At 39.0% G+C, this 72,089-nt stretch overlaps 1 long non-coding RNA gene across 1 annotated transcript; it reads right to left on the bottom strand.

Moving 5' to 3' along the window:
* Positions 1 to 19,597: 19,597 nt before the first annotated feature.
* On the bottom strand, positions 19,598 to 24,886 carry LOC142140398 (uncharacterized). Its single transcript, XR_012688454.1, has 3 exons — positions 24,557 to 24,886; positions 24,438 to 24,477; positions 19,598 to 20,424 (listed from the first exon to the last, which is right to left on the bottom strand). It is a non-coding gene; the product is annotated as an uncharacterized LOC142140398 (long non-coding RNA).
* Between the last annotated feature and the right edge of the window lie 47,203 nt (positions 24,887 to 72,089).

Here is a 72,089-nt window from a genome sequence, read left to right as displayed (position 1 = left end):
CATTTGCACCTGTGCATTCTAGATGCGCTACTATGCACTATAAGTGCCCCTCGAATAAATAAATAATGATACCCTGATGTCAATTAAATAAGTGCCGACTCCAATTCTATATAAATAATTAATGTCCCCATTTCTATATAAATAAATAATGCCATATGAATAGTTTAATTAATAAAACACTGATGAGGTTTTAGTTAATAATGTCTAGATAAGAATATGTTTTTGTCACAACTACAAAAAAATATGTTCTTATAATACATGCTTAACTAATTTTTTCTAGGTCCTGTGTAATGCGTCAGTCTGCTGGTGCCTCCTTTCAGCCCCCTGCACGTCCTGGCGCATTATTTAAATTCTCTCTGTGCACTTCTAATGTCAGAGTATACTAGATTGACTTCCTGGCTCCCCTGTTTTTCATATTCCTAGTTCTACATATTACTAGTGCTGCATATTTCCAGTGGCGCATATTCCCTGCGAATCCTGTGATCCTGATTATTACACTTAGCTCTCCTGTGCTGCATCTTCTGTAGGTATTTATCTTTCCTGTACTCCGCACCTTCAGTCTCCATTGTACTCCATATTGTTCAGTGCTGGTATACACACTGCATACCACCCTACATACGATCTACACTTAAGACCCACACCATGGGTGGCAACATGCATGGCGCATGCAACTACGTGCATATTTCCTTGCAGGGGTTCCTGGTGAACAACGTTGTCACAGTAGACTCTGTGCACTAGCTGTTGGTAGCGCCAATTTAAGCTAGTCCATTGTCTTTCTTGATGTGCACCTGATAATATGCCAAATACTACATGAATCCAGCTGGAAATATGTCTCCTCGAGACTTACTCCAGCATTTGGTCAACCAGATTGAGAACCAAGAATCTCTCCAGACTCAGCTGGTGCAATGTCTGCAGGGCTTGTCTACACGTTTTGATTCATTACAAAATACGCTAGACACTTCACCTCTAGCAGCTCCTTTTGTTCCTCTGTCTCCTGCATCTCAATCTCCGATATCATCAACAGGATACTCTCAATGTAATGACTCCAGTTAAATTTGATGGTGTCCCAGAGATGTGTCGTGGATATTTAAACTAATGTGCATTTTAATGAAAATTACTTCCAGCTAATTTCTCTTAATAGAAAGCTAAATGCACTCACATCATATCACTTCTCTCCTAGAGCTAATGCAGTACATTTTCTATTCTAGTTTCTATTATGTATTCTTATGGTTCCAAGTCATTACTTGTATTCTTGGATTATGGTACCGCTGGGAACTTTATTATTCAATACTTGGTTTACAAATTAGCGCATCCTGTGATTCCAATTAAAGTCCAATTTTTTCAATCTATTGATGGTTACGCAATTTCTGGAGCTATGATCTAGTTCCAAATGATTCTTTTGACTTTGCAAATGGGGACTTTGCATGTGGAGACTATTTAATTTTGTCTGATTCCACAGGCCTCTTGTCAGGTTACTCTATGGTAAACATGGCTCCAAATCCATTTGTCTGATCTGGATTGGCATTCTGCACAAGTCTTTACTTGGGGCTCTTACCTGTCTAAAAAAATGTTATTTCTATCAGATGTGACTCAATAATTTTTCATTCTGATACTCCTGCTATTCCATTACAATATGCAGCCTCTCAGGATGTTTTTAGAAAAGAACAGTCTGAAGAATTTCCTCTTCACAGAGTGTGGGATTTTCCCATTGATTCAAGTGAACCTTCAGAAATTATTCATCAGGGAATCTTCACTTGCATGGGCAGGTTTGTTCTTTGTAAAAAAGAAATATGATGGTTTCAGATCATTAATCAACTACCGAGTACTTAACTCCATCACTGTTAATATCCGAAATCCTCTTCCGCTCATCACGGGATTGTTCGACCACATTAAAGGAGCTGACATTTTCACTAAACTTGACCTTCAAGGAATTTACAATCTGATCCATATTACAGAAGTAGATGAATGGATGACAGCTTTTAATACCCGAGATGGCCACTTTGAGTATCTTGTGATGCCTTTCAGTCTCTGTAACACTGCAGCGTTCATTCAGAATTTTGTGAACAACATTTTTTGAAATCTTTTCCATAGCTATGTAGTGATGCAGTGGTGTATCTTGACAATATTCTAATAATTTCTAAAGATCTCCACCTTCATCATTCCCATTTGTTTGAACTACTCTCCCGTCTTCACAAACACCATTTATTCTGCAAGCTTGAAAAGTGTGTATTTGAGCAAGACAGTATAACTTTTATTGAATTTATTATCTCAGGTACTGGTTTGCAGAATGATCCAGAAAAAAAAAAACATTAAGTGGCCTCAACCTACAGGTTTAAAAACAATCCTAAGATTTGTAGGCTTCGCAAATGTTATCGCCAATCTATTCTTAGTGGCTCCCATTATTGCTCTCACTAGTAAAAATGACAATGTTAAGGAATGGTCACCTGAGGTTGTTCAAGCCTTTAACTTTTCTAAAACAAGCTTTTTCTCTGCTCCTGTCCTTAGGCAGCCTGATCCCCTCACTACTACTTTTTGTTAGAGTTGATGGCTCTTCAGAAAGAGTTGGAACTATTCTTTCCTAGTGATTTGACAAACTCTATCCATGCGGCTTTTATATCTGGATTTTTTTCTGCACAAATGAATTGCACCTGGAGGATAAGGAATTACTTACAATAAATTGGATCTGGATGAATAGATGCATCTCCTGGAAGACTCTCAATTTCCTGTAAGTATCTGCACTGATCACAGAAACCTTTTAATATGTACAGAATGCTCAATGTCTAAATCCCCACCAAGCTTGATGGTCAAATTTTTTCACCCAGTTTGATCTTTGTATCACTTTTTGCCCAGGAGATAGAAATAAGAAAGATGATGCTTTATCTTGTTCCTTTGAAATTACAGATTCTGAAAATTCTAATATTAATCACCCTATTTTGAACAACAGATTCTTCAAATTGCTCCCCTTCTGGTAAAACTTTTGTTCCGGTAAATCCTTGTAAGAAACTTCTCCTTTGGGCCAAAAACTCTTGTTTTGCTGGCCATGCCAGCATTAAGTGGACCTTTAAACGTATTACAAAAAACTATTGATGGCCCACTATTCATAAAGAAGTTAAGGAATTTGTTGATGCTTGTGAGACCTGTGCCCAGCAAAAAACACTTTGACATACTCCTTATTGTCCATTATTTCCATTGTTTCCTCTGGATAGACCTTGATCCCATATCACCAGAGACTTCATCACAGATCTTCTTATAAGTAAGGATTGCAACACTTCCTGGATGGTGGTGGATCGGTTCTCTAAGACTGTCCATATCATTCCTCTTTCTGATTTTCTTAATGCTCCAACTCTTGCTGAGCTCTCTGTTAAAGAGATAGCTCGCTTGCATGGCTGTCCAAGAGAGATCATATCTGACCGGAGTATACATTTTGTCTCAAGATTCCGGAAACCCTTGTGTAAACCAGTTGGTATTGAATTAAATTTCTCTTTAGCTTATCATTCTCAATTCAATGGACAATCCGAAAGAGTAAACCTAGATTGCATATGAATTTATTCTTCATCTAATCAAAATAACTGGGTGGATTAAAATTAGATTTAAATTTTAAAGATGATTGAATAAATGTTTTATCCTCACTGTTTGGTATCGGCATGAAATAATCATCATTTCGCACAACAAAGGGAGGAAACAGTATGTGTATAGCCCTAAAGATACCATTTTGAGGCTCTTATTCAAGAATTTATCTTGAAAGTGAGATACAAAAAGTGATCACGTTATATTGTGAAGACATTTCAATCTAATATGCATATACTTGCATTTTTATTTGGAATTGTGTTCGCAAGTGAGGAGTACATATCCGTTGAAAAATCTGAAAAATATGATTCTTTGAGGAATGGACAGCTTACTTATTCTTATCACATATTATTATTATTATTATTATTATTATTATTATTATTATTATTATTGAATATATCACAGTATCATGCTATGTATATGTTTTGTTGTTTTATTTTTATGAGTGAATATTGTATCAACGTTGGAGGCAAGACATTTCTGAGTATAAGTATATAAATATTTTTTTGAGTACATCACATGCACATAATTGTGTTTCAAAAATTTATATAAGAGATTAAACAGCGCTGGGTAATATCATATTTTTTGTCACACATATCACTTTTTCACAACTTGTGTATGGTTGTTATTGTTATATCTGGCTGCAGTGGATAGTGAAGCGCTGGTGGAATTTCAAGCACTTCTACTTTATAACAGTAGAGGAAGTCATTTTATGGGCTTAATCAATATACCTGGAAATGCTGCCTGTCAAGAACACGCTCAAAGCATCCGTGACTTTGGGTGTCTACTGTTTGGGTTTATACACAGGATTCCAGCACTCAGTTTTTCTCTCACCTATCAAACAGGTTATAGATTTGCCAAATCACCCCCAAAACAGCACTCACACATCCACACTTAGATTCTGTCACTGCCTATTGAATAAGGGTAATAGGACCCTAATTCACTGCCCCACACTGGCCAAGGCCACACAGAAATCAAAGGGTTAACACTTTAACACCTAAAGACTGTGTTAAACAAATGTATACGCATGCATGCACACAATAGGGTTGTCAAATTTATTAACAATTCAAACACCAGCATTCGAAGGGTAAACATGGTCAAGCGATATTCTTTACATCAGGCTAATGGATTCATTAGAGTGTCAAGGACAGAATTTTTTATATTTAATATACAAAGGTACAGGGCATTTAGATATAAGAACAAACTGATAATTATTGACATACAAATAAAAAATGCAAGTTCTAAAAACAAACGGAAGGAATTTACTGAGAATAAACTTACATATAATAATCTTTCTGGGGCAGGCCGAAGAGATGGGAAGTATTTTAATTAAATTGAACCCTATGAGCTGACAATTTGTCCCTTCGCACACAGGCAATTTAAGGCAACTGAAATGGGACAGCATTCAGAGGGGAACTGTAGATGCAAATGTAGGAGGTCAAAATGTTCCCTGGGTGTCAACTACGGTTTGTTTAAATATATTCCAAAAGTTTTGACCTTTCTAAACTTTTCTCAGATATATCCCAGAGACATAATTCCCTCTTCAATAGACCAGTCATAACCTCCAGCACATTTGAATACCAAGTATGATGGAATTACAACTATTTAAGATCTCATTCCGAAAGACATGTGACTATGTCTGTTTCCCTTCATAGTTAGTATCTATGGTTCACAAACCTTGTACAGTTTTCACCCCTGAGTACAGAGTGGCACAATGATTTCCCAAAATATGAAATATGTAGGCATTTTCTTTGAAGTTAATATTTCTATATTTTGTATTGGACTAAACAGTTCTCCTAGTACATAGCTATCCATAATTTACACAGTACACCTTTGTTTTTACCCTCCTTATAAGACTGTCTTCTCTATATATGAAATACAGGATCTATGACAATGCATGGCTGTGATCTGCATATCTTAAGTTAGCTCCCTGACAGAGTGTCGCTGAGCCTAATTACCACCCACAGAAATAATTTGCTAAATGTTTTAAAGAAAAAAAACTTTTATCTTAGAGAAAGGAATGTAGATTTCTATTTATCAATTTGATATTTTATTTGAGGCACTGACATTTAATATTCAATTTAGACCCTCATCCTGATACTGCCTATAATTTCTCGAGAGACTCATGACGTTCAAACGGACCAAAAATTATGCTTATACGCAAGAGGTTAATTTGATGGATGTTTTTAAACAGTCTAGCCAATCAGAACAAATCCTCTATAATTGCTTACTTGTGAACAGGCACCTGGCCTTTCTGTAATTCACGTTGTAACTCCTAGCAGTGCAAGTATTACTTCATTTATGAGAGTTTTGTATTTTACCCACTGGATTACCAGAAAAAGAAAAGAGAAAATCCTTAAGGAATTAGGCAAGTAATAATGAAAAGTGAAGCCATAACCTGAATGCCCTTAAACTCAAAAGATAGGGTTAACTTTCATGCTTACCGTTAGGTCATAAATTCACTGCAGATTCCCAATGGAATGTTAAAGGGTAGTATACTAGCAGTTAGTCTAAACCCCTGGGTAATGTATTCTGGATCCTCTTCCTTAGCTGGAAATCCAGGAAACATGTCATACAGGACAGGCTCAGTATCATCTGCTGCTTCACACTTCTTTTTCATCATCATCTTTATTCCTCTTTCTTTTCCCTCATTTTCATCCTGATTTTTAATTTCCCAACATCTCTAATTCTTTACTCCTCCTTGTCCCTTGCTGTTATCCCTCTCCTTCCCCACCTCTATCTTACCTTTCGCCTGTATCCTATCCTATCCTATCCTAATGCCATCCCCTCCCCACCAGCATGTCTCACCATTTCCTCTCCAGCAAACTGCCTCCCTACTCCTCCTGCATCATGACCCCCCTTTTTCTTACCTCTCTGCCCCACCACATTTCTTTCTGCCTAGCTCTGGGGAGTAGGTTTGAGACTCTGTGAGCGGCAGGTGGGGGATGCATATCCCCTTCTGCCATTCGCGTACAGGTTCACCAGTGACACAAGCGTGCGTATGTAAGTATAAGTGCATGTGCATGTATGTAGCTGCACGTATGTGTATATGTACTTTATATATATATATATATATATATATATATATATATATATATAGGATATCAAACAAACGAGGGCGGCTCCATAGCTCATTATCCACGTTTTGTTGTTAAAATCACATGCAGAATTTGCACGTATCAGAGATCCTTAGAAAGCAAGCATGAAATGCATAAATAACATAATAACTCCTATGATAACTCCTCCTCCAACTCTCTATGCGTTTCATCATTGAACGATCACTGACAAAGTCATTCAATGACGCGTACAGGGTTGGAGGAGTATTGACTGTGAGGTCTGCACCGAATTGCTTCATCTTACAGCAGAAGGGTTAGTTTATTTCTTTGAGTAAATATTTTGGAAGTTAGGAGATGTGGTCAGATTTAGCACCGGCCAATCGTAAAGGACTTAAGTCCTGGGTCCAGTGGTTAGTGCCGGACGGCCATACACTGTTTGGTTTGGATATTGGTCGTGCCGCCTCGCAATTTTCCTTTTCCTCCACCATTTAATTCAGTCTAATTTAAATAAATTGTGACCTTTATTTCGCAAAAATACTTGTGTCGTGTCTTTATTTATGTAACTTAAGCATTTAGGACTGAAAGCTTTATATGTATAGCAGAAAAGAGGAACATCTTCTTTTTGAAGTTTAAGTGATTGGGAAATTCTATATTTCATATAAAGAACTTTTAGCAGCCATGGGTATGCTGCCACTTGTAGCTCTACACGCGCCATCATACCCAGCCAGTTAATGGCTGCTAGGATGTACTGGGACTTGAACTAACATAGACTAAATTACCAATTTTTATTACTTAACATTAAATACCTTCACACCCACCGCTCAAGGGTCATGGGAGGAGCACCATTGCTATTAGGACAGGGCTGTTTTATTTCTAGGGGGTGCCTATTTTTATGAGGCCCGATCCCCATAGGGAATTTAACCCCACTCTGAACAAACTGACCACCATAATAAAACCATATGCTGTGTGTTTTCCTGTAATAGTGAGATCAGATGAGCCTGTCTCATAGCCTGTCATAGCTTATGCCGTGGGGAAGTTACACTGTTCATTCCTCACATTAACTATATCCAGATCAGAATATGAGTGCTGCTGCTAGTTTAACATTGGGGTAAGGGCCAGTGAAGGGGGCGTGGCGCACACATACTGGTCTAACTGCGCATGCGCAAGCTGGGAATGCGCGTGCATGGACATTCCTACTGAGCATGAGTCGATGGTGCATGTGAGTCACATCAAGGAACCCCACTGTATGTGCCGACTCAATTCAGCACGCATACAATGAGGAAAGGCACCAGGGGTGATGACATCATCACCCCTGACCCACACTCAGTGTCCACATGTGTGGATGCTGAAAAGGATAGGATATACTACACTACACTACAGAAAAAAATAGGATATACTATAGGAATACCGTACACTACAGAAAAGGATATGATATATTATAGGGATACACTACACTACAGAAAAGGATAGGATATATTATCTAGGTATACACTATACTAAAGAAAAGGATAGGATATATTAGAGGGATACAATACACTACAGAAAAGGACAGGACATATTATAGGGATACACTACACTACAGAAAATGATAGGACATAATATAGGGATATACTACACTACAGTAAAGGATAGGATATATTATAGGTATACATTACACTACAGAAAATATACCCTACACTACAAAAAATATACCATACACTACAGAAAAGGATAGGATATACTATAGGGATACAATACACTATAGAAAATATACACTACACTACAGAAAAGGATAGGACATATTATAGGGATACCCTATACTACAGAAAAGGATAGAATATATTATAGGGATACACTACACTACAGAAAAGGATAGGACATATTATAGGGTACACTACCCTACAGAAAATATAAACTACACAACAGAAAAGGATAGGAATACACTACACTACAGAAAATATACATTACGCTACAGAAAAGGATTCCATACTACAGGAACGTTCCCTGCATTCCAGACAAAGAATTGAATCCAGGATACAAGGATTTGATAAGTATCATTGATAATATATATCTAGCTGCATGTATATATATATATATATATATATATATATATATATATATATATATATATATACATGATAATATATATAAAGCTGCATGTGTTTGTAATGTTGATTTAACTATTTATATAAATATAATTGTGTAGATATTGTTTGATATCTGTGATAAATCAATATTATGAATACTAATTCTTGTTTTAATATATATGTATGTAAAGTAAATAGTGCAAGATTAGCGCCCAGAATATAGGTGGTGAACCTAGGGTTAAGTTTACATTGATTTACTATATTATGTTGAACAGTGTCATGATATATGTGTGAACTGTGAATGCAGGGTTTTCTGTGTTAACAGTAAAAGACTTTGATTTGATAACATACATATGTTGTGAGTATTAGTTATTTATAATGAATATATATTGGGAAGTATTGTTGATATACAGTGGTTACTGGAAAAATAATTCTGTAAAGCTTAAGTGTAAGGCAACATTGTTTATGGAAAAGTGCATAAAAGTGCGAGTTTTATAACGCGTCTATCCCAGAACAGAATAAGAGGATGCAACGAAGACGCAAATACGGTTCCTTTAACAGGGCCCCACTGAGGTTTTTTATTCATTTATTTAAAATATTTAGTAAACAATTTTCAATTTTTAAACACTAAAAAAGTCAATGCTGATGATGATGATCATCAGCATGCATCTTTGCACGAGCACTGGCAAAAAATACGCCAGCTAAAAGATATAATGAAAGATGCAGCCTACTCAAAATATGTGTCATTTACAGGGGGCGTTCCACACTTACGTGTGCATGCCCTTAATGTACTTTAGTTGCACTTGCTCGCACCCACACCACCTTATATAAACAATAAAAAAATCTCCGTTCAAGTTTAGCTCTCTGTTGCTGCCTACTACGTGCACATTAAACTCATGCTCTGCAACCATTATTACATACTTACCTACTTTCTGTATTCTGATTCCAAGAGATGGGCGTGACTGGAGGGCGGGAGGGGGGTGGGGGGCAGGGCAAGACAAATCACGTCATTTTAGCCCCGCCCCCCGCGACGAAGATGCAGTTTTGTCGCGGGGGATGGGGCCAAAATGCCGCGATTCTGGCTGAATTGTGTCATTTAGCGGTGGCTGCAGCGGGATGCGGGAGATTTGCCAGCTCTCCCGGTAGCCCGGGAGATTGACCCGAATTTCGGGAGTCTCCCGGACATTCCGGGAGAGTTGGCAAGTATGCATTATTATCATGCTTGCAGAAGTCTATAATGATACATGGATGTCATACCATGTCTGCTTATACAGTGCTTTACTAATATTATTATTTGTGGTGTATCTCTCTCTCTCTCTCTCTCTCTCTGTATATATATATATATATATATATATATATATATATATATATAGATATGTGATCAAGTGTTTACAAATTGGCAACAAGATACATTTTAATTATTTGGAAATGTTCACTAAACCAGTCCCATTTTCCAGCAGTTGCTCATGTATTACTGCATAAATGTAAAACTATGCATTACAATAATGGGATATTTTACACGCTTATTACACACTGTACAACTGAGAATAATACAATTGCAAAAAATAATGTATGTAGAAAGCATAACATGCAACCAAGAAACATGAACAAAAATGAATGGTTGTTCAAATTGAAAATGACTAGAATGAGTGATTCCCCACTTGTTTGTGGTTAATATGTATGCACAAAACTTGTCAACAAATGTTACCCTTTGAACCTGATTCTTAAAGACAGTCTTTGCCAATTTGATGCTATAAATTCACAAAGTGAGCTATTGCTAGAATGTGTTTATACATTCTTTGACTGGATTAAGGACTATCTGACTTTACTGAGGACATACACAATGGCTGTGATATCTTTTATAGGTGACAGATTTACTGGAACATGCAAGCTGGGACTGTCAAGGCAGATGATTCATAACACTGCATGACCTCACTTAAATAGTCACATTTCTGTTATGTGAAGCTGGAGAGTTTGGCCTTTGTCTGTGAGGTCTATGAAAAACATAGTTACCAGCTGCTTTTGTTACCATGTTGAAGAGTACAAGCAAAAAAAAAAAAAAAGCCCAGCTACAAATATAATACAGACCTATGCACCTTCACAGGAATTGGCAGATATCTTCTAGTATTTGAACACAGAAAAAAAGGCAGGTACATTGCAGGTGTATAGATATCCCCACTTGTGTTCACACTCATGAACCTGACAAAAGAAAGTAATTTTTATTACAGACAGACACCTGTACTTCTGGTCATAGCTACCTGTAAAAAACTAAAAATCAATATCTTTAAATAAGGTCATTAGGTTTAGGGTTAGGTGGATTGCACTGCGCACAAACACAGCGTGGCAGAATGATATGACAGCCATATTTCCAGCTCTATTCATAGGCTATATTTTATTTACTTATAAATTAGAAATGTGCATTAACCCATAGGAACCAAAAAGCAATTAGCTTTGGCAAAGCTAGATAATAAAGCATAGCATTGCAGGATATGCATAGTTTGCCACTTTGTCGGGTGTTAGCTTTGCATATTTTTTCTGGGGTACCTCCTACCACCAGTAACCCACCTTTACTGATCCCTACTACCAGTGCTACTTGCCCACCAGACACTTACCGACTTGGAGCTTCTTCACTGGCACCTGACTCAGCTTGTTTCTGGGTGGAATGTAACTACAGCAGCAACTCTTTGTTGACAACTGAGGCTGAATCTTCTTGACGCCTTCCTTTGAATCAGAAGTTCAAGGTAGCGGGTAGATCATTGACTCAGGATGCTGTATTTAACACAGGATGGCTGGGGGATGGATGAGCATGTTAGTTTTTACCTGCAGGCTCCAAGAGTACAGCTGGTATTAGTGTCTTGAAAGAACAGATCAAGACATTTAAAAAATTGTATTGTTTATTGGTCATCAAAAGCTGTTAAAAGTACTGCTACAAATGTAACCCCCTGTCACTGTGTGTGCAGTGTTGAGGTGCACAGTTTAGGCAGTGCACCTCCTTATCAAGCCTGGCTAGCTCCTGGAGTGGATGTAGATGACCAGATGGTCTCCGAAAATGCAGGTATTTTACTACAAAGTCTCTGTGAAGATGGTGGGACAGAGGTGATGTAACTAGGTGGTGCAGCTCAATCAGTTGTCTCAATAATGCAGGCGCCAGACCATCTCTATATTGCAAAATAAAATTTTTATTTACACTCCTTCTTCACTCCAGCACTTTCTTAAACTGTTGCAGTGATAAATATGTACAATTCCTACATACATCTCCTGTCTCCTCCTGCACAGTTCTTAAGGGCTACATGGACAGAATATTAATGGGGCAGTCACATCCAAAATGGTGGCTCTCTAGTTTACCCTAATCTCTCTTTCACAGCTGTGTTCACTCATCCTTCCTCTGCGGGGGAAATATCTCTCTCCTCTGCTGTGCGGGGGTAATATATATCTCCTGTTCTCTGCGGGGGTAATATTTCTCAGTTGGACGCTGATAGACACTTCCTGTTCGCTGCTCATTGCTATCATCCTATCAAGTTTCTGAGGTATATTATCCCTGAAATCTACCCCATGACACTAGTATTTTGTCTGTGTTGTTGTACTATGGCCCCTAGTGGCAGCAGACGATGGACCAGCTCCCCATATTATAAGGGGGGACCCATGACCTACTCCCCTCTGTCCTGGATCCCTGGTTTTTCATCTCTCCACTCAGGTTCTGATCCCCTCAGCTGATACCAGCCTGATGTTGCTAAGCAACATTCCCAATGTGTCTCCTCTGGGTCCTACTGTTAGTCACACACTCAGTTTATGGGCGGTGTGAACAACAACACCAGAGGGGATCCTACACAAACAACATTCACTTAAAGGTAGTAGATGTGCGCATACTTTACATGGGGCATTTATGCAGTTTTCACATGCGTGTTGGCAGGGAATAATTCAGCCTCTAAGGCCCTGATTCATTAAGGAAAGTTAAGCAAAAAAACTGAGTAAGCAGTCTCATGGACAAAACCATGTTACAATGCAAGGGGTGCAAATTAGTTTTCTATTTTGCACATAAGTTAAATACTGTCAGTTTTTTCATGTAGCACACAAATATCAACTTTAAATAACAGTGTACAAAAAAAGCTATCAAGTATTTGTATTCTACATGAAAAAGCTGACAATATTTAATTTATGTGCAAAATAGAAAACTAATTTGCACCCCTTGCATTGTAACATGGTTTTGTCCAGGAGACTACTTACTCAATTTTTTTCCTTAACTTTCATTAAATGAATCAGGCCCTATCTCCTTAATCAATCTAGAAGGATTCACTTTTCTTGCAATTGAAATTGATGGGACTTTGTTCTTACTTTAAACATTATAATCTATGACAAGGGGTTGTTTTCCCTTCAATCCCTGCACTGTCAGGAGTTCAGCATTATTTTTTAATGTTTAGAGCTAGGTACTAATCCTGCTTAAGAGTCATTTAAAGTATCTTAACTTTCAAGTATTACTAATGCATATTATTGTTTAGCTAATCTTAGTCTTCCAATGTATTGTATCTTTGTTATTGCCTATTTTTCATCTTGATGTTACATTAGTCTTTACCTTATCACACATATCAGAGATTAAACTTTTTGCAAGTCACCAACTACTCCCCAGGTTACAAGCCTATAGGTTATACAGCATTATTATAAAGTACTAAGGGGTTTATCAATTGTATGTGTAATATATGTTTGTGTGTTTGTCTTCCAACAACTTACTTATAGAGAGTTGTGGTTTTTCTGTGCCAACCCCAGGTAGACACTGCTAGGATTTACAGGTGTGAGAGTAAAAAACACTCAGATGGATGCACAGCATTAGATAACTTAATAAAAGGTTAGATAACCCTGAGAAGTATACCACCCATCTCCCTACCAGGTGCATTGAGGTATCAGGAGGTGCAACAACTACAGTGAAGGCACTGCTGAGATTGAGGCAAACACTCATGAATTTGCATCTTTGTGGACAAATCTATTGTTGGTGAGAGAAGTATTTTGATTCAGGGACGGCTGATAGATCTGATATAAATAATAATATATAAAGCATTGGATATTTCTGAATACTGTTGACGAACGTCACAGCAGTGCTGAGGATCGACTTCATACCAAAAAAACAGGGTTGTTTTAGGATCTACTGAACTACCATCTCTGTTCAGCTGTTAGACTCACAGATCTCAATTGTTATTGCTCTTTAAACAACTGTTTAGTTGACCACTGAGTTCAACTGTGATTGCTGTTGGCATCTCTGTTTGGCTGCTGGACCCTCTGCACCCAACTTTCAATATCCTGTACTTTGTTGTGTACTTTGTTGTATCAGAGCATCTTAGCTCCTATCCTTCACCTCTTCCATTTCCCTACACCATTTGAATGAATTGTTCATTTCCACTCTCACATTACCTACCGCAGCTAATATGCATTCATTCACATTTCTCACATCTCTGCATCATGCACCTACTCAATTTTTTACTCTCTCCTACTCACTATCACCACACTTCTCTTCAAACTTTTCTTCTTTCTCCATCATCCTATTTCTCCCTATTATGATTTCCCCTTTACTACTTCCCTCCTCACTAGTCTGCACATGAACTGTTTTGTCTCATTCACCCACCACAATCACCAACCTACCTCCATAAACAGAAATAAACCTCACACCCACAAACCCTCCTCACATGTCCTCTTCCCGTCCTACTCCTTCTCAAGGCTGCTTGTGACATTTCACCTAACCCTGGACCCCATACAATTCCCACTCTCTGCTCATGCTCCTCGCTCCATCCCAAACCTTTCCATCCATCCTCTACATGCAATCCCGCCAACCTTACACGCATGTCTCCATTACCCTATCTTCCCTTCTGTGCACTATGGAACGCCAGATCTGTTTGTAACAAACTTGCATCCATTCATGATCTATTCAGTTCTAATCCCTCAACCTCCTTGCCATTACAGAAACTTGGCTCACCTCCTCTGGCACTACATCCTCTGCAACTCTCTCCTGTGAGGGATTCTTCCTCAGCCATACCCCCTGACCTGGAAACAGACAAGATGGTGGAGTAGGCTTCCTACTTTCTCCAAGTTGCACATTCCAAGTCATACCCTCTGAACTCTCCGTCTCATTCACTTGCTTTGAATTCCACACTATCCGTCCAGCCACATTTATATAGCGCCAGCAAATTCTGTAGAGCTTTACAATTGGGAACAAAAAAAGTAATAAAACAATACTGGTAATACAGACAGACAAAGAGGTGAGAGGTCCCTGCTTCAAAGCTTACAATCTATAGGAATTACATTAGTCTTGCCTTATCACCAATATCAGAGATTAAACTTGTTATACATCACTCACTATGTATCAGGTTGCAGGCCTATAGATTACACAGCCTTGAAAAATGGGATTTTAGTTTGGTTTAAATACTAAGTGAAACAATATGATGTACTTTGGAACTATAATTATTCATTGTTGCAGTGTACACACTAATAAAATATCGGGCTGAACAGTCATTTATCGGGTGATTGGCCAGATGATCAGTTGCAAACCCTGTAGTGTGTGCCCAGCCATACCTGGAGTTTATGTGAGTTCCTGCAAGTTACTTGTAGAACATCAGATGGGAGTTTTTTGAGTCAACTGCTGGTGCACCCTGCTAGATTCTGCAGTCCAAAGAGAGAATATGATTCAGGGGCTGGCAATGTGTTAGAGAACTAAAGAAAGGGTGAGTTAATAAAAAGGATATGCAGTGTTAAGGACAAGCGCTAATAACAACTGTCTTTTTGTTTTGTATATATATATATTGCCATGCAGCTGGTATCATCTATAATATGAGATTAGCCAAGAGTGGGATTATTTATTCTCCAAAGAAAAAGTCCCTGCTACGGTAAATGCTGAAGAAATTGGTCCCGGAATCTATTAAGACAAACTATATAACAACCCGCTAATGTGAGGACAGTTTAGCGACAAGATGAGAAATAAGCAAAATTGCATGTCTTTTAGCAGACAAGGGCCCACAGCCCTGCAATATTTTTTTTAACACAGCTATATCTTTAGCATATTGCTGCTTTCTTTTTCACCACAGAACATCAACACCACAGAACATCACACAAATAGACATTTATATGTTTTTTGGGGTTGACCTATATTTTCAACGGACTGCGAAAATTTATATGTACTTGAATGTCCAGATTTAGGGGGAAATGTATCCACAGTGAGTGGGTAGATGGCAAAACCCACTTAACTATTTGTAATCATTTTATCTACCTGGTACTATTTTTAAAATACTGTACTTTACAGAGTAATTTTATACTTGCTAAGGGGTACATTTATCTAGCTGCGAGTTTGAAAAAGTGGAGATGGTGTCTATAGCAACCAATCAGATTCTAGCTGTCATTTTGTATAATGTACTAAATAAATGATAGCTAGAATCTGATTGGTTGCTATAGGCAACATCTCCACTTTTTCAAACCCGCAGCTGGATGAATTTACCTTTAAGTGTTTAATGTGCCTTCACCTAAGGCTTGATGTAGAGTTGGATGCATTATACATCAAAAACACAGATGGAAAATATGTCCAAAAAAACCACACAATCCCATGTGCATGCTGAGCCGGATGCGTCCAGGTCTGCAAAGGTTGTATATGCGCCAAATTGATGTTAAGCGTATATAAAACATACTGGCATCTTACTGCACATGAGTCCAGTGCAAGAATGTATGCTGTATTTCTTAATGAAGATACTTCATATAAGTTAGCCTAAAGTTGTCATTATCCTTATGTATTTAGCAATGTTGTGCCTGATTCATTAAGGATTGTAACTAAAGAAACTTCTTATTTCAGTCTCGTGGACAAAACCATGTTACAATGCAATGGGTGCATATTAGCATTCTGTTTTGCACATAAGTTAAATACTGACTGCTTTTTCATGTAGCACACAAATACTTGATAGCTTATTTGTACACTGAAATTTAAAGTTGATATTTGTGTGCTACATGAAAAAACAGTCAGTATTTAACTTATGTGCAAAGCAAAATGCAAATTTGCACCCCTTGCATTGTACCATGGTTTTGTCCATGAGACTGAAATAAGAAGTTTCTTCAGTTAAGATCCTTAATGACTCAGGCCCGTTGTGCATAAATAGGCTATTGCTATATCTCTTTTCATGGGTCATGGACCATGTACTTTATGTGATGTAATTACAATTAATTCATCACCTAACACAAACCTCAATCAAACAAGCAATTATGCTCACCTTTCTGCTGTACTTTAGATTTTGGTCTTTGAAAGATGCTATTACAATTCAGTCATCAAATAGCAACACACGCTATAGGCAAATAAACAAATATGAGGAGATTTCTGGTGTCCTATATGTCAAATTACATTCACGCTTTTTTTCTAATGAGAAAATGTCATTAAATCACTGATGATAATGTAACAATTTTAAATTATAAATAAAAAAAGTGCATTCAGTGCTATAACAACATAAAACCACCACAACAACAAGAATATATTCTTCCAACAGCCTTGTAAGTCTTGGAGAATGTTGCTCCAGGCTTCCTGTGCATCCCTAAAGTGTTGCATTAACGACCTTAGGACCAGATATTGTAATGCAGTCCATTAGGTACAGCTTTAAGAATATATATGTTTCTTATTGTGAGTGCCTGCAGCATCAGCAGTTAAGGAAAGAAAATAATCATTAATTAGAAACACCACACACCTCTCACCTTACCATGTATGAGTGTACTCGTACTCTTCTGTGTCATTGTAATGATTATTTAAAGTCAGAATTGCAGACAGACACATATTGTATAGCCACAACACAAAGTGTTGCCCTGGAGGGCAATCTGCAATCGGTCAATCAGAGGGCAGCCAATGAGTAGCATTTAGCCAAAGTTGATGATCATCACCATCAGTGCGTATTTCAAACCAGCCCTCAAGCAGCTACAAGTGATACACCTCCTGATAGGCATATATGCATCTGTGGCTCGGTCTTGCTAGAGCATGCACTTACTGCACTTTGCCTAGGCTTGCACGACCCGCCTTTCCCCCTGTCCACTTATCTAAATGCAGTGGCGCATGCAGGGGGGGTTTCTGAGTCTCCAGAAATTCCCCCCTGCGCTAACTCAGTGCCCACCATATCGACACTGTCCTATACAGCAGCCGCAGCGCTGTCAAAGAAGCTTCTTTGGCAGCACCGCGGCTGCTGTATAGGACAGCGCTGCCCAAACGGAGCTGCTGCGCATGTGCGGGTGCATGCGCAGCAGCTCTCTCTCGTGGTTTTTTTTTTGTGTCAGGGGGGGGGAACCCCCCCTGACAATCCTGCGTGCGCCCCTGAAATGTATTGTAAAATGGAACCGAGTCTGCATATGAATAAAATCATCTTTTTTGTGTGCATGCAAATGTGTATGTTGCTAAAGAGGCACATACATTCATCACTACATGAGGGCTCTATTAGTCATCCTTTGGGTATACTTAATTGCAGAGCAAGATAAAAATAAACAGAAGCTCTTGTGCCTCATTTTGTATGGTGAATGCTCAAATCTGTCCTCTTTTCGCTCTGACATCTGTAGACAAATGGCTCACATGCATCCAGAGACAGTGTTGCTCCCTCACCAAAACTTTTGCTAATGGAGTGAGCATTTCTAAGCTGACCAGCACATATTTTACTATGGACAACAATTTTTGCCATTACAGAGAATGTGACATCAGTCCCAATACACTTTTAGAAGTGTCAGATTTCAAAGACTCTCAACCAGAGAAAGCTCCAAAAAATAGAGCAGCATGAGTACAGGTGGGACTACCACTGCTTGTCGGCTTGAGCACATGCAATGGAACTGAATGCTCAGATCTGACCTTTCAGCTCCATTGCTAAAAAATAAATAAATGCAACATTTGAAAAAAACACTTCCACATAATCAGCATTATAAATAAGGGGTCGTGAAGAATCGGACGTAAGCCTGACTCATAAGCGCAAAAGGCATCTTTGTTTGTTGCAAATGCGCAGAAGAAAAAATTTATATCTCAGTGTTTTTCCCCTTGTGTCTCTCTATGCTCAGAGAGAGAGAGGTGAAATCTGGAAGGGAATGGATGGGCAGGTGTAGACGCGGTACAGATAACACTCTCACATACTATACTGAGGGGGAAGTAACTGTAGATGTGCCTCTTGGAGGCGTATCTGTTCTGGCTCTTTTTTTTTACCTTGGTACAAGATCCGTGCTAATGATGACATGTACCTTGCTGTATGTTTTTTTTTTTTTTAAAAATGAAAACAAATAGTATACCGTTGGCAAGAAATTTCCCATGACCTGACCTCAGAGCATGGGAAATCCCCTGGTTACAAATATGACTGCAAAACCCCTAAGAACTTATTCGCGACAGGAGCTGTTAGCAGAGGTGGTCTTGCATCATTGAGTTCTACTTCAAGAAGAAAATGCCAGCACAGGACAAGTTGAACTGAGAGTGGATGGAGGCGGGTGGGATTTTTTTGTAGACACAATCCCAAGGGAATCCAGCCCCATGCTGACCTGTCTGGCGTACCCTAATGCTGGTACTGGTAATTTAGTGGAGACCCCATGGTTTTTGTCCCTCCAATTTTGCTAGTAACAATCCATTTTTATTTTATTATTATTTTTTTACAGTCTTACAGCTGCTGCATATGACACGTATAATACGCATTTAACATACTACTTTGAGTCTCATGTATCTTAAGATACATGCTGCTTGGAAAATATAGTACACCATGGGACACAATTTATGCTTAAGTAAGTGTAACTGTGTCCAACTCTACATAAAGCTCATAAGATATAACTTATATGAAATGTTATTTTTTTTTTAAAAAAATAATTAACTTTATTTCTTTAGTAATAAAGAAAAATGATTTAAAGAGAAATGGATTAAACAATGCTTTATTACACAAGCACTGACACAATTATTAATAAATCCCCCATGTACAAGTATCACTTGCGAGAATTGCCCATACTTAGCTTAGTGTGATAACACCAGCGGTACCGCCATTATAGGGCGAAGTAGAAACAACAAACAATCCAGCATTTAGAAAGAAGCAACTATTTTAGCTCTGAGTTTACTGTTACAGTCAGGCTTAATATAGCTCCCAACACACCAAAAACAAAAACAGCTATCTCCCTACTTCTGCAGTCTCTCCTTTCTGTTGATAAAGAGAAAAATGCAGCCTTCTTTCTTCTGTAATCATTGAAGAATGTTTGCAAAATATAGATATTTTTCATTTGTTCTATGACAGTTATTTTATTGCACAGCATTCCGACCCTTCTACCAGGGTGGGAAGTTTATTTCTGCTTGTGTTTTCTAATTGGCAGCCAGTCATCTTTTTATGTTTTTTTTTTTTTTAATACCCTTCATTATTGCTGGTAATGATCATGTGAAGCCCAGTGAAAAAAATGCTTGAAAATAACTGCTGTGTTTATCAGCAAAGTATGTAGCAAAAGCTGAAGAGTGACAAGTGAGAAGCCAACAAATTAATGTCATATGAAGATGGACCACCTAATTCACTGATGGGCAACAGATGCAAGCATTCTCTTGTGGTCCCAGGCATTTGTTCCCGATCTTATTGGAGCGGAGGCAGTCAACGTCCGCATCATGTGACCTCCTCTGCACGGTGGTGGGGGTAAGGCAGCATACTCGTAGGGGTGCGTGCACTATGCACTCCTTCATTTGTGTAGCCCTTTGAAGGCTGTAGGGGTGCTCCTGTAGCCCTCCAGTTACTTCATATTGTCCCTCACTGACCAAATAAAAAAATAAACTGCATATCAATTCAGGGCTGTTGTTTTTTAAAGAAATACAATTAATATGAATACAAGGTTTCCTCCCACACTCCAAAAAAAAACATACTAGTAGGTTAATTGGCTGCTATCAAAATTAACCCTAGTGCCTCTCTCTCTCTCTCTTTCTCTCTCTCTGTGTGTGTGTGTGTGTGTGTGTGTGTGTGTGTGTGTGTGTGTGTGTGTGTGTGTGTGTGTACATGTGTATGTTAGGAAATTTAGACTGTAAGCTCCAATGGGCAGGGACTGATGTGAATGAGTTCTCTGTAAAGCGCCGCGGAATTAGTGGCGCTATGTAAATAACTGATGATGATGATAATGATGATACAAGACAATAGAGTTATCAGTCACCTATCGCCATGTGTATCTATATAACTTACATGCAAGCCAGGTACCCTGTTCCGCAAAGAAAGGACCAAGGCAAGAAATCCACAAATGGGTATTAGAAGTCATAAAATACAACCAATAAAATTAAACTATGAGCATTTATAGACAACTATTTGTACCTGCACTATAGCTATCATGGTTTATTTATAAAGTGCCACAAAACTTTGCAGCACCGTTTAATCAGTATAACAAATCATACAAAAAAACAAGACATACATATAAACAGAATAAAGACATACAAGGTTGATAAAGAAGCTACAGACACGAAACAGAGACAGTACTAAAATCCTAACACCCAATTAAAGCGGTGGGATCAAAGCCGTATTAGGTTTTTTTTCCCTCTATGCTGTGATATAAACTTCTTGTTTTTCATAAGCAGCACTGAGACTGCTATATCCATCAAGTTAATCTTTTTCCAGGGAAATAGTTGCTCTTGAAACAGCGGCAGAACCAGGGGCGGAGGGGAGAGGAAAAGCAAACAATTCCATTTCAATTTCTAAACAGCAACAATGAGCTTTTTTTTTTCCTCGTGCCAACGATGCAACTCGCACTCTGTACGTGTAATATGCTACAGAGGGATGGATGAAATAAGCAAAAAGAAAAACAATCCAATTGATCAAAACTGACATTTCACACATATACCAAAGCAATAAAAATGACAATGAAACAGAGAACCAGAAATGTCATTAATTTAATTGGCGTTTAACATCTGCAAGTTGCAGCACACCAAAGATTCAGTAACAAGAGGAAAAAGTATTTGCATCAAAGTGAAATGAAAACTTCCATGGTAGCTGTTTTTTCTGGCAATTTATTAAATGAAAGGAGCTCTACAATTTCAAGAAGCAATATATCTATTCTCATTGCAACTGATTTACAGTTATACACAAGACATGAACTTCTTCTTTATGATTTGGTGCTTATATCTTTCATACTTCGTATGTGTGGTTGGGAAAAAGCATTACAATAGCTACTTATTTCATAATGTATATGGACATTTCTCCAAAGCTTAATAAGTTCACAAGGAACAGGGCAAGAACAAAACTGCTCGCAGATAATTGTTCATAGGGACAATTCAGTTTAGGATATTTACACAATATTTAACAGTCCTATTGCTTGCCCACCATCTTGTTATCTGCTCTCTCCACCATTGCTGTCCAGCATCTGTGCCCCATTTCTTAACTTGCTGTTGTCCCTGGTCTGTGACGAGAGTGTCCTCTGTCACAGAGGGCACACTCGCTAATCTGCCCTCTGGTAACTTCACAAACCCAACACTGTCACTCCTCCAGCTGTGTGATGGGGTGAAATTAATGTTTGGCTGAGGTGGGGATATAAGATTTGGTTGTATAGATAGGTTATTGTCTGGCTGTGGTTGCTTGAGTTAGTGTTAAAGGAAAGATAAATCAGAAGGGCCTGATCTATTTTGAGTAATGATCTGTAAATCCCCTCATAATAAAAAATAAGTTAACTAGAAGCAATAATGAACTTTCACAGCACATATGAGTTTTTGATCTGTAATACACCTATTTTTTTTTTTTTGCTCACTGCCTTTGTATTTCACCTAAGTACCAAAAACAATCGTTTAAAATATGGTACGTTGGATATCTTTTGTACCTTCCAGGTGCATGTCATGCAAATAAATAAATAAATATATATATATTGGTTTTTTTCCCTAATTTATTAGCTTTTGGTGTTTTTTTTCCCCTGATTTAAAAAGACTATGTACTTTTACATCGCCTTTACCAGATGACGTACTGGGAACACTACCATCAGGACTGGTGACAGAACCTGGTTGCTGATTCTGCTCATATGTGGACTGCTTTGAATCCATTTTAATGAGCCCAAACCACTTGTAGTGCAAAAAATTGTATAAATACTGCTGATAAATATCACTTTTGACAGCAAGAAAAATTATTCTTTCACACTGGGGAATATATGACACCCCAAAGCACTTGTAGTGCCAAAAATTGTATTAGATACATACTGCTGACAAATATGATTTTTTTTGACAGCCAGAAAAATTAGTGTAAAACACTGGGGAATATGGGACCCCCAAAGCACTTGTAGTGCCAAAAATTGAAAAAAAAAAAGCCTCCTCTATCCTCCTCTCTTACTGCTCTAACAATTGCTAATAGAATTGGTATTAATAATAATAGAATTGAATAGAATAGAATTGAAACAATAATGTGTACAATTATTGCTCTGTCCCTGTGCTAAAATAGCCTGTGACCTAACCCTGCTCTCTCCCTCTGTCAAATGGCGATGGATTGCTGTGGAGGCGGGTTTTTACGCTTTTCAAATCTCGCGAGAACCGAGCTCAGAAATACGAATACGTCACGATACGTTTTGCCTCGTTTTCGATACCGAACGGGCGGGAGAGTACCGAGCGTGCTCGGCTCGGTACTCGGATAGGCGAAGTTCGGGTGGGTTCAGATCTCGGGGAACCGAGCCCGCCCATCTCTAATATATATATATATATATATATATATATATATATATATATATATATATATATACACGCGAATACTGATGTTATAAATAAAATATAAATTAAATACTGAAACATACAAAATGAACACATGTAACAATGACAGACCTGGATTGAATCATGCAGTTAACACGTAGAGATTATTCACACTTTTTCACATTGTTGTTAGTGGAGTTGTACTTTCCCCCCTGCCCATGATCTGCCAGGGTACAGGAGGCTAAGTAAACCACCTCCTGGAGGAAACCCGCATCCACTGGACCACCATGGAAGGAAAGCGCATACAATATTTTATTTACACACATTTAAAATATTAAAACACACATTGTTAAACATAAATATCCATTTCTACTATTTAATTCACTAACAGGCACTACAGTGCCACACATTTATCTTTACATTTATTATATGACAGACATATTTAAATACATTTTTACACTAGGCGCCTAGCACCTTGATATAACCCAACTGATGCCGGACATTAACCTATCTGATGCGACCATTTTGACCATGTGATTTGGGGCCCTGCCACAATCAGACATTTTACAAATGGCCATCTTGTGTTACTCTTCACTCACTGTATACGTTATATATAGCTGTCGGCACATGGTCTGGAAGCAGCTTATTCAGGTTTTTCCCTCCATAACCTCAAATGAATAACATGTTTTTGGAAATAGCCTTAATCCATTATCATATATTTTCAACAAATATAACTAATGAGAGATTTAAACACCAATAGCCAGACTGTAAAATTAATTATCACATTCCAGAAATTATGTTCAAAGAAAATTATTTTGTTTGCTGCTATGCAGTTTCCTTAAGTCTTCATCTATCATAAAATAAGAATTTTTTTTTCATAGGTGTGTGTCCCGGTTATTCAGAATATGGATAAAAAATCAAATACATATTAGATTAAACAAAAATAACTTTTATTCCTATATATAGAAAACATTAAGTAAAATATAAAGCTATAGATTATGTAACAGTAGCACGCTGAATGACAGTAGCAGCATGCATATTGGGAAAGCATTTGTATAACCAGCACTCAGCTGAGCATAAATAATGTCAGTTTAATATTAAGTATAGAGAAACTGATTTACTAACCTGATTGTCAAACACAATCCTTTTTGTCTCTGGATATATGCTGCAAAAATAGGTGATTGAAAAAAAATTGTAATAAATTGAAATGATCCATGACAACAAGTATAGTACAAATAACTTACATTCCAGACCATCTTCTACATGAGGAGTAATATCACAGATGTCATCAATGATGTCACTTATTGTGATGGGTCATTCCACATCAGATCACCCAAAAAAAGATGAAGTGTCCACCACCCATCTCAGATTTGTTTGAAAATTTTTTAGTTAAAAGAGGACGTCAAAACAACTATTTCTGCCAAATGTCTCGACTGCCATGATTGACTATCTTTCTGTGTCTCCCTCTCTCTTTCTCTGGAAAAATCAGTTTTGGTTTCTCTAAAGGGAATCCCCTTCCCATCAGTTTCTGTTTGTTTCATTTCCTGTATGGGAGTTTTATCCCATTGCCTCAGTTTAGTTCACTTTTTTGGTATGGTTTAATGTGTAAATTATGTATGCTGTACAACAGTAATCGAGCATCAACTTCATTATTTTTTGTCTCCACTATGAAATAGAGTATCCTGCTGATTTTTTGTGATAGTAATGTATACCTTCTGTAAATACCCCCCCCCTCCCAAAAAAAATGGGATCCCTAATGTTGATTGAAGCTAGCATTTTTAATACCATTAGAAAAACGTGCTTTTTTGCCATAACGCAAAACATGAGGCAGATATATTAATTTGGTTTGGATTTTTGGATTCGGGACAAAGAGTTACCTTAGGGGTACAAATTTTGTGATTATTCTTTAATAAACACCCGTGATACTTCAAATAAACTAGATAAAGAAGCCGTGATTAGTACATTTTTTAATAAATTGAAAAATCAATATTTAATCAACTAATTGTCAGACAGTCGAGATATTTGGCAGAAATAGTTGTTTTGACATCCTTTCTTAACTAAAAAAATTTGAACAAATCTGAGATGGGTGGTGGACACCCCTGGTTGAACTGACATGGAATGACCCTGATGTCAATTGTAATGATACCCATTGCGATGTTAATATTATCACTCATTGTGAGGTCATCACAATATCACTTGCCATTGATATGGCATCAATAATGTCAACAAAGAACAATGTCATCAAAGATAAATTATAACACTGATAACATCACATTGGGGGACATCACAAATATAATTGCAATTGGTGACATCACAATGAGTAACATAAAAATAGGAGACATCACTGATGACATTACAAATAGCTTCATAGTGGGTGACCTCACAATGGGTGATATTGCAGTTAGTGATATAAATATTAATGGATGACACAAAACTGGATGGCATCACAATGATTGACATCACAGTGAGTGACATCTTCGATAATCTCACAATAGCAGAAATCAATAATAACCTTATAATGGATGACATTTAGAGTTACCAAACAATGGATGAAATCACAATAAGTGACATTCCTGATGGCATCACAATGGGTAACATGATAGATTACATAAAACGTAACATTACTGATATCACAATAGATGACATTACTCAAATCACAATGTCGGCCATCATAAAGGGTGACATTACTGATGAAGTCACACTGAGTGACTCTGTTGACTTCACAATGGGTGACATCACAGATATCATCACAATAGGTGACATCACTGATGACATCACAAAGGGTGCTATCAATGCGTGGCATCACTGTTGACATGACAATGAGTGCTATAACAGTCATCACAATGAATGACATCAAAATATATGACATGACAGATGAAATCATATTGGGTAACATCAAAGATATAATCACAATGGGTGACATCCCAATGGTTGACATAACTGACATGATGTATTAAAACACCTATGGGTGACATCACACAAATGACATCTTAATGGGTAACCTTACAGACTACAGTACATCACAATGAGTGACATCACAATGGGTGACAGAATTGACATATTAATGGGTAATAAACAAACCTATGGGTGACATCATTGACAGCACACTAGGTGACATCCCAATAGAGTAAAAATCAGTGAGTGACATTACTCATTTGACAATGAATTATATCATAGATAACATCCCAATGGGTAAAATCACTGATGAGCTCACAATATGTGACATCACTATAGGTGGGTCATACATGGGTGACATCATTGAAGACATAACTGCCATCATAATTCGTTATATCACAATGGGTAACATTAATTATTGCATCACCATAGTTGTCAACAATGTGGTTGATATTACAATGAGTGAAATAACTGTATTCACAATGGATGACATACAAATAGGAGACATCACCATGATTGATATAACAATGGGTGGCATCTCTGATGAGCTTACAATATCTCACATCAATAAAGACCTCACAGTGGGTAACATCACAATAAGTGACAACTCTGATGACATCACAATGGGTATCATCATAAAGGGTGACCTCACAATAACTGACATCTCTGATAACACTAGAATGGGTCATATTTGGTGGAATCATTGATAACATTACAATGATTGCCATCACTAATGACATTACAATTAGTGACATGGCAGATGACATCATTGACATTACTGACAATATCACAATGTGACCTGTTATGTACGTCTAGTTGCTATCCAATAACGATTGTCCAATTGCCGATATGTGGTTCCAAAGCACAATGTGATTTAATAGCCAAAAGTAGCAGAATAACAAGTCAGAATAAAATAAGTACAGCCGTTACTTATCGCAGGTGCTCTGGATCCAGTGTACAGTCATTCAGGTCTGAAGGCCGTGGTCAAGTAGACTCACTACTGGGTCCAGAGCTCCTGCTTATATACAGTCAGTGAGTACAGTAAAACAATGCAGATGATGTGGCTTGCTTCTATTGGTCCAGGCTTCAGGAAGGTCCAGTGTACTGCAGGTCATAGTCCAGTTCAAACCAAAATATCCAAAGGTGGGGGTCAGCTCTCCAGGGGAAGCACTCCGATTTTCCCACCAAGAATCAAGTTTAAACTAGTCTATTTACATTATACAGGTAGTATTATTTTAAACATTTATTTCCTAACAACGCTAACTAGAGTATGCAATGTGCGATCCCTTCGGCGAATGAACCGGACAACTGCGGGTGAATAGGGGAATAAAATGATACTAAACCTGACATATTTCCTGCAACCTGAACCCTTGATTTCACTAACATGTATATAACTTATGATATGAAACAAATACTGCTGCATTTCGACATAAATAACTATGTGTTGCAACTACAATTAATGTGTACTAATTACAAATGTGTATGTTCGTGTGAATGCGTGTAAATGTGTAAACTTGTTATTTGGCACGTGTTGCGGCTGGATACGCTTCCCCACGCTGTAGCATGCTCTACGCATAATTTTCAGACAAAGACAACCAAGTTTGCTAGATATTAATTGAAATGACTTTATCCAATTTGCTGACTTCGACAGACCTGACAGATATAATTGCTATGGTTGAATTCTCATTGGGTGGCATAACGGACATCATAATTAGTATCAAAAATATGGGAGACAGCACTGGCATCACAGATGACATCACAATAAATGAAATTACTGATGACATCACAATGAGTAACATCACTAATGACATCACACTGGGAAACATTTCTTATGACATTGTTCTTTGTGGCATCATAATGGATGACATTTCTGATTATATCACAAATGGTGATATCACAATTCATGGGTGATACCGCAATGGGTGATATCACTGATGACAATAAAATCAATGATATCCAATAAGTGACATCACTGATTACATCACAATGGGTGACATCAAAATGATTACAAATGGTGGCAATAAATAACAACTGAAGACATCCCAGTGGGTGACATAACAATGGGTTAAAGCACTATATATCACAATGAGGGAGATCATAAATGGTTCCATTACTGATAACTTTGCACAAGCTGCCATCACTTATGACATCACAATGTGACATAACAAATAGAGACATAACTGACATTATAAGTGGCAACATCACAATGGGTGACATCACTGATTACATCACAATGGGTGACATCACAGATTATATCATTATGGGTAATGTCATAATTGGTGACATCGTAATAGGTGGTAATGCAACAGGTGACATTATACACAGTGGATGACATACCAGACATCACAATAAGTGACCTCCTAGTGGGTTATGTTACAATCAGTGACATCATTGAATCACAGTGAATGAGATTGCTCATAACACAAAGACTGAAATCACAATTTGTGATACCGCTGATAACATCATAATTATTATTATTATTATTATTAATATTTATTTATAAGGCGCCACAAGGCATCCGCAGCGCCGTACAGAGACAAACAAAATCACAATACAATGGGAGACAGCACAGTACAGTAAACACAGCAGCTCAGTACGCTTAATGCACAGCTAGAGAGGGCGGGGAAGGGGGAGGGAGGATCCGCAAACGACGGGGCCCAAGAAGGAGGGCGCGGAAGACAGGGAGACCCCCAGGGGGGAGGAGGGAGCGAGAGTGGACGTGGGGTGGAGGACCCTCGAGGAGGAGGGCTAAGTAGCTGGAGAGCAGAGTTAGAAGTGGTGGAAACAGGAGGAGAGATGGCCCTGCTCAGAGGAGCGTACAATCTAAGGGATTAATCATAATGGGATACATCACTCATTGTCTAAAAATGGCTGACATTCCAGTAGATGACTTAACAATAGGTGACAACACTGATGACTTCACAATGGATAACATGACAGGTGACATCACAAAGTCACCTGTCAGCTGACATCACAGCGAATGACATTATAATAGATTACATAACTGATGACATCACAATGTTTGACATGACAGGCATAGTAATAAACCTATGGGTGACATACAGATGACATCACAATATGTGAAGAGGTGACATCACAACTAAGATTACAATGAGTTACATAACAGACATCATCATAGTGGGTGACATTACTGATGATCTCTAAATGGGTTGTATCCCAATAGATGACATTTCTGAATACATCAAAATGGGTCACATCATACTGGGTGACATCACTGACATCACAATGGGTGGGTGATACTACAATGGCTGACATCACTTATGACATTCAAACTAATGATATCACACTGAGTGACATCATTGATTACATCCCATTGGGTGATATCAAAATGGTGACATTACAACTGGTGATATCACATTGATATATCTGAAAACATCACAGTGAATGACCTCAAAATAGCTAACATCATTATGCACGCGTGACATCACAAATGACATCACAGTGGATGGCATAAGTGACATCACAATGGGTGACATCCCAATAGGTGAAATCACAATTAGTGACATAACTGAAATCACACTGGATGACGGCACAATTGCTGACATCACAATAGGTGATATCATGGAAAGCATCATAATTGGTAACATCTTTAATGACTTTGTAATTGGTGACATCAAAATGAATAATTACTTCACAATTGGTGAAATCACAATGGACGTACAATTGTAGTTGCTGACGTAGACGTAGACTGTAGTTGCGAACATCACTCAGTGTTAAAACACTGATTATATCACAATTAATGATATAAAAATGAGTGACATCTTAATAGGTGACAACACAATAAGTAACATAATTCACATCACAATGGGCGACATAAAAATAGATGGCATCACTCACATCACAATGGGTGACAACACAAAGGGTGACATCATGGTATATGAAATATACCACTAACATCACCATGGTGACATCATAGATAACATCACAAAAGATTACATCATTGATAACCTAATGGATGATAGCACTGATTACTAATGACATCACAATGGGTGATATCAAAATAGGTAACACCAATGATAACCACACAATGTATGATATCATCAAATATGTCAACCATCTACATTGAGTTATCATCAAGTTCCATATCTGGTACATATTTTGGCTGCATTTTGTTTTATTTCATGATTGGGCATCTCCTGTTCCTTCCTTAAAATTTTCATCTTATTTAATATTGCTAGCAATGGGATTTCAGCAGGCTGACACATTCATTTGTATAGTAACATGAGGTTTTTGTGACAGTGTCGTTGGTTGAACAATCCATATTCTTGTTCTTTCCATAAACAAAGGACTGGCTGGAGGTGTGCTAGAACTGTTTGAAATGAAGATGTTGGGTTTCAATTACATACATCACTGGTTTAGTGTCAATAAAACATCTCACAGTCACACAGAACATCTATTACAACTGTAACTGTCACCTCAGAGACATCCTCCATCTTGTGGTTGGCATCTATATTGCCTAGCTACGTTCATTACCAAAAAGACTACTGATTGTTGATATAGAAAGAAAAAGAGTAATTGTTCTATTTGATATGCTGTTTGTAGAAATGTAGAAATGTGTTTAAATCCGCTCCATAACTGTTGCCAAAACACTCAAAAACAGTGAATATTTATTTAGATTAAGAGATAAATCTTTGTGAGTAGCATTGCTTATGACTAGAAAATTTTAATTATACGGCATTTGTTGCTAACCATTATTTGCGCCCCAAAAACAATTTAGTAATATATTGTTCCTGAAAAATAAATGTGACGTTACTTAATTTTTGGTGTCCTACATGTAATTCAAAGAAGAGCATCAGGAGACCAGGTACTACACTCTAAAAACACCTACCAATTGGAGTGTTACAGTATCCCATCATCCTACTGTAGATCAACAGTATCTGAGCATGTGGTAAAATAAAACTAGTTTTAAGTGCAAACTCTTTGGGGGAGTTCCAATTCATCGAGGTGTGCCTCCACAACAGTATACGGAGACACACTAAGGCGATGTCTGGCAAGAAATTCAAACTGGTGAAGCTCAGAGGGGAATATGAAGAGCATTTTAAACAAAAGTGAAATTTTTGGATGGAAAGGATTACCTCTTATCTTCTCTCCAGATTTTTGTAATATTTGATTTTATATATAAAGTCTTTTAATTTTAGTCAAGGGCGTGTTCCTTACAGATGTCGGTCGTATGCCCAGGTATGACAATGGCCTTCTTCTTATCACTGGCAAGAACTGCTTCGACTGGTGCATGACTTGCCACAGTAGAGTTTGTGCCTTAAGCTCATTGTTAGCTTGTTTTGTGGGGGCCCAAACTAACCAAGCACTAAATTGGCACTGCTTGTCGCTGGAGTGCTTGCTTTGTTAAACTGTACATGTCCTTTTCAATATCTTACTTAAGGGTGGGTTGGAGGGCCAAATACAATTCCATTTTCCACCACTTTTCTTTTCTGCCACTGCTGTGTGGAAATGTTTACTCTATGTGCTATGAACTGCCGTGTGTTTGTGTCATTGCTCTGTCGCTTAGCATCCAGCCAGGTCATTGCAGTCTTTGTTTGAAAGTGTATGAAAATAATATTATGACCTGTGAGGTTGTCAAAATTGACTGCAAATGACTTAAAATTTGTGTTATTGAGGTTAATAATAATGTAGGGAAAAATAAAGCAAAAATATGTAATTTTAGCAAAAAAAATAGGGATTTTAGAAATAAATTGTGATTCAAAACCAAAACCAAAGCACACAAGGGTGGTTTTGCCAACACCACAACTAAAGCCAAAACACAAGTTAATCCAGATCAAAAACAAAAACCAAAACCAAAACACGGGGGTCAGTGAACATCCCTACTTTTGCTAAACTTTCCTAAATGAATCAGGCCCAGTATCTTTCTCAAAAGAGAGAATTGCCAAAATTCAGCAACTAGCTTATCAGCTTCAGTCTTATTAAAGGGTCTGGATAACAAAGTATCTCTGCCTCCTAGGACTGTTTTCTCCACAATAGATATTCTTCCTTGGGCAAGGTAGCATAAGTGATATCTAGATTTGGACATACTCAATCCAGTGCCGTCTTTTCCGACTGGGCACGATGGGTAGGTGCCTGGGAGGCCCAACGGACAAGGAGGCTTGAGGCAGGACTCCTGAAAAAAAAAATACTTACCTTTAGCGGTCACCTAACCATTCAGGTCAAGTTGTGATCCGGCTACCTCCCTGGTCCCCTCTTCCGCGCAGCACGGAGGAGCGCAGGACAGCGACAGCGACGAAGAAGAGAAGAGGATCGGACTCGAGAACAAGACGCTTGAAACGTAAGTTAAGGGGGATTTGAAAAAAAGAAAAGTTTTATATATATATATATATATATATATATATATATATATATATATATATACACACAAATAGTACAAAGAAATCTCTGATATGGTGACAAAATGCAACATTAAGAGACTACTTGGAAGATGTTTATTTTCTGGTGCAAAGATTAATTGTTGGATCCTGGTACTGCAGCCATTCCATAAATTCTGGATTTTCCTCAGAAGGTACTGGATATGTTTCTTGCTCTCAATACAGTGAAAGTTCAAGTGTCAACTGAAGTGGCATCAGATAAACAAATTATGTAGTTCTCTCAGACTGTGAAAAGAACCAAGGCTCTTATAAAACCTTTTGTGGCACAGTAGGTGTTATAGGCTCCAACTTCTGATCTCTTTAAACCCTTACAAGGTCCGTCTCAAATGGTTTACACTTAAAGTGTTCCTCCTAGCAATCAAAACTGCCCATTGAGTGGGAGAACTACATGTCTAATTGTGCAAAGAACATTTCCTGCATATTTGCATGGATAGTGTGGTATTATGAACCAATACTGCTTTTTTACCGAAGGTAGTCTTTACTTTTCATATAAATCAGGGAGTCATTCTTCCTTCCTTTTGTTCATAACTAACCAGTAATAATAAAAAGTGGTTACATACGTTGAATCTGCTCAGAGCAATTTCTGTATATCTTTCTAGAACAAAACAAAACAGGAAAACAGATCTGTTTGTTCTTCCTGTAGGATCTCATCCAGGCCAAGCTCCATCAAAACAGACTCTTGTAAGACAGATCAATGTCATCGCGCAAGTCTACAATGGGAATGATCGTAAGGTGCCATAAGTAATAAAAACACGTTTAATGAGGGCAATATCTCAACCTGGATATGCAGGGCACAGGCTTCAGCAGATGGTTTATGCAAAGCAGCAGGGTGGTCATCTTTTCAAACCTGTACCAGATATTGTACTGATGCTCAGTTAAGAAGGTATATCCTTCAAACAGTTATTCAGGTGAGCTGAAGGACTTTAATGCAGTTAGGGTATCATTGACCAGTTATGCCTGTTCTGATGGGATTTTTAATATCATACTTTACATATATGCTTTTATTACAATTAACAGACACTTTCAGTAGATAAGATCGATTTTTATATTGCATTACCATAGCTGAATTCAGTCAAAAGCGTCTATTTATTAAGCTGCAATGAGCCCTAAATCCAGTGAAAAAAGCTCTTTTCTCCAGAGAATGGCCATCACAGATTTTATTTCAGATTATTATGAGTTCTCACCGTTTTCAAAGATTTCTTCTTGCTTAACGTATTCTACGTTGGTCACTGCAGTTCCCATAGACCTCTGTGAGGACTGAGATCTGCTCTCATTTAACAAGTGGTGAAAAGCTTTTCTTTTTACCGTCTGCCATAAACAAAATTCATCTCAGGATGGTGTTAGGTTACATTTTCAATGGAGCCCTGAGTTCTCTACCACTGTCAGAGTAGATGCAGTGGATCCATGGTTGGGTCCCATTGCTATGCACATGCGCTTCTTTAGCTGCGCATGCCAATAGTCACACAGGCTTCCAGTGAATAAATATTTAGAGAAGGGTTTCTCATTGGTAAACCCTGGTGTGGTAAATGCAAGTATCATTACACTCTGTATCGCTGCGGTTTGCAGCGATACAAAATTAAACTTACTGCTTCAGTCCTCTGCAAACAAAAGAAAATTGTTGTCTGGCACTCAAAAACAAACAATATATAAATCACTATGTGTCATAATATACAGAAAAGTGAATTTTATGCACAATATAGCTATATTGGGATTAAGGTCACCTGCCACGTCAAGGCATCTCCTGAAGAAAACTACTGTGAGGTCCACAGAGATGGCTCACATGAGTTGGGTACTATTAAAGTAATTTCATCGTTTTTTAATAAGCATTGTCTAAGCGATTTATGTTGTTCCAAAGCACAAGCAATTTATTTAGCAAAAAGCAAACGTTTAGCAGTTCAATAAACAAATACAATACAGCCGATAACAAATACATACATACATATGCTGTGCTCATAAACGACTGTGAAATGGAACCATTATAAATATGAAATATATAAATAAATGAATGTGAAAGTGCGAGTGTATGCGTGCGTGTTTTATCGTGCAATCACGTCATGCCACGTAACACGTGGTTTACTGATCGCAATCGCACGGTAAAACAATATTAATCAATATACTTTCTTTCATCCAATTGCACGACTTTGACAGTATGCTTGAAGGATGATCACAAATCTGACAACGACAAGCCCTACAAATAAAATCCGAATGTATCTTAAATCGATTGCAAACTAAAGAGACTTACCTGAAACCCGACGCTGCAGATCTCCGATGGCACCGTGATGTTGACAGCAAGTTATTCCGAATGGACAGGTCTTCGGCACTGCAGCTTGACGTCATCGCGACCACTGTCCAGGTAAGTCTCTTTACTTTGCAATTGGTTTTTGATACATTTTATTTGTAGGGCTTGTCATTGTCGGATTTGTGGTCATCGTTAAAACGATAACCACTGGGCTCACATAGTGAAGGGAGCAACTGTGAGGCACACAGACAGCCAATACCGTAATCCCAATAAAATCATAAAATTATGTAAAAAACATGTAAATATTTCAATATAATAGGAAAAAGTCAAAGGTATTTGAGAATACTCCTACCAGAACACAAAGCTAACAGCACATATCATGGATCTATACAGATGGAACAGCCTCCCGGGATATCAATCTCACAAGGTGTAACCAACGTAGGGTAAAAATCAGAATCCTTTGTGAATCAATCTAAATCCAATTTAGATTGATTCACAAAGGATTCTGATTATTACCCTACTTTGGTTACACCTTTGAACCTGAGCTTATGTACATTAAGTGAGATCGATATCCCGGGACACGGTTCCATCTGTACAGATGCATAATATGTTGAAATATTTTTTTATATGTTTTTATTTTATTATTTTATTGGGATTTATTAAACTTGGAAGTTGAGACAATATTACGCTAGGTTTGTCCATTCTTTTGTCTCTATGATTGTCCCAACGTTCCTATTGGTTAAGTGAAGAAAGAAACCAATACTTCTTTGAATGCTCACAACCCCATACCGTCTGTCGCTCCAACGTTTCTATTGGTTAAGTGAAGAAAGAAACCAATGCTTCTTTGAATGCTCACGACCCCATACCATCTGTCGCTCCAACGTTCCTATTGGTTAAGTGAAGAAAGAAACCAATACTTCTTTGAATGCTCACGACCCCATACCATCTGTCGCTCCAATGTTTCTATTGGTTAAGTGAGGAAGGAAACTAATACTCCTTTGAATACCTACGACCTCTTATTATCTGGTAGGATTCCAACTTTACTTTTACACGGAGGTGATGGTGAGGTGCATGCTACATATAGAAATTTCACCTGTCTTACAATCACCTGTGGGAGCTTGGTATGGTTCTATTGTAAAGAAGATTGTGGACTGATGAACTCTTTAATTAATACTTGTTTTATATAACATGACTCTATATGTTTGATGTTACATGTTTGAACTTACATGCTTTCAATATTTGTATATCTGTTTGATGTCACAAATGCATATATAATTGTTTATTTTTACCAATATTAAGATATTACCTCCCACCTTATCTATCTGACTTTATTGGCCTCACTCATTGCTCTTTAATCTTTGGGTACATTTTAGCGCCGAATTCCTTGGATTCTATTTTTGCTTATCTTATTTTACTTATGCTATGTATAACCCCAAAAGATTTGGAATGCCTGAGAAAGAGGTAATTGAAATATATTACAGATGGCAGATGATCACTGTTGGCCTGATTATTGCAATCATCTGCTGGATATTTGTTCATAAATGCACGCCCTGGTAAACTACACAGCACACAATGCAGAGATGTGTTTCTTTGAGATAGAAAGATAGACATGATTTTACTTTCTTGGTTTTATTTATTTGATGTATACTAGTTCAAAGTATATACATAAATAGTTCTGGATAAAAAAAATGATTTAAGCATTTCCCTTGTCTCTTAACCCTTGTTAAGTCAGGGGATGTTATGGAAACAAAGAGTTTAACTTATCCTATTTAACAAGTTATACATAAAATGCAAACATCAAATAAAGTGAGTTTGAAAAAGGAAACATATATATTGCTTCCTTTTTCAGCATAAATAATTAAAACTACATCAATGTAAACATATTTTAGGGCAATATCCACATTACCACTACAAGAGCATATTTCAAAAGGGCACTGCATTGTGAAGGAATACAAATGTGTTTACTTAATAATGGATTAGACTCACAAAGTTAAACCTTCATTCAGATTTTTTTCAGCAAGCACCACACAGAACATACATTATAAAAGTTAAACAGATCAGGAAACCATTCTGTATTTTTAACTAGCTTTATACAATAAAGACATGCTCACTTTAGTTTTTATATATGTATATATATATATATATATATATATATATATATATATATATATATATATTTATATATATATATATATATATATATATATATATATATATATATATATATTTACTTGATATCACTATAACATTTTTAATTTCTACAGGAAACACATACTACAAAGTGAAATGAAACTACATAGTGTCATTTCACTGCGTAGTATGTGGTCTATGTAGAAATTATTTGTACCTTGGTTCCATGTTGCTCACTACGCCTGCCTGCAGCTTGTTTACTAGTTATAAAAATCTGGAACTGGCTAAGCTCTATCATGCTATAGCATGATAGACATAGAATCTATGAATTATCGTTTCAAGATCTGTGAAGGATGGAGAGATAATACTGTATGACTAGTCAATGGCTTAAAGATTTCAGAGGATCTTGCCTAAAGTTGGTTCACGCAGGATTGTTGTCATGCATTAGAAGGTTAAGGTTAGCCATATCAGATAACATTTACTCTAACATCATATGGAAAGAGGATGAAGATGAGAAAGAATATTCAAAATTTAACGTAGGCATTAATATAAATATAAGCAAGACAACAAGAAAGCCAAGGCTGCTCCATAGCAATATTACATGTTTCTACAAGGCACCCACGCTATGAAGAGTGTCAGTAGATGACAATGCTATTGGGCCTAGGGCAGGAGATTGTATTTCAGGAACCCTGGTGTGATAAGATGGGTTCGATTTGCATCATCTTCCCCATCTGTCATTTTGGACTTAAGAATGTCGACAGTATTATAAAATAAGCCAGTTGGATTGCCGCTATTCATCCTGTTGCTTTTAAAGATTGCTAATTGGTGGATACACAATTTCCAGGTCTGCATCCCCCTCCCTCCGGACAAACAGGAAGTTCAGCGACTCATACAGCTCCCGCAATGTCACAAATGCATATGAAGGGTTAAAATGAGGAGTTACTCTTCATCAACTTGTATTAGGAATCTCGTTGCTAATTGTTCTCTCCTGGACTTTGACTGCCATGGAGACACCAGCTCAGCAGGGGAGGACTGGACGTGGAGAGAATCCTGGTCCCTGCCCATCTCCATCCCACTAGCATCTTCCAGCCAATCCCAGCATCACTAGTGCAGTCTGGGGCTCTGCTGAGCCGCCTGGGCTGTAGTTTGCAGCTTGTTCACCCCAAAATGGCCGACACAATTTGCAATGAACTTCCCAGAGGTATTCTGGGAGATGTGGTTCTCTGAGTAAGTGCATATAGTAATATACCTGTGATTTGCAGGGGATTATAATAGGGCATATCTCTGTCTACTGAAGGTAGCCCCCACAGAGGAAGAGATGCAAAGCATTAGGAAGCCTATGTAATAAGGGTTGCAATTTCAGTATTGTGATAGCAGAAGATGAATATTGAAAAAAGGCTTTATTATATAAATACTTTTTTTTCAAAGGGAAAAATCTTAAAATAATACATATTTTTTATTGATGCAGATTAATAAATAAAATAGGGGCCTTTTTCTTACATTATGATACAGGAACTTGTATGGCCATCTTTGCAACGACATTAGGCACAGACCAATTATTAACTGTGAACTTTCAGTGGCTTACAGGTTTTACAGACTCTCCTCATGACTAAAATATGACTAAGTAAATAAGTACTAAGGATTGGCCTACATGTATGTACATGTATGTAAATGTATGTATGTGTATGTTTATGTATGTATGTATCAACTACATGTATGCAGGGCCGCCGAGAGGGGAGGGGCGGGTACATTTTACCCGGGCCCGGCCATGCTGCTATTTTTTTATTTTTTTTTATCTTGCGTTTTTTTTAGATTTATTTTTTTCATTTTCTTTTTTTCCCGCGGGGGGGTTGTGTTAGTCCGTTGGTGGCGGGAGCTGTGAGAAATAACAAAAAAAAATACTATTGCTGTTGACCAATGATAATGCGCTGATGAGTTCGCTGTAGAACGGCTAGTTTGAAATTCTGCAGAGAATAATGAGATTGTCGAGGAGTCACATAGGGTTCGGTTGCACCACGCTTGGTTGCCTTGCAGGGCTCTCGTTCAGCGTCCGCTCGTCTCTTAGCAACGGGGGAGGAGGGCGGAGACTCTCACAGCGTTATTCTGGAGCAGGCCACTTCCAGGTCCCCACCAAGGCCACTATATGAGAGATGCTATGGGGGTCGTCAGACCTAGGACTAGAAGATGTTTGTACCTGTAGATGCTCCCATGTAGCATAGAGGTAGATCTTCTGTTGTACTACTGTTCTCATGGAACTGCCTGCTTAAGTTTTCGTTTGGAAAAGCATGTTTGTACTTTTAGTTCCACAAGAGGTGGCGATCTACAGGCTGCCTAAGGATGCTCGATATTTTGTTAAGTGGCAACATGTACATAGCTGCCAGGACTTACATTTTTTTTCCAGAAAACTCTACCATTGGACAGATGCATGTGGGGCACATTTAGATATAGATGTATATAAATCATGTGCATACTACCCCATATATATTTTTGAGCATCATTGATTTGCATCTCCTTACACCTGGAGAGGCGTTACTGGGGTGGGCAAGCATAGGCTGAGTGTAAGGGTGTGTTCACATAACTGTGACACAATTAGATGTGGATGCATTCTCATATATGCCATTTTAGAAGCGTATGTCTTAGAGGTGCTGGAGGGCTTGTGTAAAAGTACACAATGATCACGATGATGATGACCATCAGCAGCCATATACCCAGGGCGGCCGAGAGGGGGTGGGGGGGGGCGGGTACATTTTACCTGGGAAATAGGTATTGCTAGGCTGTTTGCATGAAGGGAAATAGGTTTATTTATTAAATGTGAATACTATTATTTTAATGTTGGGGCTGGAGGAAGGCCTAATTATTAATTGTGGGTGCTATTGATTTAACGCTGGGTCTGGCTGTAATTTTCTAAATGTAGCCATTTTTTTTCCCAGATAGGTCCTCCAACATTCCAGGATCCAGACAAGCTGCAACTAAAGAAACCAGCAGCCACAGGTGGTGAAAGTGAGAAGAACAGGTAGGAGAGAGCAGCAGATTGTGTTAAATGTTGTGATTCTAGTAGGGACAATGGCAATTTTTGGTGAGTGTTGTGCCCAATGTAAGGTGCAGGCCAAGACTGAACTCTTTGTGTACACACTGCATTCTTTGTATACTACACTGTGGTGCTAGATGTCTTAAAAGTCAGGAGTGCTGGGACATATGTAATGCTCTGGTGAATTCAGGACCTAGTTATTTTGATGTGCTAGCTACGCCCCAATGGCACATTGTCACGCCCCCAAATGTATGACCACACCCCCAAAAACTTTTGCACCGCCGTCAGGCTAGCCATGCACCAACGGCACAGCGACACGCCCCTGAATGTATGACCACAACCCCGAAACTTTTTGCGCGCGCAAAATTTTTTAGGGCTTACTCGACTATGAGGGGGGCCCCCATGAATTTGTTGTACCCGGGCCCTGAATTCCTCTTGGCACCCCTGCATGTATGTAAGTGAGGTTGAGAAGACTGTTCACTGGTATTAATAGCAACAGCGGAAACCACCGCCCTTTGAGCTAGTTGCCTGGCAACAACAACTGTTGTCCTATAACCAATAGGACTTGGCAGGCACCACCTCATTCCCAGCTGGTTGCCAGGTAAAGCCGACCAGCAACTTTTCACTTGTTCTGCCAGAGTCTAGCCAGTGCAACGCAGCAGCAACTATCTAACAAATCTTACTCATTATATCCCTCTGCACCAGTGCAATTAATCAGGCTGAGCTCTTTCCATAGGTTCACTAGCAAATAAACCCCCTTCCTGTTCATCATCTGTGCTGGTAATAGTTTAAACTTTGCTAGTATGCTATGTTTGAATTGACCTGCTGTTTGACCTGGACTGTTGATTGCTTTGCTGCTTTTCTCCTGCCCTTGACAACTGCCTGTTTCCCAACCATAGGGTTTCCCCCCAGATAACGTTTTACCCCATAATTTTGAACACCAAGTCTAAAATACATTAAATTACATTTAAAAGGATCACTGACCTTCCCAGCACTAGCATTAGCTTTTTCCTTTTCATTATAATGTTTAGCAATGAATGGAGGATACAGAATGAGTACTACACCATCTCTCATGAAATTGCTCTGCATCTGCCCAGAAAGTGGGAGTTGCATATGTACCCATTCAGATTTGCGCGATTCTGTCACTTACACTAGCCTGCAACCGAAGAATGGGGACGTGGGCATTCTAAAGTAGGTTGAGTACATTAAAGGATTTTACTTGTAAATGCAAAGAGATTCAAACCAGGAAAAAGATGTATATATACCTGAGAAAGCCATATTAGAAAGTGTAATGTTCATCTTGTCGCTACCAGTAAATATTATCCAATGCGATTATTGTGGTTCCAACGCACAAAGAGATTTAATAGTAAAAAATAGCAGAATTACAGTAAGCCATGATGATGCATAAAAAGGTATAACATAATACAGGAAAGTATAAACCAAATACATAAATAGTTACATGTAGATGAACATATGATAAATACACATGAACACTGGGAGTGAGAATGTAAAAAACAACAGTAGCTTATTCTACAATCACAGCCAAAATTACACTTTGTTAAACCAGTTAAATGAAATTGTATATTATATCAGAAAATATTTATTCCAGAGTTTGATCTTGATTAATATTTATTAATATTCATTTTTGTTCAAACTTTATTTTATACAATTAATGAGTCTATTTATCACTGGTAAATAGTAGTTGTAGAAAGTATAATTTTGTATTGCTGCATACCGCAGTGCTACAAAATGTACTGCCGCTGGTATTTACCTTGGCATACCCCCCTCTCTAAACGAAAAACTTCTTCACGAAAGGAGGAAGTGATCCCTGTGTGGATCCCCTCAATTATCAAAGGCAGGGTAGTAGAAGGCATGTGCCCCTATTAAGTGCATAGGTGAGCATCCAGCTAGCCAGGTAGCAGTGGTAGCTGCCGAGGGCCCCCCATGTGCAACCTATGCCCTATGCTGCTTCGCCATTCACTATTACCACATTAGTCCTACCAATACTACTAGGCTGGCTGAATGTCACTGTAAGGCATTCAGTGAGAATCTGTTTGTCATCAGCAGACTCCTGTAGGCAGAATGTCATTGTTGATCCCTGCACTCTAGACATCTTGAAATAGAAGAGAGAGATAGAGAAAGTAGAGATTACATTAACTTTTTCTAGGTAAGTGCATCTACATTATTTTTATACATGATTATTATAAATGTCTTAATATTATTTATGATTGGAAAATAGCCTTTTAAGTGTATAATATGTAAAAGATATATAATAATTAAAGGTTTTTTTTTTCTTTGGGCGCTTATTAATTATATGGACACCACTGTCTCTGCTCATGGACCAGTGCTGAGTGCTGGCCCTACAAGCTTAAATTTCCCAGTCAGACACTACACATCATATTGGAGATTTCCAGCTAAATTGTCTTGTGTATGCTTTCTCCATGCTATAGTTGTGTCACAATCCTTCCTTGCGGTTCTAGTATTGACTAGCTCAGCTGACTGTTAGATGAGTTAGCCTGGAAACACACGACAGAAAATTTCTCCCAATGTGATATTGTTAACGATTTTACCAATGACTGAAAAATAAGGCTCAATCAGCATGCTGATACATGTGTATACAATAAACACATTTTACTAGATTTATCTTCATATCTGTGCTCTTCTTCTGTCATAACCATGGACACTGACGATTGTGAGTGCATACACACTGCAGAATTGGAACGACCTTGTTCTATTATTTAATTAGATTTTTAGTTCGGTTTAAAAATTAAATTACCGTATTTCCCCATGTATAAGACGCACCTTTTTCCCCCAAATTTTGGGTCTAAAAAAAGGGTGCGTCTTATACACTGCCAGCGCTACTTACCTGAATAAAGAAGATGATCCCTAGTGTGAGGGGATGAGAGAGGAGTCCTCGCTGAACAGATCTGCGCTTGCAGGACCTTCAGGACCTTCAGGCGCCTCCCACAGTCTCTGATGTCTCGGAGCTGTCAGTCACGTGACCGGCAGCTCCGCTGACCACCGATAATTGAGCCCAGATGACCCCTGTTGTGAGGGTATGAGAGAGGAGTCCCTGCTGAACAGATCTGCCAGTTTCAGGTAAAAAGACCATAAGGTCATTCAGGCGCCTCCCAGTCTCCGCAGACTGCCGATATTTTAGCCCAGCATGTAGTATGGTATGTACAGCGCTGTGCATCAGCACTGCCTTCCTGTAACTGAATGTGGGACTTTATTGTAAATTCTGCTCTTCTAGACCTGATGTGAGATCTCTCACTAAAATCACAACCAGACAAGCCTTCTGCTTCAGTAACTTATTGTAATACATCTTTATTTAAATTTTGGGCCCCAAAATTGAGGTGCGTCTTATACATGGGTGCGTCTTATACATGGGAAAATACGGTAATTGATACAATGTGCTTTGGAATGGTAATCGTTCATCGCTGGAGCATACACAATAATGCGATATCGGGCCAAATGGTCGTTTATTGTGTGATTGGCTCAATAATTGGCTGAAATACCTGCAGTGTGTACCTAGCCTTAAATATAATATAAAAAAGCAAGAATCAGAGCTGAAAACTACACATGGATATGGATGCACAATTGAGATGGAAAGGAAAAAAAATTTACAGCTAGGAGGAGACTACTTTTAAAAGTAGAAGAGTTTTTTTTAACTTGAAGTTATTTCCATTTTGCATTTTGATATTTCAGATCTAGTCATTTCAAATAAAGAATTATAGATTGCCACTGGGATTGTCTTATTGCATGGAAACAAATGTTTTATTACACTAAAAGCAAGTTGAGAGGTATTTGCTTTAAAAATACAGGTGCGTCTAATTGCTGTTTAGAGCATCTGGTTGTCAGAAATGAGTGAATTATTTTCAGTGCATGTTTGTTGTCCCTGAACTTGCTGACCTTCTGCATCGCAGAGCTACTTATTATCTCCTCTCTCCTGTATGGGTTCACATAATTGGATCCATTAAAATCCCTATGGTCCTACCCTTAGCCTACAAATGAAAGAGGTCTGAAGATACCTTCGTCAACAGAAGCCATGGAAAATCTAATATAAGTTTACATTCACCTTTAGCAAAGTGCAGACTTTGTCATATTTTACTGTTTAATAAAGGCAAATAGGTAAAGCCTCACACACTGTCCAGTGTTTGAACACTTGGTGTTTACTGACATTTGAATTCATTTGGGTGGCTTAATGCGCCTCTGGTTCTCAATTCATTCTCACATTATGACATTGGAGTAGGGATGTTTATTTATTTTATGCTTTGACCTTTCTGTATTTAAATTGAAGTGTTTTGGTGTCATAATATCAGCATCTGAAGGCTTAAACAAAAAACAATGCTGAAGTTTTTAAATTGCATTAACATTTCTGACATCAGTGTGAAGGAAGGCAAGTTACTGAGGGTAAGTCTACTGAATGAAAAGCAAGAAAAACTACATCAATAGGCTAAAGGGTTAGAGGTGCCAGTAATCTAAGCAACAATCTTGCTTAATAGTATTCCCAGAAGTTTCCCTTGCTTTTGAATGGAATTGACTACTATAAAGCTTTTTTTTCCACTGACTTGGTTAATAAACTGCTAATTTTAGCATTACAGATGTTATTTTCTAAATTCATTTTGGTCTTTGATTCTGTGCTAAAATTTTACCAATGCATGGGTGACTATTATAGTGTTATTTACGATAAACATGTCAGTGTTGGACTATTTATCCTTTTTTTTTTATCAATTAATCACTATTGCTTTTTTTATTCAATAGCATAACCCAAACTGTAAACACTGCATTGAGGGGCAAAACAAAGAACAAATGAAATATCATTACTATATGGAAAGGTTAGCTGGGAAGCTGGGGCAGGAAAGACTGTTGTCCAGGTATACAGATGAAGTGCAGGGACCAGGAGATACTGGATATCAGGCACAAATGGTTAAGTGCAGATTCAGGTTACCAGGTTTAGCAGATGACAGGAGGCACCAGATGATCCATTTTAGAATCAGGCAAAGGAGAGTCAGATAGGCTGGTGGTCAGACACTAGTAGATCCCCAATAATACCAGGGAGTAGACAGGAGCAATACTGATAATTATCAACAGAAGGTTAGTATTAAGAGTTTGTAATTTTGTACAGCAAGAGTTGTATTATTTTCACCTTCCATACACCAGTCCAAGAGTGAATAACATTAATAACATTTGTTGGCAAACGTTAACCATTCTTTTGCACTAAGCAAATTTTAACAGGATACAAAGGTTTAAAACAAAGCTGGCAACACACGTGATATGCAATATGCACATTTTGGACCTAATTGGCCCCAAATAACTGCATATGGGCTCCAAATGTATAGTAATCCAGTCATGATTATGATCAGCTTCTATCAGGCAAGCTGTACTTTTGTGTGCAGTCATCAGACAACTGCGCTAATTTTACCCCTATGAGATGAGTTTGTTCATAATCTGTATCAAATACCTATAATCTATGTATGGGCAGCTTAAGACTATGTTGAGCATCATTGTACTATTTTTGTTGTGCAGTTTCTCTATTTCTATTTTGCAACTAAGAGAACTATTTATTATAGCCCTATCTTTATCAAAAACTGGTGTTTTCATCAGAGATTAGTCTTCTCCTTATCTATCAAGAATTTTTTTTGTAATATGAATGGCTGCAAAATAATTATTTTTCTCTTTTTTAGATTTTATTTTCTTTTTTATTTAATTAAATGATAATTAACTAATGAACCTAAACGACAAAGCCAGTTGTGGTGATGGGGGCACTACACTATATGAAACACTTTTGGGTTCTAGCCTCTCCAAGTACAAATATTAAGAGTCTGGGATCTCCTTAAAAAACAGCAGGCGAGGGGCAATGTAAGTATTTCCAGTCGGTGTATATTTGCTACACTAATAACAAATCTGAGAACTATATGCAAAAATGTGCAAGATTCAATATGTATACATTGAACAATGCAATATATAGAAAATGCAGAGAAGTCATTAAACAAATGAATCAAGAAAATGGAATATTTTGAGATGTCTAAGGATTTTATTTAATAAATGCAGCCTAAACAAAGCACACTGTAAACACTAGAGAATAAAATAAATATTTACCAGTTACATTTACCAATATATTTCCATTTAATGAGCAATACTGCATTTTTCAAAAGTGAATGCTTTGTTATGGGTACAATAGTTTGCAATATGAAATGCATCTATATTCAATGTAAAAATAATCAGCACCCAAGCAGAATCTAAGTAGGGCGCCAAATCTATTGCAAAACTTTTATCTAAAGTGGCAATTAATTTTTATAAAGAAAACAATACTTTTATATATCAAATTAAATTACTGTAATATGATAAGTAAAGAACCATGTAGTTTCATATATACACTTAAAAGCCCTGTTGCATTATTAGAAACACCATCATAAATATGTGTTGTTCCCACCACTTTCTGATCCTTTAAATGCCAAACGACTGATAATCTCCCTCTGCACATTCACTTTCTAATCCTTTAGAATAAAACTAATTACATAAATACCTGAAATACAACACGGACATAGATTTCAATTTTGGTGCACTAAGATCACAGTATTAATTGTGTAAATTATGTTGGCAACAAAAGCAAATGCAAGTCAGCTAACCAGCAAATACTACTTAAAAAAACATAGGGGTGGTCATCCGGCCCAGAATCCCAGGGGCCATTTTAATGGCATCAAAGAGACTATACCCTTTCTGGCGTCAAAGGGCAAGCTCGCAGAAACGACACCCAGGGCATTTGCAGAAATTACCCTAGCAGAGACATAGATCGAAGGGGGAAGAATCCTGCAGCCAAACCTAACTCTTGCGCCATGTATTAGCCTTTGACTGCATTGCTTACCTGCCGACAGTGCCTTGTCTGAATAAGGAATAAGAAAGTTATCAAAACAATAAAATTCACAAATGGGTAACATACAAGTTGTGATAGGGCACAATGGGATTTTTGCAGCAAAAGAGTTTATTACATTGTTTGTCCCCAATACGGAATTTGCTGGCGCTATATAAATAAATGTCCATGTTGATGATGAAAAGAGATAGATCTTCCTGTTCCTGCATGTTATAAAAGCATGTTTGTCACTCCCAGTTGCAGTCTATTGGGTCTAATTTCAAAGCAACCCAGTTAAAATTTTAACTCCTCAAGGTAAATGCAATTTACCAATGTGCCAAGCCTGGCGTTTAAGTGCATTTATCCCTATGCAGGTCTTCATTTATTATAACTAATACGTTACACAAAACATAATCTTGCTTTGCGGAACTTGAAAATATATCACAAGCACTCAGGTATAACCCACAAATATACTCATTCTGCTTACACACAGTGCTGGCACAAGCCCACCACCTACTGGAAGTGGCTCCTCCCCTCTCACATTGTGACACACTGCTCACTTTAGCAGTAAGGGGGTGGGGGTGGCACTCTCTACTCCTGGGACTGGAAATGTGGCGCTTGATAGTGACATCATAGCCAAGCACCACACACCCAGCATAACACTGACATTGAGGAGCAGCAGCCTGCAGCTTCACATGTAAGAAACTGCATGTTGTTTCTTCTTCATGTTATTTAAACAAACAAAATGCAGGAAAAGCAAAACATAGAACATTTGAGCTACCTTCGTGTTCAATGTTGCCCTAGTCCTATGTCTTTATAAAACTATATGGTAAACATAGGCAAGTGCTCATGGTGTGCTGCGGGTCCCCAGTCGCACCCAAAAGCAATGTTGCATTACAACAGCACCTCGGCCAGAGCCAGAATAATGGTACTGTATTGTTCTTGGTGTCTGGTCCCTCCTCCGTGACCAGCCACCTTCATGTGGCTGTGCTTCCATTCCCCTATAATTGTCTGCTTTCCCCTCTCCTTCAATGACATGTCATAAGGGACCCCGTTCCATGTGTGCCTCGCCAACGCAGCGCGGCTGGAGGAAAGAAAATGTATGGTGAGGGGGTGGGAGTTATTAATTTAATGGTGGAGTGTGGATGGCTAAAGGATAATTATTTAATGGTGGGTGCTATTAATTTATTTGCAGGCTAATGGTTGGATATTTAGTTTAACGGTTGGGCCTATTAATTTAAGTGGGATGATAGGTACTTTAATTTAATGCTGGGGTGGTATGATATGTGTGTTTAATGATAATGTGTGTATATTTGAAATATCTAGCACTACTTTGTGGCATAATATCATTTGAGGGCATCACTGTGGCATAATATGACCTGGAGGCACTACTGTGTGGCAGTATATGAACTGGGGGTACTACTATCTGACAAAATATTAATTGGGGGCTCTACTTCGTGGCATAATATAAACTGTGAGTACTTCTATTTGGCATAGTATGAACTGGGGCACTACTGTGTGGCATAATATGAAATAGAAGTTCTGCTGGGTAGCATAATATGAACTGGGGTGTCACGGCTCTGAGGTTTTTTGCAGATCCCCTGCCTCACTATCGAGGATGGTGGAGGCAGAATACAATAATATTCACAGGATAAGTTCACAGCTTACAAGCATCAATTATAACACAGGAGAAAGTAGTAGTGCTGCAACGTAGTGTATTGAATGTTGGTACAACAGGAATAGATAGAGATATAGATATATATATATATATATATATATATATATATATATATATATATATATATATTGGCAGAGATGAATACACAGCAATTCGTAGTAATGCAGACAAAATTCACATATGCTACTTCATAGTCGGTAACCCTTGGCAACAGCATGAGATGAGATGATATACAGATCAACGCAGTGATGATAAACAAGAATACTAGGATCCAATAGACAACCACACAGCAGATGAATGTGAATCACTGCTACAGCATACCGTCCAAACAGAGTAGTATATAGAAATTAGCTGATCCGAGAGTAGAGATGACTCAACATAGCAGGTGGTACTGGAATCGCTGATTCTTAGTAAGTAAAGCAGTAAGCATTAAACATCACCCAAGGACTTGGATGAACACTGACACATGCAGTAGAATGTTGCCTAGAAGTAGCAGAGATGTGAGTAGTATCTGAATCATGCGTGGATCTACAGGTAGCAGGATTCGTTGTAACTGCAATGGTAAGTTCGCTGTAGTATGGAGCAACTGAACAGAGACATGCAACTTGAGCCCAATTACTAGCCACCGGGACAACAAGTAGTTCACAATAACAGTCCAGTAACCAGGTAACAGCAGAGTAAGGATAACCCGTGTCAGACGTGGAACTACAGGTGACAGGTAGCTTGATAGCAGCTCTAACAGTGAGATGCAGCGATCTTAGCCAGCCAGCAGTAAAGTTGAACCAATAGATAAAGCACAGGTTTAGCGACAACTCACTATACTCGTTCAGCGTGCAGATGAATAGCGGAGAGAAGTTCCAGCTTGCAGATGAACAGCGGTAAGGAGTTTGCAGCTTGTAGATGAACAGCGGTAAGAAGTTACAACTTGCAGGTGAACAGCAGTGAGGATTTTGCAGCTTGCAGGTGAACAGCAGTGAGAAGTTTGCAGCTTGCAGGTAAACAGCAGTGAGAAGTTTGCAGCTTGCAGGTGAACAGCAGTTCAGTCCAGCGAGCAGGTAACGGAGACACTGAAGGAGAGGTATACAGCCAGATCCAAATGCAATCAGAGTAACACAAAGAACAGGCAATGAGCCCATAACCTTGGGAGGTTAATATAGTGCTCCAGGACCAATGAGGATCAGAGGGAGGTCCAGATCACAGTAGCCAGGAACACCTGTGAAAATAATGTCTCTGAGGAAAACTTGGGCAAATTAGGGTGTAACCCCTATATAATAAAAAATGGAGTAGAAGAAGTAGATTCATGAAACAAGTTATTATGAGCAAACTCTGCCCATGGTAGGAGATCCAGCCAGCATCTTCTGAAGCAGAATAGAACATACGAATAAAAGTCTCAAGGTCTTGATTTACTCTCTCTGTCTGCCCATTAGATTGTGGATGATATCCGTATGAGAAGTTGAGCTGGACTCCTAGTGGCTTACACAAAGATCGCCAGAATTTGGAGGTAAATTGCACTCCTCTTTCAGAAACAATCACCTGAGAGCACCCATGCAGTCGAAAAATTTCTTGGATGAAGTGTTGCGCCAGGATTGAGGAAGAAGGCAAGCCCACAAGTGGTACAAAATAAGCCATCTTTGAAAAGCGGCCCACCACGACCCAGAATGTATTATGACCTCTGCTGGTAGGGAGATCAGTTATGAAATCCATGCTGATGTGAGTCCATGGTTTGGAAGGTATAGAAAGGGGTAACAGAGGTCCCATAGGAGCCAGGCGAGAAGATTTGTGCTGTGCACAAACAGCACAGGAAGCAACAAAGTCCTTAACATCACCACGAATGGGTGGCCACCAATAGGAGCGGCAAATTAACTCGTAGGTTCTCTGAAACCCTGCATGGCCAAAAAATTAAGAAGCATGGTACCAACATATTTTTGGAACTAAAGATTTACCAGGAGGAGGAGATTGAGACACAGAAAAAGCTAGCAAGCACTTAGGATCCAGGATAGGGCGATTAGTAGATGGATTTGAATCTGCTGAAGTATCAAAGGCTCGAGACAAAGCATCCGCCCTTTTATTCAGATGTCCAGGTTTAAAAGTGATATGGAGATTAAAACAAGAGAAAAAGACAGACCATCGAGCTTGCCGAGGATTGAGACATTGTGCTGTTTGTAGATACAGCAAATTTTTATGGTCAGTGAAAATCGTTACTACATGTTGAGCCCCTTACAAGAGGTATCGCCACTCAGATAATGTCAACTTCATCGCTAGTAATTCTTTGTCACCGATGGTGTAATTTTGTTCTGCTGGTAAAAACTTTCGAGAGAAAAAAGCACACGGCAACAGGCGGTTGGTAGATGACCGTTGAGAGAGGACTGCTCCAACACCAACTGCTGATGCATCCACTTCTAAGAAGAATGGTTGTGAAAGATTTGGTTGTCGGAGAATGGGCGCTGAAGAAAAAGCCTTTTTGAGATAAGAGAAAGCCTCTAAGGCCTCCACTGGCCATTTCTTTGGGTTAGCCCCTTTTTTGGTGAGGGCTGTAATAGGAGCCACTATGCTGGAGTAATTTAAGATGAACTGTTGGTAGTAATTTGCAAAGCCTAGAAAGCGTTGAATGGCTTTGAGTGTAGCTGGCAGCGGGCAGTCTAGATTGGACTGAACCTTTCCTGGATCCATCTGTAGACCCGATCCGGAAATGATGAAACCTAGAAAAGGCATAGAAGCTGCTTCAAACGAATATTTCTCCAACTTGCAGTACAAATGATTCCTGCGAAGCCTAGTTAGTACTTCGGCCACATGCTCCCTATGATTATCCAAAGTCTTAGAAAAAATGAGAATATTGTCTAGATACACAACAACGTAGGAGTAGAGAAGATCATGAAATATCTCATTAATAAAACTTTGAAAAACGGCTGGGGCATTACAAAGTCTAAATGGCATCACCAAATAATCGTAGTGGCCATCATGGGTATTGAAAGCGGTTTTCCACTCATCTTCGGACCGAATACGAATTAGATTATAGGCACCTCTGAGATCCAGCTTCGTGAAGATCTTAGCTCCTTTAATTCGGTCGAATAGCTCGGTAATCGGAGGAATAGGCAGGGCCGGACTGGGACTAAAAATCAGCCCTGGCATTTAAAGCACACAGGCCCACGTGTTGTGGGCTCCATGCACTATATTGTTGCACACTGATGCTGGCGCAGTACAACATGATGTAGTATGAGTGTGTGTGGGGGGGTATTTATTTCTCCTAATGACCCTCAACATTACATTATTAGCACCCCAATTACATCAATAAATACCATGACAATACATTATTAGTACCCAAATTACAGCAGTAAATAACTCCCCACACACACTCATACTACATCAATCACCCCCACATTACAGCAACCGGCATCACCCCCCACATTACAGCAACCGGCATCACCCCCCACATTACAGCATCCAGCATCACCCCCCACATTACAACGTCCAGCATCACCCCCCACATTACAGCAACCGGCATCACCCCCCACATTACAGCAACCGGCATCACCCCCTACATTACAGCATCCAGAATCACCCCCCACATTACAGCAACCGGCATCACCCCCCACATTACAGCAACCGGCATCACCCCCCACATTACAGCGTCCAGCATCACCCCCCACATTACAGCATCCAGCATCACCCCCCACATTACAGCGTCCAGCATGACCCCCCACAGTACAGCAACCGGCATCACCCCCCACATTACAGCATCCAGCATCACCCCCCACATTACAACAACCGGCATCACCCCCCACATTACAGCCTCCAGCATCACCCCCACATTATAGCAATACCCTTTACTACTTATTAGCAATACTAAGCACCAAACACACTACAACATTGCCACCGGCACGCCACCCCATACTACAGCAATACCACCAATTATACAGACGCCACTGTAGGAAACAATGTTTTGCTTTTTTCAAATCTCCCACAAAATAGCAACAACGAACAGAGTACTTACACACACATATAGGTAACAGGTTCCCATTTTCCCTCAATTAAATAGTAATGGCAGAATTTTCATGAATCATTCCACATGAAATCAAACTAACATATATCTAAAAAAAACCTAACTATTGAATGATCAGTTGAACCTACACGGCCGCATTAAAAGTATTTCCATCTGCAGCAAAATGTCAGAGAAAAATATTTTTGTTTTACTACAGTAATTGAATATGCGTCTTTTTTATTCATTTTAAATAACACAGTATATAAATTAAGGGGGATAGAGGAGGTGGGTGAGAAATAATTGGATGTGATCCATCAGTTTGATTAGATAGGAAACATTTAGATTACTTACCTGGAGACGTCTACCCCTTTGACTCACAGGCAGGGCTGACGAGGAATTTTGGGCCCCCGATACAGCAACTTTTTTGGGCTTCCATCATATTCAACAATGAAAGACTTGCCTTTGGCAGAAGTTCATATGATGCCACACCGTAGTGTGCCCAGTTCATATTATGCCACATCGTAGTGCCCCAAGATCATATTATGCCACATAGTATTACCCTCAATTCATATAAGGTCATGCAGAAGTGCCCACAAATCATATTATGGCATAGTAGTGCCCCCAAAACATATACCATACAGTAGTGTCCACAAATCATATTATGTCACAACAGTGCCTCCAAATCATATTATGCCACAATAGTGACCCCAAATAACATTATGTCATAGTAGTGCCCCCAAATCATTAGTAAAGCTCAGACAAAAACTCATTCACAAATAAAAATTGGTACAGCATATCAGATACTGAGTGTGAGTCCCAAGAGCAGCTTAATACATCATTTACAATGCAAACAAAAATAGATATATTGACACAATTACAGATAAAATTTATGACAAGCAATGTTTTTTCCTCTTAATTAAAAATCTCTGTACAGATAAATATGCAAAAAACATTACAGCGCAATAATGAGCAATACATAGTGTTAAACATTATTGGATACGCTGTAGTGACCCCAATTCAAGAAAGGATGGTTAAAAACATATTGCACATGAGAAAATATATGAAGTTACCGGATTATGGCATCCTGTTTTCTGTTCTCCTACTGGGCGCTGGGCGAGGAGGGATCAGCAGCTATCAGCTCACACAGGCAGCAGGAACAGAGGGCAGTGGTCGAAGCAGAAATTTAGGAGTGGGGGTATAGAAAATATAAGTGAATGGAGTATGAAGGCTTGATTTTTTATTTTTTTTAACACTTGTCCCCTCTGTGCATTTCCATTCTTCATTACTACTTGTGTTTTATGATAGCTGCATCCCTGACATTCGAATTCTTAAGATGTCTCTCCCTTTACACTTTCTTTTACCTATGCTCCTGCACCACCTTTTCCACTGGCTCTCACACATCTTCCTGTACCACCTACTCCCCTGGCTCTCTCACACGTCTTCCTGCACCCTCTACCCCCCCGGCTCTCTCACTCCTCTCCCTGCACCCCCTACCACCCTGGCTCTCTCACCCTCTCTCCCAGTGCCCCCTTCCCCCTGGCTCTCTCACCCCCTCTCCCAGCGCCTCCTTCCCCTTTAGCTCTCTCACCCCCTCTCCCAGCGCCCCTTCCCCTTTAGCTCTCTCACCACCTTTCTCAGCACCCCCTTTGGCTCTCTCACCCCCTCTTGCAGCACCTCCTGGCTCTCACCCCCTCTCCCAGCACCCCCTTCCCCTTTGGCTCTCTCACCCCCTTTCCCAGCACCCCCTTCGGCTCTCTCACCCCCTTTCCCAGAACCCCCTTCCCCTTTGGCTCTCTCACCCCCTCTCCCAGCACCTCCTTCCCCTTTGGCTCTCTCACCCCCTCTCCCAGCTCCCCCTTCCCCTTTGGCTCTCACCCCCTTTCCCAGCACCCCCTTCTGCTCTCTCACCCCCTCTCCCAGCCCCCCTTGGCTCTCACCCCCTCTCCCAGCCCCCCCCTGGCTCTCACCCCCTCTCCCAGCACCCCTTGGCTCTCTCGCCCCTTCTCCTAGCACCCCCTATGGCTCTCTCACCCCTCTCACAGCACCTCTTCCCCTTTGGCTCTCTCACCCCCTTACCCAGCACCCACTTCGGCTCTCTCACCCCCTTTCCCAGCACCCCCTTCGGCTCTCTCACCCCCTCTCCCAGCACCCCCTGGCTCTCACCCCCTCTCCCAGAACCCCCTGGCTATCTCACCCCCTTTCCCAGCACCCTATGGCTCTTCCACACTCTTGACACCCCCCCCGCGCGAGAATGAGGGCACCCACACGAACCCCCTCCAAAAAAAAATTGCGGAACCCTGGGAATAGGATAGTGATTCTTGATGGTCACCAGATTAAGGCGGTGATAGTCAATGCTGGGACGAAGCGAGCCGTCTTTATTTTTTACAAAAAAGAAGCCAGCCCCAGCCGGTGAGACAGATGGTCTAAAAAAGCCTCTTTGGAGGTTCTCTTTTACATAAATGGACATAGCTTCAGTTTCAGGTTGAGAGAGAGGATAAACTCGACCTCTAGGTGGAACTTTGTCAGGATTTAATTCTATGGGGCAATCCCATGGACGATGAGGTGGCAGAGTCTCTGCACGAACTTTATGAAAGATATCAGCAAATGATTGATATTGAGGAGGTAACATAAAAGGATCTGAATGATTTCCTTGGCGTAAACGGAGTATAGCCATGGAGGCGGAGGAGAGTCGGCCGGGTCTGACGGAACATCAACAAAAAGGATGCATAATTAAAAAGAAGCAGATCATCCCTCTCCCATAGTGGGGAAGCCCAGGCTAAGGATTGGCCATTCAGTAGCGAGATCATATAGGCCACTTTAGCTCTATCAGTGGGAAAATTGATTGAAGCTCAAATTGAATTGAACATTGATTGATAAAGCCACGACACAATTTAGGGTCTCCATCAAACTTGACCGGAGTAGGTAACCTGAGCGTAGAGGAAGTCACAAGGGAGGCCTGATGTTCCGAAAGTTGCTCAGGAGGAGAAACAGGCACTGCTGGTTGATTTGTTTGAAGCGTGTCCAGACGCCCAACAAGTGACTGTAGACAATGTAGCAACTGACGCTGTGTGTTGTCCTGCTGTTCAACTCGGGCAACTAGATGCTGTAGCATATCCTTCGCAGAAGGCTCCACCGAGGGATCAGACATTGGGCCTGTTCTTACTGTCACGGCTCTGAGGTTTTTTGCGGGTCCCCTGCCTCACTATCGAGGATGGTGGAGGCAGGATACAATAATATTCACAGGATAAGTTCCCGACTTACAAGCATCAATGATAACACAGGAGAAAGTAGTAGTGCTGCAACGTAGTGTATTGAATGTTGGTACAACAGGAATAGATATATAAATTGGCAGAGATGAATACACAGCAATTCATAGTAATGCAGACACAATTCACATATGCTACTTCATAGTCGGTTACCCTTGGCAACAGCATGAGATGAGATGATATACAGTTCAACGCAGTGATGATAAACAAGAATACTAGGATCCAATAGAGAACCACACAGTAGATGAATGTGAATCACTGGTACAGCATACAGTCCAAACAGAGTAGTATATAGAACTTAACTGATCCGAGAGTAGAGATGACTCAACATAGCAGGTGGTACTGGAATCACTGATTCTTAGTAAGTAAAGCAGTAAGCGTTAAACATCACCCAAGGACTTGGATGAACACTGATACATGCAGTAGAATGTTGCCTAGAAGTAGCAGAGACATGAGTAGTATCAGAATCCTGGGCTAAGGGCGCCTCCATTCCCCCGTGAGGCCCCCATTGTGAGCCGCCCGCCGCCCCCGGCCCCCTTGAGGGCCCCTCCCAAAGCGCTTACCTGTCAGTCCAGTCCTCCGTCCCCGGCGCGCTGTAAGCTCCTTACTGAGGAGATCTCGCGAGAGTTCACTCGCGAGATCTTCTCAGTAAGCAGAGTACTGAGCGCCGGGGACGGAGGACTGGACTGACTGTGCTCAGCAGCATTGATCGGGCTGGGGGGCGCCCCCGCCCCCGGACCGATCAATAATACTGCTGCGGACTTTGAAGGGCCCCCTGGATGCCCGAGGCCCCTGGGCTATAGCCCAATTAGACCTCGGGTTAATCCGGCCCTGATCATGCGTGGAACTACAGGTAGCAGGATTCGTTGTAACTGCAATGGTAAGTTCGCTGTAGTATGGAGCAACTGAACAAAGACACGCAACTTGAGCCCAAGTACTAGCCACCGGCACAACAAGTAGTTCACAATAACAGTCCAGTAACCAGGTAACAGCAGAGTAAGGATAACCCGTGTCAGACATGGAACTACAGGTGACAGGTAACTTGATAGTAGCTCTAACAGTGAGATGCAGCGATCTTAGCCAGCCAGCAGTAAAGTTGAACCAATATATAAAGCACAGGTTTAGCAACAACTCACGATACTCGTTCAGCGTGCAGATGAATAGCGGAGAGAAGTTCCAGCTTGCAGGTGAACAGCGGTGAGGAGTTTGCAGCTTGTAGATGAACAGCGGTAAGGAGTTCAGTCCAGCGAGCAGGTAACGGAGACACTGAAGGAGAGGTATACAGCCAGATCCAAATGCAATCAGAGTAACACGAAGAACAGGCAATGAACCCATAACCTTGGGAGGTTAATATAGTGCTCCAGGACCAATGAGATTCAGAGGGAGGTCCAGATCACAGTAGCCAGGAACACCTGTGAAAGTAATGTCTCTGAGGCAGAAGCAAGCAGAATCATGGTTCTTAAAGGGAAAGTCACAGCGCCGGCACCTAACTATGGGACCGGCGTGTGACATGGCGGCACTATTGCGGTAAATAATGAACTGGTCGCACTTCTATTTGGCATAATATGAATTGGAGGCCCTCCTTTTAGTCATCTATCATGCTTAAGGGTTAAACTGAAAATCTGTGCTAACATAATATAAGTCACTTTATTTAGAAAATGAGCTGTGATGACCTACGTGTATTCGGGAAAAGCGATCTGAGAGAACTTTGCTATCCTAGCCTCATAGACATTTTTTTTCATTGCTGCTATCAGATAAGGTTCCATCATATCTTTTTGCTGTGATTAGAGATGACTTGCATAGCTCAAAAGGAAATGAAAATGATTGCTTTACAATGGAAAAATAGTATTGACACTACAATATCTGCGGTTCTTTCAAATTGATTCAAATATTCACTGCCTTTAATCCTTTGTTTTTATCTTAGCCCCAGTAGCAATGAGCTGTTATCATGAATTTGAATGTCCAATTAATTAAAGTCTGCCAGCTGAAATCTGGTCTTCCTTCCCTCTCTGCAATTGAATTCCAAACTGTTTTTTTACATCTAAAATACCAGTAATTATTTCTGTGACACGGTCCCAAATTGAGAGCAGACATTGCAATATATACTGTAAATATAGCCTGATATGCAAATAGAATATGGGTTCATTCATACTGGTGTTAAACCAAAAGCATAGCTGCTTATATATCATAGTAGATGTAACAAGCAGTTTTCAAATGTCCTGTGTGCCCATTTGTATGTGTAGTTTTGCTGTATTACCGTCATAGTTACCAACTGGACCTAATTTACAAAGACAAGAGGCTTTTAAAATTTGACCTTGGAAATTGTTGTCCCTGGAAATGTCCCTATTTTTTCAATATCAGCCAACTGCACATTAAAATTCCTATTTTTCTGATTGTTGTTTTCAATTCTTACCAACTATTATTATTCTCTACTTCATAATTTGTATTGAAGAGGAGCATTAAAAATGCAATAAGTATGTTATAATCAACTACAGTAAACTCATAATTGGGATTGGCATGCTCTAAGGTCAATCGAGGCATTATCATGAGTGATGCACTTAGATTCACCACCATTTACCAGTGTCCCTGAAAGTATTCTTAAATGTTGTCAATTATATAGAATACATTATTAAAATTAATTAATTCAAAGGATCATCTATGTTAACAGACCATAAATAGTGCTTGGACCATTTTAATAAAACAATTAAACAAATTGGAATACACCATATACCTGCAAGAGCACATCACACAATTGCCGGGCCTCATAGTAAGATATTGGTTGGGGCAGCAACGTTTTTCCATCCCTTCTATTGTGAGGATTCTTACCTTCTCCGCGCTCCTGTTCTGTCAGCTGCACAGCACTCCAGGTTCGCTGCGGGGCCGTTCCCATGACTCCTCGGTGAGGATGGTCACATGATCCCGCAGTGGGGAGTTGGAAATTCCTTCCTGCATAAAAGAGAGGCTCTGACGCTAAACCTGTGTCAGAGTAACGGGTCACTTACCTTCTGACTCCAGTGAGTTCTGTTTGTCCTTGTGATTCTACAGTCTGCTGATTCCATCCTGTGTACCACACCCGGCTTGCCTGCAGTTACACTCTCCTCGGATCTCCCTTCTGCTCTTCAGTCATCTGACCTGTGTACCGAACCCGGCTACCCTTCTGACTATTCTCTTGCTCCATCCCTGTGTGAACTCGGACATCTGAATCGTGTACCGGACCTGGCTAGTTTTCTGACCACCCCTTCTGCATATCCTCTCTGCAGAGTGTCAGCTGTACCGTTCATCTCTCCACTCCAGCATCTCCTAAGGTACTACCTTTGTTTATTTGCTTTGTTGCCATTTCTCCTATACCTCTCACATCTAGAGACCAAACCAAGGGCCGCGATCTACAGTCTCCTAGCAGCTAAACCCATCCTACCTTGCGGTGTTACTTGGAGAAGACCAGGGGGCTGTTAGACTCTGCGCCTTGCTAGGCCTGTGTAAATCTAGACTGAGAGAACACTCTTGAGCATAACGTCTATAGGCCCCATTCTGCTCTCCTGAAAGCCCAAATGGGACTTCACTGTGCTTGCGCTAACTCTGCACATGCTCAAAAGAAAAGAGTGGGGTCCGCCATAGCAAATAAATGGATAATTGAAGAATCAATGACTTGTGCAGGATCAAGAAAGTACTTAAGTATTAATTTTCATTTTAAGATGTATCCAATTTGTACATCAATATTTTTACCAAAATAGAGTGGTGATTCTCTAAATCTGTTTGCACTCAGGTTCATACCACAACAGATATGTGGTTAATGTGCCAATTTTGCGATAGAAATATAAATGTTGGGATTTTGCTCCCTTTTGAGAAATGTCATTTCAATTTACAAATAAGACACTGACTTAATTAAGTAAATACATTTCATACAATACAGCACGAAAAATATACATTTTATCTATGACAAACACATGTAAAAGTCTCAAAACTTGTTGGTTGGTTTCTTCTGAGTATAAGGGTATTTATTTTTGGTATACTAACAAGTTACATACTGTAGTTCACTCATAAATTTTGATCCCTGTGTAAAAAAATAAATAAAATTGTTTAACCAATATGACTTGAATTAATTCTACATATTTTTTTACAACTGTACAAGGAAGATGTCCAGAAAAGGTATAATTTACAAACTAGCATTTTTTGTGGCTTATACATATTGGAGAAGTTTGACTTAGAGAAGTATTCTTTTTTTTTTGCCCTTTCAACGGAGGCTTTATTATTTATGTACTGGAGCTGACAGCAAACGGTGCCAACAGCTCAAGTTTATTATTAAACAACACGGTCTTTAATATAGTTTCCACCAGATTGTTTATGTTATCATTTGTAAATATGTGCAGTGAACTTTATTTCCACCATTCTTTGAGGTTTTTTTTTATAGTACTATTTGTTTCTCTTTTCCTTAGTTGTTTTGCAACAAATTCATACATATTTATTGTTTGCTCTTTTCTTAATAATCCAGGATAAAACATTATTGATGAACCCTGTATATAAAGCTGTATTATTTTCTTGTCTTTTTCATAGATTTACAGTAAATAGTGACAATCATGTTAACTTTCCATTTTTGCTTATTAACTCTTAGTTAATAAGTAAATCACATGGGTAACACATAGTATGCACTTCCATATATATCTTGTAGGAATATTCTCTTTCTTTCTTTTTATATTTAAACACAAATTTAATGAACATTTTATAAGCTTTAACTTTCTTTTCCCCCTCTGACTCACTGTGTATTGCTTTCTTCCCAGTGAGATCTGTGTTTTGACCCTTTTCCTCACTTTTTATATTTTTTAATTCACTATTCTCATTTACTCATTTATCCTCCAGGGTGTTACATATCTTTTTCCCACTCCTGCAATCAAAGGAGTCTCACTAGATATTACCCTTTTCTCGTTCACTTTTCTGTTTCTTTCATTGCCAGGTAAACATTTAATTTGCAGGCTTTGGCTTAATGCTACTTTTTAATCTTCTTGTTCAGCCTGTCAATATTTGACACTCCTCCCTCTTTTACATCACCGGCTCTGCTTCCTAATGGAACTTAGCTATTGTCCTAACCCATTTGGGGCTTTACTGCTCATGTGTGGGTCCTACACATGCTCAGGTGTCCACTAGCACTGGAAGTTTTACCTGGAATTGTTGGAAACATTTAATGATGATAACTAAAAGGATCACCCTCATCACCATCAGAAAGGACAAAAATGTTACATGTATATGTTCATTTGTATTCTTTTCTGGTTTGTCAGGTCTTGTGTGGTTATCCCACAATAGACTAACTCGATCAGAGCCAACATTCCTAGCTTTTTCCCTGGCAACTTAAACTGACCCTTTGTGCACAAAGGGCAATTCATGTGATCAACGCAACTCTGTAAAAATGTCCAAATCAACAATTTTAGGCTTGCATTGGCAACTGGTCTTTTACATAATATGTGACTTTTATTTTGTGAAATTGGAACTATATTAGTGGTTACTAGTAGGGTTCCAGCTGACAGAGAACGAGCAGCTTTGGCACTAACTGGTATGGAATTTCACTTAGCTTATTACAATTTACACTTTCATTCACAGTATTTATTTTACTTTTGGCAGGATGATGAGAGTCGTGCTTCTATGTTTTCATCACTGCTGGTACCTGATACATTATTCTGAAAGTTCTCACATTTGAGACTATATAAAAAGAGCTGGCGGTAAGTGAGTTAACTCTATATAGTCTTTATATGAGATCCAATGCTCCAGCCTCAATGGCACTGCCTGTGTCTGTTACCAAGCCCTCTGTGTGCATAATTCCATGACTGGTATTGGTAATAGTTGGTGCTTCTCTGGAACAGGCTGTGTTTTGAACAATCTTTGCTGTATCAGTCTCCCCAGGGTGGTTACAGTTATTTCACACATATATAATATCATTTAATATATGGAGACACATTTTAAAAACAGCAAATATGATATCTTAATAGTGTAAAACATAAGTGGGGTATTTCTCCAGAAACCCCTCCCCTCCCCTAACGAAGTGCCCCACATAGCGGCACTGTACTATAAAGCTATTTTTCTCTGTATTTAGGCATTGCAAGATGCAAGTGTCTCATTACTTATTTTTTTTTTTTTTTTAAATTACAAAAAGGAAATACTATTTACATAATAAAAATATTGTTCTTTTTAATTACAGTGTTCCAGTCTCTAATACATAAAATAGTCATATTATATTATATCTGGCAAAATTCTGAAACTTTCCTGTCTTTATTATAACTGTTATGACTTATCTTTAACATAGATCCTACAGGACAGGACAGCAAACAACAGCAAACAACACATATGCTCCACAGAGATAAGACAGTCAATGTGATGCGTGGGATTGAAGAGGGCAATATTTGCCAACATCTTGTCATCTTTTATTACAGCAATTTGACAAACAGTGAACTGGAGAAATTATATAAATCTCCAGGATCATCAAAAAGTGGGTGTTAACTCATTATAGTAAAGGATAGTAGGAAGCTCTTGAACTAAATCTCCAGCTACTAGCAGTGATGTCTGCAATCTAAGTTCATTAGTTCTGCAATATAAACAGAAGCATGACATTCTCTGTGTATTATCAACAGTAACAAGTGAAGAGATGCCTTTCCTCATGCTGGAGGCAAATGAATGCTTACTTAGCCGATTTTCAGAAACATTTTTTTTTTTTTACTGTAATGCCACTCAGTATTAGAAAGTTTGTTCATATAGAATAGGACTGCCGTAGGAGACAGAGTTACTAACAAATTAAGAAGCTCAAAGCTTACATTCTGCATAAATTAGTATTCTTTCCCTGAAAAGAAAATCTTGTCCTTGTGTAACGGAGCGAATGGTTGGCACCCAGAAGTAGTATAAGGAAGGGTTCTACAAGTCAGGTGGTATGGTAGAGAGACATAGGTCCCCCCAGTAGTGTTGGAATAAAAAAGGAACACAGGGCTAAAACTGTATAAACTTGTGAGTTTATTCTTGTGACAAATGATTGCCCTCTATGTCCCTTGCACACTGAGTTAGCTTGCAGATAACTTTAAAAAGAACAGATTTGGCTGAAATAAACTCTTCCTTCAGACAGCAGCATAACCTCTCAATAGCAATATTACAGTCCCAGTCAGAGCTTTTATTAACACAGTTTGTTGTCTCACTTATTGCTATAACTAGAACATAGCAAAGCAAAATAAACTATAAACTTATCTGTGTTATGACTCCTGCTGAAATATCATAGGCTGTGTCAAGTTGGGTCTTGCTCCTGTTTCTCCAAAGATATTTTCTTATGGGCTGGCTTTTAAGTCTAGAACTTTAGCTGCAAAAATTCCTTGGGACAATACTTGGTCAAAAGTCTTAAGTGGAGTACCTCAAGGTTCCGTGCTGGGGCCACTTCTTTTTAAAATATTTATTAATGATCTTGGTGATGGTTTCTATTTTTGCAGATGACACTAAACTCTGTAAGGTAATAAAATCAGAGCAAGATGTAGCTTCTCTAAAGAGGGACTTAAATAAACTGGAGGATTGGGCGGCTAAATGGAATATGAGGTTTAACATAGATAAATGTAAGGTTATGCATAATGCAATCTATAAATTAAATGGAACTAATTTAGGATAATCTATAATGGAAAAGGATTTGGGAGTGCTCGTAGACAGTAAACCTAGCAATAGTGCTCAATGTCAAGGAGCAGCTGCAAGGGCAAACAAAGTATTGGCATATATAAAAAGGGGCATAGATGCAAGGGCAGACAGTGTAATTTTGCCACTGTATATATCGTTGGTAAGACCTCATCTTGAATATGCAGTACAGTTCTGGCCACCACTCTATAAAAAAGATAATTTGGAACTAGAAAGGGTTCAGAGAAGGGCGACAAAATTGATAAAGGGTATGGAGTCAATAAGTTATGAGGAAAGGTTAGCCAGTTTAGGAACCACAACCAGCAAAGGAAGAGGTTCTGTACAGTAAGGGCAGTCAAGATATGGAATTCATTGCCAGGGAAGGATGTGATGGCAGATTTAATAGATATGTTTAAGAAAGGGTTAGACCAATTTTTACCGGAAAAGTGTATCCAGGAATACGACCGTTAATTACAATGAAGTATAGTAGTGGATATAGTGTAAAAATAGGACTGCGATATTGGGTCTAGGGGGATTTTCTTGAAACAGATTGGCGGTTGCTTACTCTGGATCAATTTCAAATATAAGTGCAGGATCGCAGGAGATCCAAAATAGGTTGAACATGATGGACTGGTGTCTTTTTTCAACCTCATCAACTATGTTACTATGTACTATGTTACTTCATCAATAGCATTCAGTGGCTCTTTGTGAGAAGTGCTTCCATTATCTTAGACAGCCTTCACAGCACACTTCACAGCAAAACATTTAGTAGCCTCCTCCCTTTTCCCCCAAGAATCTCCTGGAGCCTTCTAGTTCATTCTGGCGCCAAAATGCCTGTTTTTCGCAGGTGTTTTGTAACTTATTGCAGTATATAACTGTCTCTATATGTTTCTTATGCAGTCTGGGGCTCTAGTGTACAGCCTGGGGCTTGTAGTTTGCAGTTTGTCCACCCAAAATGGACGATGCAATTTGCATTGAACTTCCCAGAGGCAGTCTGGGAGATGGAGTGTTCAGAATTGTTGCATGCAGTAATATATCTGTGATTTACAGGGTGTTACACTTGCAAGCTTAACCAAGTATGTCATTCCATATATGTTCCCAATCTGCTAATATTTAGCCTGGTCTGACTATGGACACAAAACAGAAATAAAGCTTTGTGTAGCTTAATTTATCCGCACACTTCATCTTTTACTTGGTATTAATGTCCATTGCTGTTACATGGTGCAATTGAAATCTTCCCCTCTTGCACCATACCCCACGACCAATGCAAAACAAACAGCACCTTGACAATATTGATTTTCTCCATCAGTGGTCCCTTATTCAGTGTATGGAAGCCACTAGCCAAAGCCTTCACTGTAACCTTAGGGAAAACAAATTCACAACATAAGTGGGGGAAGAGGTGACAAAAGGTGAAGAGATATATACATAAATTCTGTAACAATCTTTTAAATGCTGCCTGTTGGAAATGGTAGGAATAGTAGTACAAGGCAGAACAGCACTGCAGTCATAGATTTTAGGGACCCCAGTAAATTGGATGAATAAGAGTTGGGTTTTGTAGCAGTTGGCAGGTTCTTCAGGCTACTTTTTCACTCAAGGCAACCACTGAAAACAACAGGCACATATATTGCAGTTGCTTGATAACTTTGATGCTAGTGGGAGTAGAGGATAAGTGTTCTAGCGGTCCCAACGTTGATATGAGTACAGTCTGTACTGTGCTTAGGCCAAAGGGCTCCAGGGAAGAACAGGTTACAGAACAAATAATCAGACTTTCATCCTAAAATTGTCTGCATTAGTTGATACAATAGCAGTATATATTTACTTAAAAGATAAACCCTATTTAAAATTGCAAACACAGATTAGCAGTAATAATTGTCACTAACATGCATAGATATGTCAAGTTCTCCATGCTGTCTGGACTCTATACATCATAAGGTGCAATAAAAAAAATTAATTGGAAAAACAGACAGGTTGTAGACTCCGTTTAATCCCCCTTTGTTAGCTGCCACAATGTCTTGAAAGTCACGAGATTCAGGCAAATAATGTATTTAGTCAAAGTTGCAGTAGAATATGTAAAATTCATTTGAAGGTGGATTTCTTTTCTGTTTAGTTTTGAACAAGTCCATGAATTTAACACTTTGGTGAACTAGTAAATAATAATAATCTGATGTTATGTTTTACTCTGTTCCTCCTTTATTACAACCTGTCTAAAATGTGGAAAATTTCTCATTGAGAGAATAGATTATACGTTTTTAGCAAGAGAATTATTATTACAAACAGGAAAAGAAGTTGGAGGATGGAACCCTACTTAATATGATCTATGTGGTTCCACTGGTGTCACAAATCTCCCAGTGCTGCAATGCATAGTCTCACACAGAGACACCTGTTAAACAACTTAATGCTAACCTTGGACTCTGTCATTTGCAATAGTTATATCAATGTAGATGAGACAAAAAAACATTCCATATGCCACTTAAAATTAATGTGCCGTTCAGTCGGCTGAATAAAACACATTGTATTAATATACACAGAGTGCTATCATTTTCAATAAATCATGATGAACATTGTAATGTATCTTGCATGAAATATTCAGTTAAAGTGCTTTGCTTAAAGAGCCACTAGGGTTTTAATTCAAATCACCCTTCTTGTAGTCTGTCCTAGGTCAAGATTTGCAACAGGTTCTACTTTAGTACTTTCTGCGAATATTACTGCTTGATCATGAACACAGTCATTATTGAAGGAGACAGGTAGAACTAACACAAATGAAAAGGGGCACTGCAAGTCGCCAACACAACAGCGGATCCATGCTGTCTTCTGCTGTATATAATATTCCCAATTACTGCTATTCATTGTTCAAGTTTAATGAAATCGCAATCTCTGGATTTTCAGATATGGAGTATCGTGATTAAAATAAACCTAAAGAACATTTAAAATGTTTGACTGTTTTTCCTCATACTGCCACTGCCACTCCCTCCTTGTAAAGTTATTCATTAGAGCTCCTCCTTGTAACTGTAGAAGAAAACTGAATCCCTTGAGCGTCTATCTATCAATGCAAATTTTGAGAGAACAGTGATGTATTCCCATTCTTTCTTCTATGTTTACCTTTAGGATGATTTTATTACAGTCCATCAAGGGAGGGTGGCAATAGGAGGAGTCATGTAGGAGTGTGCATATATTAATCACTGCCATGTGCCCTGTTGTGCTGCTACCTTCCCATATCCTTGTACTGAAAGCTGCCTTCACTGCTGAGTTTTAGAGTAGAGCTGAGTTTTAAGTAGAGATTGGCGGGTCCAGTTTTCCAAGAACCAAACCCACCCGAACTTTGGGTATCCGAGTACCGAGCTGAGTAGCTCGGTACTCTCCCGCCCACTCCGAATCCAAATCGAGGCTGTCAACGTCATCGTGACGTCATCGGATCTCGGGGCTCGGTTCTCGCGATACTTCAAGATTATAAATACCCGCCTCCACAGCAATCCATCGCCATTTGACAGAGGAAGAGAGCAGGGTGTAGTCACAGAGCAGGGACAGAGAATCCAATATTCTGATTCCAATTGTTGTAACAAAACTCGCTGAGAAGAGAATGGAGGATAGAGGTTTTTTTTCTTTTCAATATTTGGCACTCCCCAGTGCTTTTGGGGTGTCCCCCATAATTGTGCATAAATATTTCTGACTGTCAAAATTACTATCTGTCAGCAGTATCTACCAACTAATTTTTAGCACTCCCCAGTGCTTTTGGGGTGTCCCCCATAATTGTGCATAAATATTTCTGGCTGTCAAAATTACTATCTGTCAGCAGTATCTACCAAATAATTTTTAGCACTCCCTAGTGCTTTTAGGGTGTTCCCATAATTGTGCATAAATATTTCTGGCTGTCAAAATTACTATCTGTCAGCAGTATCTTACCAAATAATTTTTAGCACTCCACAGTGCTTTGGGCTCAGAATGGATTCAAAGCAGTCCACATATGATCAGAATGAGCAACCAGGTTCTGTCACCAGTCCTGATGTTAGTGTTCCCAGTACGTCATCTGGGCAAGGCGATGTCAAACTACACAGTGTTTCGAAATCAGTCCAAAAAACAAAAAAATTTTTTTACTGTGTTGAAGCGAAAGAGAAGTGTTACTAAGCAAAAGTTAAGTGCCGATAAAAAAAAAATTGCAAACATGCTATTCTACACTTCTGCAAAGAGAGAATGAGGCCTTCACCTTTGGTTATTAGTGGCAGATCCCAAAAAGTTACCGAGCCTACAATTGGTGCACAACTACTGTTACGCGTCAAAGCCGAGCTGCAAGATAACAGTAAGGCATTAGAGGATAATGTTTGCTCTAATTCACAAATGACACCAATCCCTGTGGAGAGTCCATCCAACAGTGGTATGTCTAATCGTGAGCATTCTGTTAGTGTACTCATAAAAGGGGCCCTTTCAGCAGTTCTGCTGATGTGTACCTGAACAGCCCGAGTGTAGCTGCTGATACACAAATTGAGGATGCCACTTTGGAAATAGAAGAGGATGAGGGGGAGATTTGTGGAGGTGACAAGGGCGCTAATGAGGATGTTGATGATTATGATGCAGACAGATACCAAATTGCTTTTCTCAATTTCTATTTATATTCTAGATTATATAACGGCTGAATAGTTTTCTATTTTACTCCTAGTGGAGAGGGGATCTGATGCAGACAGATACCAAACTGCCTTTGTCCATTTCTTTGTATATTCGAATTTCTAGTTCCACAGTCTGTGCAGGCTGCTTTTTTTATATTCAACTACAAGTGGAGGGCGAGGGGGGGGGGCATAGATAGCCACCAAACTACCGTGGTCCATTTAATTTTACTTTCTAGTTCCACAGCCTGTGCAGGCTGCTTTTTTTATATTCAACTACAAGTGGAGGGGGGGGGGCATAGATAGCCACCAAACTACCGTGGTCCATTTAATTTTACTTTCTAGTTCCACAGTCTGTGCAGGCTGCTTTTTTATATTCAACTACAAGTGGAGGGCGGGGGGGGGGGCATAGATAGCCACCAAACTACCGTGGTCCATTTAATTTTACTTTCTAGTTCCACAGTCTGTGCAGGCTGCTTTTTTATATTCAACTACAAGTGGAGGGCGGGGGGGGGGGGGGGCATAGATAGCCACCAAACTACCGTGGTCCATTTAATTTTACTTTCTAGTTCCACAGTCTGTACAGGCTGCTTTTTTTAATATTCAACTACAAGTGTAGGGTGTAATATACACCCAAAGACGATGGCTACATTGCCAATAATCAAAGATGGAGGAGGTAGACAACCAGGTTGGTCTGTATAATTTGCAGACAAGTGTTCGAATTAAGGACGGCCTACCAGGGATTAAACTGTTTTTTTCATCATTTATTAGCTTTAGAATTACCTCACTTATCTAAGAAACTGGTGGAGCACTAAATTAGGTTATTTTAGACCAACAAAAATGGTATTTTTTTCAAAAATAGCAAAACAAAACCAAACAAAACCAAAACCAAAACACGCCAGGGCGGTTTTGCAAAACCGAAACCAAAACACAAAGGTAATCCAGATCCAAAACCGAATACAAAACCAAAACACGGGGGTCAGTGACCATCTCTAGTTTTAAGTAATACACAAATATTAAATTTGGCACCACTCTGCAGCAAAAACAGAGCACTGGAACTCTGTGTACATTAGTACATATAGCTTTATCTGATCATTTCTGAATGTAAGAACAAATCACTGTGGAAAAGAAATAATTTCAGTTTTTCTCACTGGTTTACGTAACTTCTCCAAAAATGGATTTTCTGATGTAATTATTAGTTATTTTATATAAGAAGCTTGTATTTTACATTTAGTGGTCTTTAAAAAATTACGAAGTGCACTGCTGCAATACCTTGCACTCCTGGTATTCAGACACCTGGATAAAATTATAGCATGAGGGAGAAAGTGCAGAGCTAGTAAGAATGGTTTCAAACTGTCAATTCTAATCCTTATCATTCCACCCAAATCTTTGAACGTGTGTATGTCTATAGCTGACAGAGCAGTTGACATTGTAATGTGTGAATGAATGTGCTCGAGTCCCCAATGAGGTGGCCCTATTGAGTGTAATCTATAGGCCAAAAATTATCACAGGCAACTGAGCAGATCTGATTAAGATCAGTGGCTGATAATCACAGACATCTCTTGGGAAGTAATAGAGGGGGTCAGAGAATCCCTAACATGACCTTGAATAACTCAGCTGCCATTCAACACTATAGCTCTTTATTGTAGTACACAATTAAAAAGTAATGGCAAAAACACAATAAGCTTTTCGGTATAGAACATTTTTTAATTGCTCAAGTAAACTTACAAACATATAACAATTCTCTGTTCCTTCACATTATAAAATAACAAGCCATCCATTGCCAAATACATTGGATATATGTTGCATGACTGAGTCTGATGTCATTTAATTCCTCTGATGGGAAGCTGTTCTATGGATGGCTGAAACTGAGTTGCTATAAGGTTAAGTAAAGGGAACATTTAGTTAAGGTCCTCATATGAACCTCATTGGCAATTTAGTCCCAGACCTAAGGCAGCAGCAAATGTATATGTATATGCAATGTAAGCATTTCTTTTAGGTATTTTTCACTTGGTTACTCAGGGGTGTCTATAGATAATTTTCTTACAGGAACTGAATGCAATAGCTAAGCATAATATTGTACTATACAGAACTAGTACTTCCACCTTTAAAACAAATAGGACAGGGCCACCTTAACTACTTTATGGGCCCCCGGGCAATGCAGTGTACCGGGCCCCTAAAAAAAAAATATATATATATATATAATAGTGTGTGTGTGCGTGTGTAAAAAAAATATATACGTATGTAAAAAAAAAACGTGATTATATATATAATCACTTTTTTTTACATATATATATATATATATATATATATATATATATATATATATATATATATACAAAAGAAAAAAGAAGCGCCAAAACATAGTGTGATATTGCCAAATCGGAGCAGTGATCAGAATAATTAACAAATTGGCCTCGTACCAAATATATAGTGTAATTTCGCTTATCTGAGAAAAATCCCTCTGCGAACTCCAGATCCTTCTTATGCAGATTAGGGTACTCCAAACTAAAACTCAGATAGAAAGTGACAAACAATAATGTAGTGCGTTTTTAGCAAATGTAAAACATCATTTAATTCATAAAATTGTATCCATAAACAGCAAATCAATGCCCGTACATTGAATAATAAGTCCGATCCTCTTCTTTTTTCCACACTGCTGAGTCTCTTCTGCCCTCTTCCGTGCTGTGGTTGCAGTGAATGCTGGACATCATGCCCAGCATTCACTGCAAGCACAGCACGGAAGAGGGGACCAGGGAGGGAGCCGGATCACCGCTGATGTGACCGCAAGATAAGTATTTTAAAAAAAAAAAAAAAAGGGGGGCCCGTGGGATTCGGACGGGCCCCCCTTGCCTGCAGGGCCCCCGGGCACCTGCCCATCGTGCCCAATGGAAGAGACGGCCCTGAAATAGGGCCTAAGTCATTTAGAAGAGTAAGGCAAGAAAAGAAGTAAATGTTCTCCATGACAAACCAAGTGGCAATGCAAGGGGTGCAAATTAGTTTATTATTTTGCACATAAGTTAAACACCGGCTGTTTTTTCATGTAGGACACAAATACTTAATAGCTTTATTTTTACACTGAAATTTAAAGTTGATCTAGGACATGCCCTACCCCAATTACAAATCTGTTCCCACATTTTACATTTACCTACACCCTCCAATGCAACATGGTTTTGCCCTGATGCAAAGTTACTCCTTTTTTTATGCTTTGCTCTCCTTAATGACTCAGACCCATAAGGCATGATTCATTAAGGAAAGGAAAGTCAAAAAATGAGTAACTTTGCACCTTGGCAAAACCATGTTGCATTGGATGGGGAGCTAAATTTAAAATGTGGGGACAGATTTATAGATGAGGTAGAACATATCCTAGGTCAACTTTAAATTTTGTATAAAAATAAAGTTAACAAGTATCTGTGGGCTGCTGGAAAAAAACAGCCAGTATTTAACTTATGTGCAGAATAATAAAATAATATGCACCCCTTGCATTGTAGCATGATTTTGTCCAGGAGAAACATACTTTTTTTTTGCCTTACTTTCCTTAATGAATCAGGCCCATAATGTTTACTAACTCTTGGGTCTTGACATATCTGCAGAACATTAACTTCCCTTTACAGAAAATATTTGGACTCACCATAAAACTGGATGTATTTTGAACCTTGACTTTCTGCTTATTAAATATCTGCAGTTCTTAAGTAAATCTGCTAATTTAAATATTTGACAAAAGAGCATTTGCTCTGTGGACTGTCTTAAATGAATGTTAAATGTGAGCAATTACCTTTTATTGGATCAAAGAACTGAGGGAGATTAAAAGCTGAGGTTTGTGTGCATAACTATTTGTCTCATTACGGGGTAACAGAGCAGGAAGGTATGGTGATGCCATGTTAGAGTCATGAGGGGGGCAGGAGTAAGGGAGCATGTTATAAAAGAGCAGGGAGGAGTCATATAGCTCTTTTGGTTCCAGGAAAGGTTCTCTCTCTCCCCTTCCCAACTCCTGCATCCGGCATTCGTTAGCAGGTTGTGGTGTACAACCTTCCCGGTGATGTGCCCTGTGGTAAAAGTGGCACTTCTCGAATCTTTGGACAGACAACTGGGTTCT

The sequence above is a fragment of the Mixophyes fleayi genome, chromosome 2 (assembly GCF_038048845.1).
Source record: "Mixophyes fleayi isolate aMixFle1 chromosome 2, aMixFle1.hap1, whole genome shotgun sequence".
Taxonomy (NCBI): domain Eukaryota; kingdom Metazoa; phylum Chordata; class Amphibia; order Anura; family Limnodynastidae; genus Mixophyes; species Mixophyes fleayi.
Note: the sequence above shows the minus strand (reverse complement) of the source record. Positions and strands in the feature narration are given on the sequence as shown.